Source organism: Macaca fascicularis, chromosome 2 (genome assembly GCF_037993035.2).
Source record: "Macaca fascicularis isolate 582-1 chromosome 2, T2T-MFA8v1.1".
In the NCBI taxonomy this organism is placed as follows: Eukaryota; Metazoa; Chordata; class Mammalia; order Primates; family Cercopithecidae; genus Macaca; species Macaca fascicularis.
The window spans coordinates 103,366,314-103,438,402 of record NC_088376.1 but is presented as its reverse complement, the minus strand read 5'-3'; the positions used below and the strand labels follow the sequence as shown (position 1 = coordinate 103,438,402).

Genomic DNA, 72,089 nt, shown 5'->3' with positions numbered 1-72,089 from the left:
TTAATGTTGGAATCTGGGGATTCAGACCCAATATATTAGTCTGTCTTCACACAGCTATAAAGAAATACCCATGACTGGGTAATTTATAAAGGAAAGAGATTTAATTGACTCACAGTTCCACATGGCTAGGGAGACCTCAGAAAACTTACAGTCATAGCAGAAGATGAAGGAGAAGCAACTACCTTCTTTACAAGGCAGCAGGAGAGAAAAGAATGAGGGAGGAACTTCCAAACTCTTATAAAAGCACCAGATCCCCTAAGAACTCACTCACTCACTATCAAGAGAACAGCATGGGGGATACCACCCACACGATCCAATCACCTCCCTCCCTTGACATGTGGGAATTACAATTTGAGATGAGATGTGGGTGGACACACAGAGCCAAATCATATCATCCAAATTTGGGGAGTCATGCCCATCAGTCCCTCATTAATTTCACTGTGAGTTTGGGAGACCATGTGACTATTTTTCAGGTGATCCTCCCATTCTTTTAAGAAGCACAGATTGTACAGAATAATCCGTACATCAAATCCTTGTGACATAAAATTTACCTATATAGCAAACCTGTGCATGTATCCTCAAATCTAAAATAAAAGTTAAAAAATAATAAGAAATAAAATTCATAGTCATCATCATATCATTAATTAAAATTTACCAAGTATGCTTAAATCCATGAAGTCATAATGATTTTTAGTGAGACATTGAGAAAATGTGCACTTTGGATAGTCAATAATATTAAGGAATCTCCAGTTTATACACAAAGATGAAAAAAGAGGACTAAGGAATCTAAGAGTAATAACGGTAATTGAGATGTTTCTAAAAGAGTCCTTATATTTCAGAGATATATACAGTCAATGCTCATTATTTATGACTCCGTATTTGCAAATGTACCTACTTGCTAAAATTTATTTGTCACCTCACAATCAATATTCCCAGTTTTTCATGTCATTTATGGACATGCACAGAACAGCAAAATATTTGAGTTGCCCAATGTGCGTGTTCCCAGCCCAGAATGAACAAGGGGAGAGCTCTGCCTTCTTTCTTCAGCTCACATCAATGTAAACAAGTGTCCTTTTTGTGGTGTATTTAATGCCATATGTTTCCATCTTTGTGCTTTTTGTTGGTAATTTTGCTGTTTAAAACAGCCACTGGCCAGGACCTGTGATCCCAGCACTTTGGGAGGCCGAGGTGGGTGGATCACCTGAAGTCAGGAGTTCGAGACCAGTCTGGCCAACTTGACGAAACCCTGTCTCTACTAAAAATACAAAAAAAAAAAAATTAGCCAGGTATGGTGGTAGGCATCTGTAATCCCAGCTACTCAGAAGGCCGAGGCAGGAGAATCACTTGAACCCAGGAGGCAGAGTTTGCAGTGAGCTGAGATCGCACCATTGCACTTCAGCCTGGGCAACAGAGCGAGACTTCATCTAAAGGGAAAAAAAAAAAAAAAAATGAAAAACAAACAGCCCCCAAGCATAGTGTTGAAGTGGTGTCTCATGTTCCTAAGAGCAAGGAGGCTGTGATGTGCCTTCTGTGTATTAGAGAGGCTTTTTTCAGGTATGAGTTATAGTCCTGTTGGCTGTGAGTTCATTGTTGACAAATAAACAATATATACTAAATAAGTTGTCTTTAAACAAAAACACACATAAAGCAAGGTCATGTATTGATTGATTAGTGAAAATGTGACCAGAGGCTCACAAGAATCTAATCCTGTATTTCCCCTAATTCAGTGTATGCAGTGACTTTATAAAGCATAACTACCCCCAAATAACAAGAATAGACTTGGCTAAAATAGTTATAAAATACATGGCGAGGAGTGGCGGAGGGGAATACTATGTAAAGTGAATAAAATATTTTTGCTGGCCTGGATCTGGCCCTCAGAACCTGAATTTTTTGTCTCTGGTCTACTTCATTCTCCTTAACTACTACTTTACAGCACTGCATCTCTTCCAATTTTTTTTCAATCATTTCCCTATTGATAGACATTTAGATTCTTTCCAGGTTTTCACTATTATGATCAGTGCTGAGTGCACATCTGCACATGAGCAAAAGTTTCTCTTGAGAAGACATGGAGAAGTGTAATTGCTGAATCACAGGGTACGCACATTTTACATTTTAATAGACACTGCCAACTTGCCTTCAAAGTGGCTGTGCCAATTAAATACTCCCACCAGCAGTGTGTGCGAGTCTGGATTTCCCACTCTCTTGCCAACACTTAATTCCACAAATATTTTTGGAATCTGAATCCTCTGTGTGAGAGACACTAATGAGGTTCTGGGGGTGGAGAGGAGGCTAACCAGGATATAAGCTACATGAGACATGGCATTGCAGACCCAAAGACAAGATACTCAGACGCTCCAGAGATTTCCCAAAGACTCACAGAACAGTATGGTGGAAATAAAAAGCAAGCAATAAACTTTCAAGTTTTATCCAGTGGCCCACTTACCTCAAACAATAAGCCATAAAAATTAACTAATTCACTTTAGACTGCTAAATGTGCTAAGATATGACTGTTAGGTTTAGCTGAAGACTGTGATAAAGGCAAATCCCTTTAATTTTCAAAATAAGTCACATTTTTCCTTATTATACATGGATATGTATTTGCCTGTGTATTTCCAAAACAAGGCTTAAAACATGCATGCCATTTAACTAAGCCATTCTTTTCTGTATATACCCTAGATAAATTATTTGAAAAATTTGTAAAAGCTTAAGTGCAACGATGTTCATTCATAGCATTGTTTACTATCCTCAAAAATATGAACTGCCCACCAATCCAAAAAGAGGGAATTAAATAGTTAAATGTATCAAATAAATATAAATAGTTAATTCAATAAAGTGTTAAATAAGTTGAACTATTACAACCATCATGGAATGATTTATTCATTGTCATGGAAAGACATTTAGAAAGTAGTATTGTTTTAAAAAAGAACTATTAATGTGTATGCAATTTTTTTATTCACTCACCAAATACATACTGAGCACTCATAATGTGTCAGGCACTGGACTGGGCTCAGGGGACAAAATCATAACACCTGCAGGCAAAGTCCTGCCTTCAGGGAGGTAATCTGTATTTTTTTCTTTTTGCTTGCTTTGTGGACTACACAGACAGGCTTCTCCAGCTGGGATAGGAGCAAATTACTTTTTTTAAAATTAAGCTCTTTGTGATTTCACAAGTGTGATGGAGTGCTTCTAATTCTTACACCATGTACGACTGTAAGCTCTATTTGGTTAAAGTGTCTCCTTTCTAACATCGTAGTACTTAGACTAGTGGGAAGAGGGTTTATTTCATTCACAGAACCAGCAGAGCAGACTTCCCTCTCCCAGTACCATTCTCTGAGGGAAGACATCTAGAAGAGTGACAATACCATGGCTGAGGGGTCAAACAGTCCAGGCTCAGAGCCTTCTTCGGCACCTGACTTAACATCATCCAGCTGCGGTGTGGCCACCTATAAAATGAGCACTATAGATTTCATGTCAAATGAAGTCACAACCATACAGTGCTAAGACAATGACTGGCATACAACTAGGAACTCTCTACATACTAGTTTTTCTCTCACCTTCTGCTTTTCTTTTCAAAGGTTGGTCTCTTCTACAGAAATCATTCATATGAATAGAAGTAAGACGCAGGACTTCAGCTGGGATATTTGTTTTCTATTTGTTTCATAACATTGAAAAAAGGAGTGGTCTGGCTTACACACAGATTCTTTGAATATGTTTACCAATATTGTCTGATAGTTAGCAAGTGATCAGATTCTTCACAATTAGACATCAGCACACACATACAGACATGTGTCTGTCTTTATCTACTTCCAAAACACAGGCCCTTCTTCCCTGTTTCTGATTTCTCTCCATTGTATGCCACTAGAGTGTGTGGGAAAAGTGGAATGGGAGGGTACAGAGGAGGACCTGAAAGGGATCCATAGTCACATGAATCAGGATTGACCAATTAGAGTGTAATGGTAAATACTGAGAGTCAACTTGATTGGATTGAAGTATGCAAAGTATCTATCCTGGGTGTGCCTGTGAGGGTGTTGCCAAAGGAGATTAACATTTGAGTAAGCGGGCTGGGAAAGGCAGACCCAATCTTAATCTAGGTGGGCACCATCTAATCAGCTCCCAGCTTGGCTAGAATATAAAGCAGGCAGAAAAACGTGAAAAGACAAGACTGGGCTAGTCCTCCAGCCTACATCTTTTTCCCTGGCTGGATGCTTCCTGCCCTTGAACATCAGACTGCAAGTTCTTCAATTTTGGAACTCGACCTGGCTCTCCTTGCTCTTCAGCTTGCAGACAGCCTATTGTGGGACCTTGTGATCATAAGAGTTAACACTTAATAAACTCAAAGATATATAGATATAGATATAGATATAGATATAGATATCCTATTAGTTCTGTCCCTCTAGAAAACCCTGCCTAGTACTCAGAGTATTCCATCCACCTGGCCTCGGTGATAGGCTCAGAGGTGTGCAAGTCAGTCCAGTGGTTTGCAATTTTAAGATATCCTAGGACAAAAACAAGTTCTCCTCTTTCTGCTAGGGTAGTTTAGTTTGAAGACTATAAGCCTGGAACTGCTGAGATCCACTGTGTTGACAGAGTCCGTCTGAGAAGAAAGCACAACCAAGTGATGGGAAGATCTGATCATCCTAATGATATTGCTTGAGTCCTCTGTGTCCAGTCCTACCTGAAGCCAAAGCTATGCCTGGACTCCAATTATATGTACTTTGTGCTCACTCTCTCTCTCTCTCTCTCTCTCTCTCTCTCTCTCTCACTCTTTCTCCCTCTCTCTCTCTCAGTTGAGCCCCTGCTCCACCACAGAGGAAGATCCTGAAATAAGGATTGATAGGCAAAGAGTTTATTTGAGAAATAATACTGGAAAACACCAGTGAGGTAATGAGAAAGTGAGGGCAAGAGAAGGCAGCCAGTAAAGGGTGCGTCATTGAGCAAGTAACTGCTAAAAAGCAACTTGGGGCCAGGCGCAGTGGCTCACGCCTGTAATCCCAGCACGTTGGGAGGCCGAGGCAGATGATTATTTGAGGCCAGGAGTTCGAGACCAGCCTGGCCAACATGGTGAAACACTGTCTCTTCTAAAATTACAAAGATTAGCTGGTCATGGTGGCAGGGACCTGTAATCCCAGCTACTTGGGAGGCTGAGGCAGGGGAATTGCTTGAACCCAGCAGACGGAGGTTGCAGTGAGCTGAGATAGCACCACTGTGCTCCAGCCTGGGTGACAGACCGAGACTCTGTCTCTAAATAAATAAATATTAATTAATTAATTAATTAATTAGTAAAAGGCAACTTGGGTTCAGTCCCTCTCGGGAACTTTGGGAGACCTTGTGGAGAACACATTTCAGAGCCATGCCATCCAAGAGGCAAAGGAGCTGGGGTATTCATCCCCCTCTCCTACCTATCCGTATGTCAGACTCTTCCCAGGGCTTACTGGTACCCTTCATTTTGGGGCCCACTGTAAGAATGGACAAAGCAGACTCCTCAGGCAGAGTTGCAGGGGCTGGCAGTCAGCAGCCAAACTGGTGTGCACAGCATCAAGGAGAAATGGATGGGATATGCTTGCTTTGTATTGTTTGGGGTTTTTTTGTAGGACATGGAAGGCTAAACTAGGCTTTCTGCCATTTTCAAAGGAAAAGCATCCTGATTAATATTAATATATGTAAAACTTCCACTCAATTAGAGGTCATCTGATTTAACCCTAGAATGTTTCTGGGATAAAATATCCCTGGATTGCTTCCTAAATCTACTCCCATCCCAGACACGACACCATCGTGGTACAGGAAAAACCTCCACCAATATCTTTTGCGCCCTGCACCCACACTGGTCACAGACAGCTTGATCATCAGTGAGACGTCCTAGACTGGTAGAAGCAGCCAACCCTGAAGCTTTCCAGAGTCAGTGGGCACTCCAGGAAACCAGCATCACCTTTATAGCTCCCTGCTCCATTTAATGTCCTGTGACCCAGTCACTGCTCTAAGCTAGGGTAACCACCTACTGTAACCACAGTGGGCTACCAGCACGCTCAGAAGGCTCTTGGTAGCTGCCCAGAGCTCATATCTTCAACATGCCTCAGAAGAGGCAGAAACCTCCTGCCAAGGGACCCAGGGAAACACTGGCCCCCAATCCTCCTATGGCAAAAGTCTGAGGGGCAGGGACCAGGAATCCAAGCTGTAGCCATAACAATTCTCTCTCTCCCACCAGAGAAGGATGCCTGGGACAGAGAGAGGAAGTGCAGTACATGTGTCATCTCCTATAAGTTTGCTGCAAGGTGATAAATATCTTTTGTTTCTATTGTGAATGAGATCTTTCTTTTCCATTATTTTTTCTAAGTGGTTACTGTTGGAAATAGGAAAGCTATTGATTTTTGTACATTTATTGTGTAACTTGCTGCCTTACTGAACTCTCATTATTTCTAATAGTTTTTCAGGTCAATTCTCCCAAAGGGAAAAAAAAAGGTTTAGGTGATGTGACAAAACTCATAAAAACGCATGAAATCAGCCACCAGCATTCAATTTGTTCTAAGATGTGTATAAAATCAAGGTAGATATAAAATTCCACCTATGCTACATGCAAGCCATCTGTTCCCACCCACCCAACTGTCCTCCACCAAAAGGCTACTCTCCTGTGTTGGGAGGAAAGTCTTTAAGATCCAAACACAGCAAAGTCCTTAGATGGAGTCAAATGGCCAAACTTCCCCCATTCCTGGACTGTCAGGACCAGAATGGGTTCCCAAGCTGTGAAAAGCCCAGGACAGAGGCTAGCTCTCTAAAACCTGATCCTAGCATGCTATCCATCACTCCAGCCCCCTGCAGGCGTTCAGTCACCCACTCTACCAGCAGTCTTCAAGCCTAACTGAGCACCTACTGTGTGCCAGGTTTGGGAATGCAAGAATACAAAAGGTCTAGTCCCTTCTTCAGACAACTTTCGAACATAGAACCTTCCCACAGATGAACCAAATTTTGTTTTACCAGAATAGGGCTAGACAGTCTTTGATATACCCTTTGTCATTGACTTCTCTTTGTGGGATGTGGCAACACAGTCAACACTCTGCCCAGTCACCCTCTAATTCCTTTAACAGTTGCTGTGCGTTGCTCTCCTGGCCTCTGTGTGATCTTGTTTCTGCCGCTGCACCTGCAACTCCCGTTAGAGGACTGCCCTCAGGTGGCTAGAGCTAGTCTGCCCACACCTGCAGAGATTGGAAATGCCTGGGAGCCAACATCCCCTCAAGGCAGCCCTGGGGCAGTGATTGACAGATGCAGGCCGGTCAGACTCAGAGATGTAACTCACACTTCAAAGCTCCCCTGAAGAATCAGGAGGAAGCTACCCCTGCAGGACTTCACTCTGTCTCTCCCCCTGCCCTGCCTCGACTCCCTTACCAATCTCCCAGGGAGCACTTCCTCAATGCATCACTTTCTCATAAGTCTTCCTCTCAGGAAGACACAGAGCAAACATCTGACCGCCATTGCCATAGTTTCCCATCTGTCAGGTCAGCATAATTAGAAAGTCTCATGAGAAAAAGATTAGAATTCTATTATGAATTGAATTGTGTTCCCCAAAAATGTATATGTTAAAGCCCTAATCCCTCAATGTGATTATATTTTGAGACAGAGCCCATAAGGAAGTAATTAAGGCCAGGTGAGGTCACAAGGAAGGGACCCCAATCCAATAAGATTAGTGTCCTTATAAGAAAAGACACCAGCAGCTCACATGCTGGCCTGTGTTTTCTCTCTCTCTCTTTCTCTCTCTCTCTCCATGCACAAAGAAGAGGCCATGTGAGGAAGGACACAGCGAGATGGTGTCCACCTACAAGCCAAGAGAAAAGTCCACAGGATGAAACCTACCTTGCCAGTACCTTGATCATGGGCTTTCAGCCTCCATAGTTGTGAGAAATAAATGTCTGTTGTTTAAGCCATCCAGTTAATGAATTTTATATGGCAGCCCCAGGTAATACAGATTCCTTCACCTGCTCTATGGCTTGGATCCTGTCACAGCCTCCTCAGTTTTATTCAAGTCACCAAGATCTTGTTCCATGAAACAAAATTCCTGTGACTCTGAGGACAAGTCTGCCTCACCCTATGGAAGATAAAATAAATTTGAAGCCATAGACCAGATGTTGGTAAACTTTTCCTGTAAAGGCCAGGTGGTAAATATCTTAGGCTTTGCAGGGCACATGGTCTCTGTGGTAACTACTCAAGTCTGCATTGTAGTGCAAAAGCAGTCACAGACCTGATGAATGAGTGTGGCTGGGTTCCAATAAAACTTTATTTAGAAAAGCAGACCTCTGAGGCCTGCAGGTGTGTGTTGAGCTGTGAACATGTGTCTCTGTTCTACAGGATGGGGTTTGCTAAAGTTGTCAAAGAACAAGGCCTGCTTTAAGAGAAACCAAGTGAAATTCAGAAAATGATAGGAGGGTAAAACCGATTATTATACTTGGAAACGATTGGTGATACTGTATCAAAATAAGTACAACACACCCAAATACAGGATGATAGTTTGGTGACAAATAGAGATATCATTTGTCAGATTGCTTATGCCTGTATAGAAGGGGATATGATAGTCTGCACAGCTTAAGCATGTGAACTGCCAAAATATGGTGTGAAGGTTGGCCTGACACATTATGCTACAGCATATTGTACTGGCTTGCTGCTGGCCCGCAGGCTTCTCAGTAAGTCTGGCATGGACAAGACTTATGAAGGCCAAGTTGAGGTGACCAGAGATGAATACAATATGGAAAACATTGCTGGTCAGCTGGGTGTTTTTACCTGCTATTTGAAGGCAGGTCTCGCCAGAACCACCACTGGTAATAAAGTGTTGGGGGCCCTGTAGGGGGCTGTGAATGGAGGCCTCTCCATCTCTCATAGTACACAATAACAGATTCTCCGGTTATGATTCTGAAAGCAAGGCATTTAATGCAGAAGTACACGGGAAGCACATCATGGGTCAGAATGTTGCAGATTACATGCATTACCTAATGGAAGAAGCCGAAGATCTTACAAGAAACAATTTTCTCAATACATAAAGAACAGCATAACTCCATACATGATGGAGGAGATGTATAAGAAAGCCCATGTTGCTATATGAGAGAATCCAGGCTATGAGAAGAATCCCAAGAAAGAAGCTAAAGAGAAAAGGTAGAATCATTCCAAAACATCGCTTGCCCAGATAAGAAACACTGGGTAGCTCAAAAGAAGGCAAGCTTCGTCAGAGCTCGAGAACAGGCTGCTGAGAGCTAAACCGAACAATTTTCTATGAGAATTTTTCAGATAAAGACAATAAATTTATTGACTAAGCTGCTAAAAAAGAAAAAGAAGGAAAGAAAAGCAGACCTCTCTAGGCAATCGTTTCCTGACCCCTACTACAAACTCTTTGACCTGGAAGGGAGTTAAGCAAACCTCAAATCCACCCCAGATTGTGAAGACAAGGACAAGTGCAGATGGTGGATAGGACTCCCCAAGGTCTCCCAGGGAGTTCATGGCAGTCAGACTAGAAATGGATACCCCTACTCCTCGTTTCTCTTCTGTTGTTCAGAACTAAAGCTTAAGCGGGTGGGGCTGAATCCTAAAGGCTTCTATGAATGTTGGTAATAGAGGGTGAAATGGTGCTGCAGGAGGGGAAGGGAAGGACAAAAGTCAGCAAAAAGCCAGGTATTGAGACAGCCATCAGCATTCCCACCTGAGGATCTGCCTCCCAATGGGCAAGTCCGCCCCTCAACGGCTATGAGGTAGTGATGATACGGACCCCTGAACTCCAGGACTCCATGGTGAGGGGCCCAAGGGAAGAGGAGGCCAGTGCCCGAGCATTGTAGAGCAGTGGGTAGGGAGGGACCTATGGTCTACACCAACATTGTGAGTGTAAAGCTCACTTGCACAAGTGTGACTCAACTCATGCTCTCATAAAACTGTGCTTTAGGTATGAAGTTGGGTACCTATTTTAAGATATCAGCTGCACAAACTGTAACCTGTGGCTTTATACTGAAAGAGGTAGTCTAGGACTTGCAGCCTCTGGTCCCAGGAGAAGATAAAGGAGACTCGGCAGTTGTCAGGACCTATGGTGCTGTCTCGCTCTCTCTCTCTCTCTCTTTACCTCTCGCTCTCTCTTGCTCTCTGTCTATCTCCATTTGTTGCCACAGACCACTGGGCTCAGATGAGAGCCTCTCAGCAGATGCAGGGAAGGGAGCAGCTGTTCACGGCAGTGGCCCTCCTAGTGCTTTGAGACTCCTCACAGCCCCACAACGTTCCTTTGGGCCCCCTCAGAAGTCTGGGCCCACCCAGCATGAAAATCTCCCAAGTCAGAGGCTCAAGTTTTAAAGAAAGAAATTTACAGATGTGCAAAGAGAAAAGAAAAGAGCCTGTTTGGTCCCTAGAAGAGGACCGATTCTATTTGGAATTGTTTGACCACCTCACTGCCAAGGAAACATGAACCAAACATACCACCAGCACCCTAGAAACAGATTTTTTTAAATATTTGTATCAACAAGATTTCAGTCTTCAATCATCTCAAATTAAATGGAACCTAAGCAGCAGGAGTTATTGTAGATACGTACGGGAAAGAAAGGAGACAGGAAAAAAAGCTTTGCATCACGTGACTTTTATGCTGCAGAAACTTAATGAGAAACACACCACATTTCCAGAACCCTCTTTCTAGTCAGGGCTCCCGCTGAGATAAAAGGTCACAAGAAGAGAAGGAGGGAGAGGGAGGGAGCGCCTGCGTGGAGCAGGGAGGCACTTTTACTGCAAAGTCGGGCCCAAATTTCATACAAGCTGCTATCGGGTCTGATAGTCTAGACTGATTATTTTCTTTGAATGCCAGATGTGAAGGGCTTGCATAAAAGAACCGCAAACATTACCCATTTAAAAACAAATCGACCCAAGCTGCATTCACTGCGCAAAGGAGAACTTTCCATCCCAGACTCTGCAGAGAGAGCCGAGCAGCCAGGCCAGGAGCGCCCAGGCCTAGGCGGTGCGTCCCGCTGCTGCCCCCTGCAGGCCATAAGCCTCAGGCTGGCCAGAAAGCAAGCTGGCTCAGCCGGGCCTCTGCTCATCAGTGAGACTTTTTCTGTCCATCCAGCTCAGGGGGGCAGGAGAATGCTCCTCCACAAGGTGCCAGGCCATGGCTGGAAGACTGAGCTGGGCCTGGGCCTCAGCGTTACCCATATTGTCTCGTTCAACCATTAACCCTGCAAGGTAGAGACATCAATCCTTTTCACAGTTGAAAAATTGAAAAGTTGAGAGATTTACCCATTGGATGCAACTGGCTTTTCCAGTTTTGGTATTTGACACCGGTGCCCCTTCCATGGCCCTATGTGCGGTTGGCCATCAACACCAAGATCCTCACCTCAGGGAAGATGGAATGATAGAACTGCAGCTCCAGTACCCAAACTGGACCATACCAGCCCAGAAGACACCCGGCCCACCAGGCCCACAGGGCCAGGCTGGGAGTAGGGTGGCTGGAGGGATCTTTCCATCCCTCAAACTGGGTGTGGTCCTGGATTAGGGGTCTTTACCCCTGCTGGGCAGTTAGGGGAGGCTTCTTGATCCCAGGCCCCTGCAGAGTACCAGGCCCTGAGCCGGGGCTCAGGAGAATTTGTAGAACGAGAAACATCCTGACCACACTCTGGCCTCTGGAATCTCTTGATGGCCCTGCCTTTCTCCACTAACCCTGGCCATTTTGGGTTGTGTCTCCTCACACAGGGACTGACTCTGTAAACACCATGCCAACATAACCTCTGACCAGGCACTTCCCATTTGGCTGCAGCTACAAATCAATGTCAGACACTCAGGATCGGTGACCTTCAGAGGGGGCTGGGCATGCAAGGGCCTTCCACGTGATCTGCGTTTAATCTAGTGTGAAGGACCTCCAGCCTTGCTCCTCCAGGCAAGGCCAGCGCTGCTCTGGGCCCTCTGCCCTGCCTAGTCCTGGCTGTCACGGGAACAAGACCAGACACTCCTGAGGGCGTTTGGTTTTCTGCCAGTGTTGTTAGTTTAAGACTCTGTAGTGTACCTTTGGGTTTTCCTTCCTTTTCTGAACCCTCTTAAGTGGCCCACTTAACTCTCTGACCTCATCTCCCAAACAGCTCCTTCCCCAGCAAGGCAAAGCTGCTTTGCTGTCTTCCACCTGTGGGGTTTTTTTTGGTTCGTTTTTTGTTTTTAAGACAGTCTCATTCTGTCGCCCAGGCTGGAGTGCAGTGGTGTAACCTCAGCTCACTGCAACCTCCACCTCCCAGGTTCAAGAGATTCTCCTGCCTCAGTCTCCCAAGTAGCTGGGATTATAGGCATGTGCCACCACGCCCGGCTAATTTTTGTATTTTTAGTAGAGACGGGTTTCAACATATTGGTCAGGCTGGTCTTGAGCTCCTGACCTCAGGTGATCCATCCACCTCAGTCTGCCAAAGTTCTGAGATAATAAGCATGAGCCACCGCCCGGCCCCACCTCTGCGCTTTTGCACAAGTTGCTCCCCTGCCTGGAAAATCTTCTACCCCTTCCTCACGTGGCTGACTCGGACTTGTCAGACAACTCTTGCAACTTCCTCCCTCTCCTGCAGGCCCCTGCCCTGAGCTCCCACCTCACCCCCACCTGTGCATTCCTATGACGTTTACTTCCCCACGCAGTTGTTCACCACTGTCCTGTCTTCCCACATAGAGTCAGGTGTAACACACTCAGCAAAGATTTGGCTGATTCCCTAATTGCTTTTCATCTGCACATGACCACCCCGTCTTCAGGGACCCACACTTGCTGCATTGGAAACTGGGACTTGAGACCTGTCTACAGGACTAAATATTTGCCTTTGGGTTTGTTCTGGAAGGAGAAGTTCCCTCTGGCCCCACTCCCTCCTGAGGGTAGCCAAGGAAAGGAGCCAACTGTATCAGTCCAGTGTGATTTGGCCAGAGGTGCCTATGGGGCCCAGGGATGGGGTGACAGACCCAAGGAGGTGTCACTGAGCTATGGCTCCAGGAACACCCTGGCCTTTCTGACCCACTAGAGCTTCCTCCTCCTGGAAGCGTTGGTGGAGGTTATTCCTGTAGCTACAGGAGGGCTCCTCACAGAGGTGCATCTCCTTTTGTTTCCCCCTGAAATGGCTGCCTGGAGAATCTGGCTCAGACAAGTTTGTCTATCATTCTTGAGTAAACCACAAAGACAGCAGAACAGTGCATCAGTCATTTACATCTCAGTGAAAACAAATGAATAAGATCCAGTCTTTGAATCCCAGATCTTAGGACCAAAGGGGACCTTAACAACCAATGCCCTTTCTGTCTAGCTGGCTTCCTTCTTTTCATTCAGTGCTGGTGCTATAGCCTGATACATTTATAAAACACACCTCCTGCCCCTCCCCCTTTGCACAGCCCCCCTCACTATTCCTATCAATTTAGAATTTGAGCACTAACCATGAACCTTGTAAAAACAGGCATTCCTTCCTGAAATCATAAAAAACGAAAAAGCCCCAGGTCCAATGCCGTCTGTTCCCTGCCTGGCTCCTGGATGAAGCTCTGTGACCTGGGAGGCTCCTGAACACCCTTTGGCCCTTTGACAGGAGAAGGGAGGGAGGGTGCATCATGAGTTGCCTTACTGGCCCAAGGTCGGAGGTGATGGTCCTCAGGCAATGAGAAGGCTGCTACCATGAAGAAAAGTGTCTTGCATTTTCTAATTCACCATGTCCAGTGTGACTTCAACCAACAGCACCCAAATGGATCAATGACAACTATACCCTGGAGGTGTCCCTATGCCTAACAGAAGGCTAATGGTGCTTGGGAGTGGAGGGACCCCCTACTTTTTCCTCCTCCCTGCAAAGGCAACTCCCACCCTCCCTACAGCAGGACACACAGAAAGCAGGGCTCTCCCATTCTGCTCTCCCAGCTCCCCTCAATCTTCCTCCTGTCCTCTGCTCCATCCCAGAAGAGAGAAGTAGATGGGGCGTGGAGAACAGCTGGGCCCAAGCAAGGGCCTTGAGGCTGGAGGCGAATACAAAGGGAGGTGAGAACCACAGGGAGAACTACTTTTAAGCCTCCATCTGGTAACAAATGAAAATGTGGAAAGGAAGGCACATGGATTTCCATTGCAGCAACGTGTCTTTGAGCAGGAGAGGCCATCTGGGGATAGTAGTGAGGCCCCTGATTTCAAAGTTTGAAGCCACGAACCTGCATTTTAAGCCCCCTTTGCCACAAACTAGCCTGCAAGGGATATAGAAGCACCTGCCTTACAGGATATGGGAAGATTTCTGAATGACAAAATACTTAGAACCACGCCTCGCACACGAAAAATGCTGTCTAGGAGGAGGAGGAGTCATACATAGCATAACAGAGGACTTGGCACCATCAGTGGAGCCGCAATAAGCATATAGAGCACTTCACAGTTTGCAAAGCCCTCTTGGTTCTGTTCCTACATGTGTTGCTCACAGCAGCCCTACAAGGCACAAGCTGTCCCCACATCACAACATGAAAACACTGACGTTATGAAATGACAAGAGATTTGCTAGTCATTCACATGGATTTCCCAATGGATATCAAAACAGAGCACCAGGAAAGGAGAAAAAGAGAATAGGTCTGATGAGCCCAAGCAGAATTTTGCCACAAGGAAATTTAGAAAGACGCTTCCTTGCCAGTTGGCATCATGCACGTTTTGGGGTCTTGTAGGGCCAGTGTTGTGTTTTACACGTGTGGGGAAAAGGTGGGGTGCCATAATCATTTCAAAGTCCAAATACAGCTGTTTGTGTACCCCCACAGATACATGCAGGCAGAGCAAAGGTGAGATCCCAGGCACCTAATTCCAGCTTCCCTGATGGTTTCAGGGCACAGAGACCTCATGCAGCCAACGATGACATTCAGCCCAGGATTTGCAAGTGGACCTAGGCAGATCTCAGCAGACCTGCAAGTGGGATTGTCATCCTGCTTGTGTCCAGGGCCTCCTGCCTCCACCCTGGTATCTGTTAGATATATGAGCACAGTCACCTACCCTCTGTGCTAATGCAGCCTCTGCCAAACCCTGTAACTGTTGGCTTATGCCTGCATCTGAGCTCCACCTAGTGGCAGATATTAGGCATGGCGTCCAAGTGCGCATTTTCTTTCAGGACCACCCCCTCCATTTAGAGTCATTTAGTGTAAAACAGACACTTTGGACTCAGCACATCTGTGACCCCGACCCTTTGTGACCATGTTCATATAACCTTCCCTTTGCTAGTCCCTTAGCTTTATGTAATGCCTGAAGGCATTAACCTGGCCAATTGTAAACCTAGCCAGAGATTGTGTGAGCATCCTTCCTACTTCCCTTAAAGCCCTCGGCTCTGTGATGTTCCAAAGGTGTGATTTGGGCTGAACTAGCAGCCCCATGGCATAATGGAAAGAATACAAAAGTAGGGATCCAAAGACCTGAGTTATAATTCCACCATCTCCACTAGAGAACTAGATGGACTTGGATAAGTCATCCAAGTGCCCCAAATCCATCTGTCCCATCATTAAAACTGGGATAGCAATGCCCATCATTGACATCACATGTTGTGGCATACATGCTAAACTGACACACGATACTTCTCAGCAAGAAGCCAGCACATAATCCAAGAGAGTTTCCACACATTTTTAAGAAATGGGTAGCAATCCGTGTGCCCTGTTCTTCCTTGCCTTTGCACGTGCTGGTTTCTCTACCAGACATGCCTTTATCCCCACTCCTCCCGGGTAACTCCTCCCTCATGCACTAAGGTAAGGTAGGGTGAAAGCCTTACCCTGCCTCACCTTACCTCTGGACTCCCTTAATATACTGTTAGGGGGTTCATCACACTTTGTTGTACACATTTGCTGCTTGTGTCTTTCCCCAACTAAACTGCGTCCTCTTTGAGGGCAAGGAGTGTGTCTTGTTCACTCTTGTATCACTGCTGCCCAGCACGAAGCCCAGTATATGGTAGGCTCTCAATCCTACTTTGTGTGGAATGACTTAAAAAGTGAACTAAATAAACAAGCGATACTACAGGATCCTGAAGATTCATCCTATGTATTCTTTCATAGTCCTACTTGTTTTAGATCTGCAATTCACCTGGAATTGATTTTGGTGTATGTGTGAGGCAGAGATAAAGATAGACTTTTTTATATGTAGATATACAACACACCCAATACTGTTACTTTAAAAAAAAAAAAAACCTGGTCAGGCGCAGTGGCTCACACCTGTAATCCCAGCATTTGGGAGGCCGAGGTGGGTGGATCACGAGGTCAGGAGATCGAGACCATCCTGGCTAACACAGTGAAACCCCGTCTCTACTAAAAAAAAGTACAAAAAGTTAGCCAGGTGTGGTAGCGGGCACCTGTAGTCCCAGCTATTCGGGAGGCTGAGGTAGGAGAATGGTGTGAAGCCAGGAGGCAGAGCTTGCAGCTCACTGAGATCACACCACTGCACTTCAGCCTGGGCAACAGAGCAAGATTCTGCCTCAGAAAAAAAAAAAAAAAAAAAACCCTGCTACATATTTACCCTGTGCAAATAAATAACAAAATGTAAGGCAATAACAACTTGATGCAATGCCATGCCCACTTGAGAGCCCTGAGCTGTGGCAGTCGAAAGAGGTAGCCTGTAAGCGGAGGCTACAGGTGAGCTGTAAGCAGAGGCTACAGGTGAGCAGGAAGCATAGGGTCCAAACCAGGAGAGGGCTATCACGGAATAGAAGGTTGCAGCCAGCTCTGAGAATCTGTACACTTCATAGGAATGAACAAGGGGTGGACTGTCAGTGTAACAGGGGCCCAAGCAGAAAGGCAAGTTGAGGAACCAAGTCAGGGGAAGCTCAGGAATTGCCTTAAATTCCTGACAGGAATCAAGGGAATTGTGCACCGCCCCAGGCTGAATTTACTGGCCATTACTGCTCTGGCATCTGGTTCTTATCCCTACAGGCAGCTCTTCGGGAAGACCTCCTGCTGAGCAGCTCAAGGCATCGGGGGCTTCTGACAGCTGGGGCTTGGAAAACTGCAGAGAATCAGAAAGAGAGAGATGCTGAGAAATGCCTCAGTTTCTGTGTACCTTCGTTGGAAAACTCAGCTAAGCGAAGAGGTCCCAGGTGGGGACTATGAGGATCTGTGTGGCACCTGGCCCTCCTAAAGCCCAGCTGTTACTCAGCATCAGGCAAGTATCACCACATAGAAATGAGGCCCAGGGTTGTCAGCTCTTTCAGTTTTCTGAGAGAAGCTGCAAATCCAACTTATATGCACAATTTTTAAGTATTAGCAGCTGATCTTTTAAAGTTGTAAACACTGTGAGCTATATAAAACCCATCTACAGATCATATCTAACCATATCTGATTTAGTATCCAAATTGGTATCTTTGAAACCAACGGAGCGAGAAACAAATTCTGGTATTCTTAAGTCCTGGGTGAGCCTACAGCGTTGTTCAGATATCAGGAGGAGAGTGTAGAAGAGGTATCCACTAGACCCCGAGAAAATTTACTGTGAAAATGACTGAGAAAAAAAAATGTGGTCCCCCGCTGGGTTACTTTTCTGAGTATAATTGCATTTTAATGCTCTGGGGCTGATTCCAGAGGTAATAATTGACTGGTTCTCACATTGGGTTTGTGTTGATTATTTTGGAAAATGTGTCGAAGCTTATTTTATTTTCCAATCTTGTACTACTTTAATGAAAATTCATTACCAACAGAGCTTTCTGAACTGGAAATGAAGAAATTGAAAATACGCATCTGTGTATAAGCAGGCATGCTAAATAAATAAATTCCTTTTACATGAGTTATCTGGTTCATTTTGATGAAAAATGAATAAGGGAATATTTCAACCTTAGAAATAGCACTAAAAAACTATGGAAACAGTAAGTAAATGAAACAATATTATTTTAAGGATCATTTGGGACAACTACGGTGTAGAAGGAAACACATTAGGTTTAGAATCTTAAGATCTGGCTTGAGTCAAGATTCTGCCCTTTAGGGTAAATTACTTTACCTCTAGAGGATGGAATTATATTTCCTTGCCCCACTGGAGTCCTTTGTCCTTTGTCCACAAAAGTGAGCAAAGTGAATATGTCACTACTAGGTGAAGCTTTCAGAGTTTGTGCAATCTTTGCTATGCTTTTTTTTCCTTTTGCCACTGTATCAGCAATGTGGTGCATACTCTGTTAGCCATAGTTCTACAATGAAAACAACAAAGATGCGGAACAGAGTTCCAGACCAACCCATGATGGACATGTATATGGGCAAGAAGTAAGCCTTTGTTGTTTTAAACCACTGAAATATGGAGAGATGTTTGTTACTGCAGCATAGCCTAACCCATTTCAACTGGTAATTGTCTGTAAGCTTCAGATTCCTTATCTTAAAATGAAATTTACAAACACCTACCTTAAGGCATAGTAGTACATGTTATTTCACTTAGCAATGAGTATACTAATTTACTCATTTTTCCATTTCATTTTTCATTTTATATATTAGGTATATAGTAAATATCTCATGTTTTCTATTCCCCATTTTATATTTTACATACAACAATATGTTGATGTGTTCCTTACATTATGTTTCTTTAAGTCAGGAGTCTTGTCTTTTCATCTGCGTATCTCAAATAACAAGGACCAAAAAAAACTTAAGCTAACAAACAAGCTGTATTTCTCTTGGAAGAAAAACAAATTTTGAACAGGTTGCATAACAGGTTAAAACAGGTTTATTCCTCATTAGTCATCAAGTAAATGCAAATTAAAAACCACAATGTGATAATTCCATGCCAATTGGAATGGAAAATCAAAAAGACTGGCAACACAAAATGTTGCTGAGGACGTGGAACAAGTGGAACTCTCATACACTGCTGGTAGGAGTATAAAAATATACACCCACGTGAACAAGAGTTTGGCAGTTCCTTCAAAAGTTAAACGTATACTTACTATATGATCCAGTCATTCCACTCTTAGATAGTTATCCAAGATAGTTAAAAACGCATGCCCACTGTTTTAACCTATTGCTGTGTAACATTACCACAAACTTAACAGCTCTAAAAAGCTGCATTTATTAGCTCACAATTTCCGTGAGCCAGGAGTCTGGGCCTGGCTTAGCTGGGTCCTCCTCATTAGCACCTCTCATAAAACTGCTATCAAGGTGCCAGCCAGGGCTCAGGTCTCATCAGAGGCTCAACTAGGGAAGGAACCACTTCCAAGCTCATACAGTTGTTGGCAGGATTCTGTTTCCTGCAGACTCTCAACTGAGGGCCTCAATTTCTCACCGGCTGTTGATCAGAGGTCACCCCTAGCTCCTTGTCATGTAGGTGTCTCCATAGGGAAGCTTATTTCATAGAAGCCAGCAAAAGAGTCAACAGCATCTGCTAACAGAATGAAAGATACAGTCATATGTAACAGAATCATGGAAATGACATTCCATCACCTTTACAATATTCTGTTAGTTAGAAGGAGTCACAAGTCCCACCCACGCTCAAGGAGAGGTGATTGCACAGGGGCAAGAACAACAGGAGGCAGGGATCACTGGAAGACATTTTAGAGACTTCTGCCACACCCACATAAAGACCTGCACACAGATGTTCATAGCAACTTTATTCAAAATAGTCAAAAACTGAAAACAATTCAAATGCCCATCAACAGGTGAACAGATGAACAAATTACATGACACATAATGGAAAACTACTCAGCAGTAACAGAATGGGCTATAGATACACACAACAGCATGAATGAATCTCACAGACATAGTAATAAGTAAAAAAAAAAAAAAAAAGAGTCAGATATAAGAGCACTCATACTGCATTTATACAATATTCAAGAACAGGCAAAACCTGTGTATGGTGATACATATCAGAACAGTGGCTACCTCTGAGGGGTGAGTATTGACTGGAAGGAACATGAGGGAGCATTCTGAGGTGATGGAAATGATCTATGATCTTGTTTTGGTGATGGTATATGAGTGTATACAATTCTCAAGACTCATCAAATTCTTAAGATGTGCAGTTCATTGCTAACCATATTTCAATAAAAATAAGGCTTACTCTCTTGCCCTTATAGTAGAGTTTTTTTTCTTAAGAATATTTATTCTGGTCTTCAGCTAGAATAATTCTCATTTTTAAATTTTCACTTCTATTGAGAGGACTACGACACAATCCATAACAGCACAGGGAAAAATGTTGGCACAACAAAACATTCATGAAGATATTTTGTAATAGAATCTATAGATCTTTTTGACTATTATTGAAAAATAACAGCCAAGGGGGAGGGCTGTCCTCAACAATGGCTCTAAAAGTGTAAGGCTGTTTCTACTATTATTATTACTATTGCTATTATATTTATTATTAAATACAGAGCATAGACAGCATTTCAAGTTGGTATGGGCTTTTGCACCCAAAGCAAAACACATCATTCAAGACACCATAAGAAAGATATCCTAAGCTCATCTTCCTGCTACAGAAAGAGGCAGCATTTGGCAGGGGCTGGACAGAGTCCAACCATTGAATGGCCCAACTGCAGCGCGGAACCGCAGCCCAGCTTGAAGGGCCAGATGCGAAGGGAAGACCAAAATGAAAGCTATCAACAGAATAAAAGAACACACAGGCAGGAAAACAGCAGGAGGGCAGCAGAAATAGAGGCAAGCACAGGGAAATATACCAAGAACATGAAATGTGCTGTTACTGATTTGCATGCGGGTTGGGTGAATACACACTTTTTTTTGGAATAGAAAACTAAAATGGAAAAAAAATGTTTTTAATGAACAAAAAAGATGATATGCAGGCCTATTCATGGTAACCTGGGAACGAGACCAATCTCTTCTAGTCAAGATCTAATACCAACAAAAAGAAAAATTGGGTATAAGAATAAAGATGCATTTTAAACAAAGAGAAGAAAAGGCATTTGCGGTTGAGAGATATTACGTACCTTAAGGCAGGCTAGTTGAATCTTTAAGCATAATAAATACACATAACTCCTTATAAATGTTTCTTAACATACGTAGTTCAGGGGACTGGAAACCCAGGACTAAAAGACAAAAGCAGTGGAAAACAGGGTATTTTTCCATTTAAGGTGTTTGATGTTGTCATTTACTCTACATACATTTATCAACCTCCAGGTGCTGCGACAGCATCCTCCCTCTTCCCTCATTCTCTGTGCCTTGCCCTTCCCCAGAACCCCACTAAGCGTTCATAAATTCCCTCCTCCCACTCCTCACTCCTCTGCCACAAGCAGGCTCCAACCCCTCTGCCTATTCCTGACTCAGCTTGGGCCACAACTTTAACTGAAAACTGAAAACCAGAATGTGCCACAGCAGTTGTGCTGATTTCTTTCAGGTATAACAATTTAGGGTCTTTGTAGACCCCTCATCTTTTAGAGTTACCTACTGAAATATTTATAAACTGAATGATATGATGCCTGAAATTTGCTTCAAAATCGTATTGGGGAATATTACATAGCAATAAAACATTACAACTATGTGGATGAATCTCACATGTTGAATAAAGAAACTAGACTCCAGGCAGGGCACCGTGGCTCACACCTGTAATCCCAGCCCTTTGGGAGGCCAAGGTGGGTTGATCACCTGACGTCAAGAGTTCGAGACCAGCCTGACCAACATGGAGAAACCCTGTCTCTACTAAAAATACAAAATTAGCTGAGCTTGGTGGCACATGCCTGTAATCCCAGCTACTTGGGAGGCTGACGCAGGAAAATCGCTTGAACCCGGGAGGCGGAGGTTGCAGTAAGCCGAGATCGCACCATTGCACTCCAGCATGGGCAACAAGACCAAAACTCCGTCTCAAAAATAAATAAATAAATAAACTAAACTCCAAAAAGAGTACATACTGTATGATTCCCTTAATATGAAGGTCAAAAACAGGCAAAACCAACCTTTCGAGATACAAGTTAGAATAGTGGTTACCTTACAGGGGAAGGTAGTGACAGAAATCAGAACAATGGCTGCCTGTGGGGGATGTGTAGTGACTGGAAGGAAACAGAAGAGAACATTCTGAAGTGATGAAAATTTTCTATATATCTTGTTTTGGTGGTGGTGCATGGTATATACAATTGTCAGAATTCATCAAATGCTCAAGATATGTGCGTTTCATTGTATGTTAATCATATTTGAATAAAAACTAAGTTTGGTCTCTTGCCATTCTAGTAGATTGTTCTTTGCTTTTTTGTTTTGCTTGAAGAACACTTATTCTGACCATCAGTTTTCTTTATGATAATGCTGTGGAAACTCTCCTTATACATAAATCTCTGTATAAGTCCATAGACATTAATTCTCTTTCCAAGTAAACAAATGAATGAAAATAACTGTACTGTTACTTGGCTGTGAGAATAATTCCCTCCTGGAGCCACAGGTGCTTAGAAAAGCCCAGCAGAACTTTGTCACTGATTGACCATCCGATTTGAGGTCTTCTTTCGGAATCACCACTTTTTCATATGATGTATGTCAGGGGACATGCAGAACCAATGAATATAAAACAAATGATTCATTTAGAAAGAAGTAAATGTCGGGGGAGGGATTGCATTGGGAGTTATACCTGATGTAAATGACGAGTTGATGGGTGCTGACGAGTTGATGGGTGCAGCATACCAACATGGCACAAGTATACATATGTAACAAACCTGCATGTTATGCACATGTACCCTAGAACTTAAAGTATAATAATAATTAAAAAATTAAAAAATTAAAATAAATAAATAAAATTTAAAAAAAAAAAAAGAAAGAAGTAAATGTACCACATGTAAGCAGCCAGAGAAAGCCCAACCCCAGCCATCCCCACAAAGCCAGGGACCTCTCTGCCCTTAATCGCCAGGCACTGGAGGAGCACAAGGTGGGTGTGGCCTGCACACTTCCTTTACTAGTCAAGATTGGTTGCAAACAAGGAAAGTTCCTCCCCAGGAAAGAACTTTGGCCTTGGAAATCGAGCACATTTTGAAAATAACCATTCAGTAACTCCGTAGAGAAATAAAGGGTTTTCCCAGTCCTGAGATTAATGGTGGATTGCCTGAGGGTCACACAGTCAAGGTTTATCTGGCTCTGAGTAGCAGGATAACGTAACCCAAGGACTTACCAGTCCTCAGGTTTCCTTGGGGTTGCTCATAATTCTGTTTAAAAATATCTGCAACTTTCACCTGACTGGTTTGTTTGTCAATCTACTGAAGAACTGGTCGGAAGTTTGCTGGCAATCTGAAACTATTTTACTTGCCAAGGATAATTTAGTAGAATTATAAAACTTGATTCAGTTTCTGTCTCATGCTCCACTGATTATACAGATATATATATACCTATATAGATATATGTATATATCTATGTATTATCTGTATTTAAAAATTAGGGTGATAATTCAGCCAAGAATAGGTGAAAGTTTGTGAGGAACAGGATATTCACATATACCCAAACTATCGCCCACAAAAGTGCCCATTAATTACAAAAGAAAAAAATAGCAATTTAGCAGTGCAGAAACCTGATGGACACCACCTTATCCATTCCTGTCATGGATAATGGTACAGTCTCACAGTGTATGTCTCATGGTATAATACACTGAGAAGGACACGATATTACTTCTAGGATATTCTGTCCAAAACATGTAACTTGAATTCAACGATAAGACATCAGACAAACCTAGGTTAAAGAATGCAGAGTCATGAAGAACAAAGAAAGGCTGAGAAAGTGCTCCAAATTAGAGACTAAAGAGATATGAAAGCTAAATGCAATGTGTGTCCTGGCTTAGAAATAAAAATAGCTATACAGAATATTCATGGGACAACTGGCAAAACTGGAATATAGACAGTCAATTAGAAAATAGTATTGGATCAATGTTAAATTTCCTATATTTGTTAACTATATTGAGGTTACATCAATAAGAAAATGTTCTTGCTCTTTGGATATAGCCATGGATATATTTAGGGGTGAAGAGGTGAAGGGACATGATGTCTGCAACTTATTCTCAAACCGTTCAGAAAGAAAGAGAAGAAAAAAGATGTGTGTGTGTGTGTGTGTGTGTGTGTGTGTGTGTGTGTGTGTGTGTGTGTAGAGAAAGAGAGAGAGAGACACCAAACTATGGAAATTGTTAATAATTGGTGAACTAGGTGTGGTGGCTAATGCCTATAATCCCAGCACTTTGGGAGGCTGAGGGGGGAGGATTGCTTGAGCTCAGGAGTTCAAGACCAACCTGGACAACATAGCAAGAACCATCTCTACCAAAAAAAAAAAAAGAATTGTTAAAAAAATTCAGGCCAGCAACTGTGTGTTAAAAAAAAAAATTAACAATAATAATGATTGGTGGCTGAGCGTGGTGGCTCCTGCCTGTAATCCCAACAGTTTGGGAGGTGGAGGTCAGCAGATCACATGAGGACAGAAGTTCAAAGCCAGCCTGGAAAACATGTCGAAGTCCTGTATCTACTAAAAATACAAAAAATTAGCCAGGCGTGATAGCACACACCTGCAGTCCAAGCTACTCAGGAGGCTGAGGCACAAGAATCGCTTGAACCCAGAGGCAGGGGTTACCGTGAGCCAGGATTGTACCACTGCACTCTAGCCTGGGTGACAAAGCAAGACTCTGTCTCAAAAATGATGATAATAATAATAATAATAATTGGTGAATCTGTGTGAATCTTTTTTCAAACAAGGTGAAAATGAGGATGGAGAGTTAAACAGGGCTTAATCACCTCTCTGGATTACTAGTGTAAACCAAAATAAGCCCCTTAACCGACTGTAGGGACTCCCCTCTTGGCCAATGGGACCCCAAAGAAACCTGAAAAACTGGTTCAGGCCATGATGAGAAGGGTAATGGGAGGTCAGACATGTCTTATTGTACCCTCCTTCCTTTGGAGTTTAGACACAACTGACCAGCGTTAACATTAAAACAGAGATCTTAAAACTGGCAAAACAGATTCCTTGTAGCAATAAGATACCTAATTCCAATCTGACTCTGGTATAGTATCAGATGACAGATAACAGGCTTCAAGGAAATCACAGTATTTTACACCAAAATATATTTCTTTGAGATATTCTGAAATGGCGCTGCAAAGCTGTCTCTTATGAGAGAAATTTGTTTTCAGTAGAGAATCTCTTTCCCATACTATGTATTTTCCAGAGAGTTTGACATCTTTTGAGGTCTGATAAGAGACATTCACCATCTATTCTCTCTGAAGCCTGCCACCTGGAGGCTTCATCTCTATAGCAAGAACCGTGGCTTCCACAACCCTCTTATCTAAACTCAAGCATTTCTTTATGCTGAATTCAACTCTTCAGGCAGGGCTTAACTCTTTCAACCATATGGCCAATCAGGAAGTCTTTAAATCCACCTATGGCCTGGAAACCTCCTACACCCCCTACCCTTGCTTGGAGATGTCCTGCCTTTCTGGCCCAAACTAATGCATAACTTACTTATATTGACTTACGTCTTTACCTATAACTTCTGTCTCCCTAAAATGTATAAAACAAAGCTATAACCCAACCACCCTGGGCACACATTCTCAGGCCCTCCTGAGGTGTGTCATAAGCCGTGGTCATTAACCTTGGCAAAATAAACCTCTAAATTGATTGAGACCTGTCTCAGATACTTATTGGTTTACACTAGCACACCAGCAAAGTCAGACGACCTCTCAGTTGGTTCCTGAGGAATAAATTGAACTCTATTTTGGAATAGAAATAAATTGAACTATGTTTTGGGTCTACGCATGTCCAGCTAAATGAGTTGAAATGACTCAAAATGTCTGTTTCCATGATTGACCTGTGTTCTCTCGCATGACAATTGTCAATATAGGAATGAAAGGTAAAAAGACAATTTTCTCAAAATCTGGGTGGTGTCAAATAAAGTTGTAAACAATGCCTAATTTTGCCCCTTTCCCCACTAATAAGGAAAGACCAAACTAGCTGATTCTCACATTATGTTCTTCCTTTGTGCTAATAACAGACATTTACCTACCGATATAAAAGTCTATATAATATACAAGTTTAATTTTTAAGATTTTTTTTTGCTGTATGTCCTTAAAGTAATTCTATAATTATGGGAGCAATTTCTTCAATTTATAAATAAGTATCTGTAGAAATCATTTATCTGTGTTTTAATTTACAGTGAGAGCTGTTTTACAATTTGTAGTTCATGAGCCTCTGTATATTTACTGTTTAATTTTCTAGTGACATTAAGCTGCAGCTTGAATTATGAAAAAGGCAGTAACTATTTACACAAAGATGTTTTAGTCATTTACTTATTTAAAAAGCACGTGTTGAAACCCTTAAATGTGAAACTGCTCTTGTAAAATTATGACAGTAAGAGAAATCTGACAGTAGACTTCATCTTGCTTCTAACCTCCAAGCTGTCCTTGGTCATTCCTGGGTGTAGACCAAGCTGACTTTGGGAGAAATTTAGTTTGTAACTTAATCTTACAGCAAGGATAATAACAGCCCTTCCCAAAACTAAACCACCTCTGTAAAACTAATGAAAGTCCACAAGGTTAGAATTATGAGAAAGGCCTGAATTCTGCTAACATATAGGCTTAAACCATAACCAACTGCTGTTCCAGAAGTTACAAGATTTGTGATTTTCCTAATTGCTTCTATAGATAACCCTGCTGTAGAACCCATAATTGGTTTTTTGAGATGTTTTCAGACTGACCCCACCTGGGCTTGTGACTCATTACTCAGCTGGTCCTGTGGCCCCACTCAGAGACAAACTCAGCAAATGAAGACCATTTTCCACACCCTGTGATTTCATCCCCAATCAATCAGCATTCCCCATTCCCTAGTCCCCTGCCCACCAAACTATCCTTGAAAACCCCTAACCTCTGAGCCTTTGGAGAGATTGATTTTCATTAATAAATTCATCTCCATGTGGCATGGCCCGTCTTGCGTCAATTAAGCTCTTACTTTACTGCAATGCCCTGGTCTCAGTGAAATGATTTTGTCTGTGCAGTGGGCAGGAAGAACCTGTCCAGCAATTACAAATTTGGGGGCTCATCTAGGATCCACCTTTGTGGGTGGATGCCTGCTCATGGTTTGTTAACCTCCTACTGGTATGATGGACCTGGACGTGAGCTCTGGTGGCCACTTATTTCTCTTGCAGTGAAGGCAATCTCTGGTGCTCTTCCTATCAATAAGGTAATGTCAACCATGGTGCTTGAGCCTAATTGCAATGCAATGAAGAACTAGTTCCTGGAAAGATGTCTTTTTTTGTTTTATTTTTTATTTTTTATTTTTTTGAGACAGAGTCTCAGTCTGTCGCCCAGGCCGGAATGCAGAGGCTCAATCTCGGCTCACTGCAACTTCCAACTCCCGAGTTCAAGCAATTCTCATGCCTCAGCCTCCCAAGTAGCTGGGGTTATAGGTGTGTGCCACCACACCTGGCTAATTTTTGTATTTTTAGTAGAGACAGGGTTTTGCCATGTTGGCCAGGCTAGTCTCAAACTCCTGGTCTCAAGTGATCTGCCTGCCTCAGCCTCCCATAGTGTTAGGATTACAGGCATGAGCCACCACACTACACCCTAGAAAGATGTTTTTAAACTTGTCTGGTGAGTGTTCTAAGCCCAGCTAGCATCTCTTTCCTTCTCCCAATTGCTCCAGCTCCTATGGGAGTCTCAGTTTTTAGGATGGGTCTCAGTTCAACGCCTTCAGGGATCTTGGTTAAGCACCTTTGGAGGGCCTCAGTTTGGCTCCTGTGAGGTCTCAGTTTGGCTTCTTCCAAGGTTTTAGCTGGCTCTCCCTAAATAGTAGGATGAGCCTTGGTTTGGGAAGATTTCTCCCCATTTAGACAGAGAATAGGAGGTTAGATTGGAAGAATCCTCTTCTGGTCTGGAATCTTGGTTTGAAAGGCCTTTTTGCTGTCTTCACCTTGCTGTGCATGTTTGTATGTGTGGAGAGGATTTCCCAAAGAAATTGCTGACAGAAGTCCAGCAGGCTCTCCTACTTTGTCTGATCAGGCACATTCAGTGAGCCCTGAAGGAAGCTCAACAGGCATAACTCATGGTGACCATCCACTCTTCTATCTTACCTAGAGTCCACCCATTGATAACTCCTGGTGAGAGGTCATCCCACCCCACTTAGTGGATCAAAGACAGCAGGAGCCAACAGGGGCAAGTTTGAGCCTTGCTAGGTTGATACTTGGGTGCTGGGTGGGATGACTGGTGTCTGTGTTTCGTCACGTATATTTTGTTTTGACCAGAATGGAAAATGTTAATTCACTTCCCCATGCAGCCAGTTGGGCTGCATCATGCAAAACTAAGAGGCTTTTCCCTATGTTTCCATGAAAAGAAAAAGATGATTTTCTTTTGTAATGCAGCTTGGCCCCTACTGCTACAGTACAGCAAACAAGGTCATCAAAACCACTCAGAGAATAGGAACCCAGAAACCTGGCAAGTTGGCAAAAGCGTAAAGACTTCTTACCAGTCAGGCTTCTGACTTCTCTCTCTCTGTGCAGACTGGCTGAGTGAATGATAAAAATCACCGCTTGTCTCCTCTGCAAAGTTTTGATTAACGAGAAATAGGATTTGTGTGACAAATCTTAGCTTGTAGCAAACCTGGTGTACTTTATGCTGTAAATTTGTCCTTCTGTGTTATTCTGTCAAAGAGGGGTTACTACGGGATAAAACACTGCTGTAGGTCCCCTATAAGACCTCTGTTCAAGCTAGCCCTGAAGACTGGTCAGTTACAAACTTTGCTTCAGGTCCCTGAAACAAAAACCAGATGGGTTTCCCTTTTGTCTTGTTTTATGTCCTTGAAAGTTTCACTTTGCAACTGTGTGGGAGTATTCTCTCTTTCTCTCTACCATCTGGAACTTAGAAATTTTCAGGTTCGTGTCAGGCAGCCAGTCTGAAGTTACCGAGAGTCTGAAATGTGTCAGTACACTCTTCATCCCAAATATGTCAAGCACTTGGCTGAGTTTTGTCTTAAAAGACCCCATCCCTATGGGGCTTTTTTCATCTTTCACTATCTTAAGCCCATTTCTGAGAGTGAATTCTTGGGGACCATAGACATGTCTCCTCTCCCCCATCTGTAGAAATACTTCTTGCTTATATGGTAAAATCTGGGAAAACTACCATCTGGTTTAACTGGCTTTTGGACTGAGACGCTATTGGAATGAAGTATGCCATTTTTTAAAAAGGATTTTAGAGAACTTTTACTTGCAACATTTTTTTAAAGGTTTGAATTAAAAGAAGGACACATGATAATGTCCTGGCTAGTCTTAGAAAATTCTCTTGAGCAGTTAAAATTCTTTGAAGCTTGAAAACGACTGCTCTAGACTCCTTCTGGGAAAAAAGATGGTAGTCGCCTCACGCTGTAGTTCAGTAGCTAAGCCATTTCGCTTTCAAAATGGTGGCCTGGGTTCAATTCCTGGCTTAGGGAATGAGTTCTTTCTGATTTAATACTTGTGGGAATGGCCCAGCGCAGTAGCTCATGCCTGTAATCCCAGTACTTTGGGAGGCCAACGTGGGCAGATTGCCTGAGGTCAGGAATTGGAGACCAGTCTGGCCAACATGGTGAAACACCGTCTCTACTAAAAATACAAAAAAATTAGCCGGGCGTGGTGACATGCACCTGTAATCCCAGCTACTCGGGAGGCTGAGGCAGGGGAATTGCTTGAACCAGGGAGGTGGAGGTTGCAGTGAGCCAAGATCGTGCCACTGCACTCCAGCCTGGGCGACAGAGCGAGAATCTGTCTCAAAAAAAAAAAAAAAAAGTGGGGTTTTTGCTATTTACTGATTCTTTGTCCCCTCCATGGACAGCTTCTGATTTTCTATCTTGAGTTTTCCTTTCTCCAAGGTACCTTAGTGGTGATTCTAGATCTTCTAAAAACCGCTTGTCATCTCTTTGGAAACACTTCATGTGTCCGCAGGTAAATCATAACCTTAGTTAAGGATTTTTGGGTTCACTTGGGAAAATACCTTTGGGGAAGAAATATAAAGCTTAAAAGCCAGAGGTGTTGGCTGTTTGTCCTGGCTACAGTCTGGTAATAAGAATTTAAAATGATTTTTTTAAAAAAGAGCTCTATGGTTAAAAGTCAACTTAATTAAAAGTGGATATCCAAACTATATATATATCCTTTATGCTTTTTTCTCTTCTTGGGTCTTGTTTTCAGAGAGAAAAAAAAAGTTTTTTCCTCTCAGTCAACTGAATTATTTCTCCATTTACTTTTTTGCCTGTCTTTCTGCCACCCTCAATGCCCACATGAGAAGACCTAAGGTAATTCCAGAGAGCCTGGGACTTTTGGGGAGAAATAGAGGAGGTGCTACGGACCCCATTTTGGGAAAAACCTGTTTTCCTCATGGAATCCCCAAAAGTGTAAGCAGAAAGATCCCTCTCAAAATCTAAGGCCCTGCTCTGTTTTTCATTGCGTTACCTGACCTTCTTGACTTTGGGGCATCAGAAGTTACTTTGCGTTATGAAAGGGTTGTTAGCCTTGGTGTGTAATAGCTAAGTAGAAAGCATACTTTTAGGGATGGCTAATGTAATGGCAGTTGCTCACAGTGAGTGGATATTACTATAGGGCGACACCCAGTTCTTTGGATAAGAAAAACACGCTCTTGGGTGCCTGGTAGGTAAGGATTGGGGATGGGCTGATTACAGAATGTGCTGGTTGACTTTGGGTTGCTGACAGGCCTCAAGAGAATGTCCTTGCAGTGAAATGCATGGTAAAAGCATTGCACTGTCTCATCCCATAGCGGTTTCCTCTTTTGGGGGACCCGGGATCCAGTGTAAAAACGAGATCCTTGAGTTTGGAGGATCTGTTTTGCCTTCCAGCTACTCCTGTTTATTAAGCCCTAGAAACTGCATGCTTTGGCCGGGCGCGGTGGCTCATGCCTGTAATCCCAGCACTTTGGGAGGCCGAGGCGGGTGGATCACGAGGTCAGGAGATCGAGACCATCCTGGCTAACACGGTGAAACCCCGTCTCTACTAAAAATACAAAAAATTAGCCGGGCGCGGTGGCGGGCGCCTGTAGTCCCAGCTGCTCGGGAGGCTGAGGCAGGAGAATGGCGTGAACCCGGGAGGCTGAGCTTGCAGTGAGCCGAGATTGCGCCACCGCACTCCAGCCTGGGCGACAGAGCGAGACTCCGTCTCAAAAAAAAAAAAAAAGAAAAAAGAAACTGCATGCTTTCTTGGGCCCATTCCTTAAAAGGTTCCACCCTAAAGCCACTAATCCAATTTGTAAACTTAAATCTTTAGGAAATACTCCATGTATAAAGAAAGGTCTTTGCTTTTCCTGGCATTCTTAGCTGGATTTTTACTCACACCATTTTCCTTGATTTGAGTAAAACATAAATTATCTATCTTGTTTCACCTAAGAATTGTCCCTTTAAGAATGCAAATTTACAGGCCAGGCACAGTAGCTCACACCTGTAATCCCAGCACTTTGGGAGGCCGAGGCAGACAGATCGCCTGAGGTCGGAGTTCAAGACCAGCCTGACTAACATGGAGAAACCCTGTCTCTACTAAAATACAAAATTAGCCAGGCGTAGTGGTGCATGCCTGTAATCCCAGCTACTTGGGAGGCTGAGGCAGGAGAATCACTTGAACCCGGGAGGCGGAGGTTGCGGTGAGCCGAGATCATGCCACTGCACTCCAGCCTGGCAACAGGAGCAAAAGTCCATCTCAAAAAAAAAAAAAAAAATGCAAATTTACAATTGCCTCTCTGAGAATTATTTAGGGCAAGAAACAGGTAATCAAGAGACTGATGGTATCAAAAAGGGAAGAGAAACTTAAAAACTGGCAAATGAAGAATCTTATAACTCTACTGGATCTACTTCTGTCTTTGTATTCATATGTGTCAGGTGTGTGATGTTTCACTACCAAAACATATAAAAGAGCTCTAATTAATTGGCTTAAATAAAAATAAGCACTTAGGCTGGGAGTGGTGGCTCACGCCTATAATCCTGGCACTTTGGGAGGTCAAGGCAGGAAGACTGCTTGAGCCCAAAAGTTCGAGACCAGCCTTGTTGATGGCTGTTGTGAAACCTCAATTCTTGTCTTCTTAGTTTAAAAGAATTTAAACAACAGGTACATGACAAAGGAGATGCAGCATAGAGCAATGTATTGCAAAGGAGAAAGAATATTCTGAAAGTTAGGTGCAGAATAAACAGTACAACCTAAGAGAGGGTTCAGAGCAGACTGCTCGTGAGGATAAGACAGCATTACCTATTACAGAGGAAACTCCCTTTATGGGACTCTTACATGATTATTCACAAGGGGTGGGAAGAGGTGTTACTAACAAGCATGTTCTGGATGGTCCTCTCGACACACACGTGCAGTAGCTGTATATGCTTGTTCATACATCACATGTCTCATTAGCATCTTAAGTCTCCACCCAGGGGTGTGTTTTTTACTACCATAGTGAACAAAAGATCAGCTTGAGGTCGCTAAAATCAACATGCTCTCTACAGGGGCAATTCTCTACTGGAGATAGCTATACTTTGGTCACCACGGTTACTGCATCCCGAGGACATGGTTACTTCCTTGACTACCTATCCTGCCTCGCCTGGGCAACATAGTGTAACCTTGTCTCTACAAAAAATAAATGTAACATGAACAGATACTTTTCAAAAGAAGACATACATGCAGCCAGCAATCATATGGAAAAAAAAAAAACCTAAACATCACTGATAATTAGAGAAATGCAAATCAAAACCACAGTGAGATACCATCTCATGTAAGTCAGAATGGCTATTATTCAAAAGTCAAAAAATAACAGACACTGGCAAAGTTGTGGAGAAAAAGTAATGGTTATACACTGTTGGTGGGAGTGTAAATTAGTTCAACCATTGTGGAAGACAGTGTGGCAATTCATCAAAGTGCTAAAGACAGAAATACCATTCAACCAGCAATCCCATTTCTGAGTTTATACCCAAAGGAATATAAAGCATTCCATTATAAAGACACATGCATGTGTATGTTCATTGCAACACTATTCACAATAACAAAGACATGGAATCAACCTAAATGCCCAGCAATGATAGATCGATAAAGAAAATGTGGTACAAATACACCATAGAATACTATGTGGCCATAAAAAAGAATGAGATCATGTTATTTGCAGGCACATGGATGGAGCTGGAGGCCATTATCCTTAGCAAACTAACACAGGAACAGAAAACCAAATACCACATGTTCTTACTTATAAGTGGGCGCTAAATGATGAGAACACATGGACACATGGAGGGGAACAACATGCACTGGGGCCTATCAGGGGTTGGAGAGTGGGAAAAGGGAGAGGATCAGGAAAAATAAGTAATGGGTACTAGGCTTAATACCTGGATGATAAAATAATCTGTCCAACAAACCCCCATGACACAAGTTCACCTATGTAACAAACCTGCACATGTACCCCTGAACTTAAAATAAAAGGTAAAAAATAAAAATAAAACTACATTTTGGCCAGGCATGGAGGCTCATGTCTGTAATCCATCACTTTGGGAGACTGAGGCAGGCGGATCACTTGAGGCCAGGAATTCGAGACCAGCCTGGGAAACATGGCAAACCTCCATCTCTACTAAAAATACAAAAAAAAAAAAAAGTTAAAAATAAAAAATAAATATTTTAAAAATTAGCCAGGCACAGTGGTGCATGCCTGTAGTCCCAGCTACTCAGGAGGCTGAGGTGAGAGGATCACTTGGGCTCAGGAGGTCAAAGCTGCAGTGAGCCACAATCATGCCACTGCACTCCAGTTTGGGTGACAGAGTGAGACCCTGTCTCAAAAAACAAAACAAAAAAAAAAAAAAAGAAAGAAAGAAAGAAAGAAAGAAAGAAAGAAAGAAAGAAAGAAAGAAAAGGAAAAGAAGCACTTAAATCAAATATTTTGCCAGAAAAATAGAAACTTTAATCACTTTATAATCTTTGGTAAATATGGTTTTAAAAATTATTGGTAAAATAAAATGACAATGTTTTCAGAATTTAGACAATTGGTTTGAATTAGGCAAATCAGATATGGTGTTTGCAATAAGTTTTAAGGTCATAAACTGCTTTTATGACTTTTTAAAAATAATCATTTGACTTACCTGTTTTACAGTCATTACATTTTAGGTAAGGCCTGGAGACATGGAGTTAGCCATGTCCCCCAGCTATGCTGGGAAGAGTCAGATGTGTCTGCAGCTCTGTCCTTATCCTAGGCTCTGCAATCTGATACATGGTTAAACTTGCTTATATTTCAGATCCCTCACCAAAAGTAAAAGTTGCTAAGAGTTAACATTGTAACATATGTAATTGAGACCAGTGAGAAATAGTAAATAGTTTTACATGCAAGGCATATAAGGAAAGTAGAATGTGTTTTCATACAAGATTATAAGAAGACTTGGAAGTATGGTTTTTATTAGAGAGAACTTTTAAGTATTATCTTAAGTTAAAAAAAAAAAAAATTATAGGACAAACCTGAAAGGCTAAGCAAGTTGTAAAAGATTTGTAAAACATCGATCTTGTAAAGGAAGTTCTATGCATTTAAGTAAGTTTGCTAAAATTTGAAAAGGTTATTTAGTTTTTCTATAAATTAAACATTAAAATAAAAAGCACACTGACGCAGGGCTAGAATCTGGGCCCATGTGTCAGAATAACAGGGTTACCTTGGAACATTGATCTGTTCTTTGATAGAAAATTTTAATGAATTATAGAGGGTTTATGGAAATCTTGCCATATGGTCAAACTGATTCAGAATGATTTGTTTATAAGGTTTTATTAAAAATTAGATTTAACATTAATAATACAATGAAAAGGTAGAATTTGGTTTTCTCTTTTGAACAAGATTTTCACATAATATTGAGAGATGATGAAAGATTTTTCTTTACCTTTTAAATAAACTGCAGGAAAAAAAGGGAAAAAGAGGGGGAAGTAAAGAGACAGGCTCAATTCACCTCATATTGTCTTTATTGGGTCTTATTTGGAAAGCTAAGTCTCCCTTCTACCCACAAGTAAAGGTTTCTGCACTTTAAAATTTTTTTAGTTACCACTTCAACTAAATAAATGACCTATAATCCTATTTTGGGATATCAAGTGGTTTAATCCTTTGATATTTGACACACTTTCCAAAATCAAATGCTAAATTAAGTCTTTTTTGAGGGTCCCCTAAAGCCCAAAAGAGACATAGTCACCTTTGGCATACTGAAACCATACAGAAAACATTGACAAACATAAAATGGTGTTTAACTTTATTTAGGTTATATTTATATAAATATATTATCAGTATGTGTTCCAAAATTATTTAAGCTTCCTATAATTCTAATATGTCTCAGTATATGTTATCAGTTATATTTATAATTGTTACATTCAATTGTTGTGTGCCATAGAGGTAACCAGATTTCCTTGTTCATTGTGTCTTTAAGCATTGCTGTCCTGAGACTTTTGGCACACATAATTATTATCTTGATTGATCCTTTTTTAAAGGTGGTTTGTGACTGGGCCTGGGGGCTCACACTGGTAATCCCAGTACTTTGGGAGGCTGAGGCAGAAGGATCACTTGAAGCCAGGAGTTTGAGACCAGCCTGGCCAACAAAGTAAGGCCCCATCTCTACAAAAATTAGCCAGATATGGTGGCATGCATTCATATTCTCAGCTATTTGGGAGGCTGAGGCGGGAGGATCACTTGAGCTCAGGAATTTGAGGTTGCAGTGAGCTAAGATCACACCATCACACTCCAACTGGGGAGACAGAGCAAGAACCTGTCTCTAAAAAATAAAATAAGCAAAAGGTGGTTTACTTTTAAAAGGTACTCTTGGCTGCAGATTTCTGATAACTTTGGAAATTGTGCCATTAAAGTAGAGGGAAAACTTCCAGGACTCTCACAGGAGAGCTGGTATGTTCATGAATATCAAGCAGAACAGGAGTTAATTGCATGAACTGAACTAATAGAAGACTGAAATAACCTTTTTATGACTTTTTGCTTGAAATATGGCTGATTCTTTGTGTTTTGTTTTTCAGAGTCTAAAAAATTCTTTTGAGCTATTTACAGCTTTTAACAATTGAGTAATGTACATTCCTATGAACAAACTTTAAAGCATATTTCTCTCTACCTGATTTCTCTAGAATTTGGAAGCTATTTCTGAGTATTCTTAGCTTATGGCAATATTGTTATTTGTATAATTTCAATAAGGATCTGTTTTCTTTTGTAACAGGACGCAATTGGAGACACTGGCTGTTTTACCATGGCTTTGGCTGGAATGACATGTTTTCAGACTGTTTTGAGGAACTGAGGTTGATCTAATAGAGCCAGTAAAAGCTCTTCGGAAAAACTGGCCTCATACCTTATCCTTTACAGGGTTTCTAAACTGTAGTAGGTAAAGAATGTCACTCTTTTTTTTTTAATCTTTTATTTTGAAATAATTTTAGACACACGAAAAAGTTGAAAAATAGTACAAAAATCCTGCATGTATCCAGATTCCACAAATGTTAACTTTTTTTTTTTTTTTTTTTTTTTGAGACGGAGTCTCGCTCTGCCGCCCAGGCTGGAGTGCAGTGGCATGATCTCGGCTCACTGCAAGCTCTGCCTCCTGGGTTCACACCATTCTCCTGCCTCAGCCTCCCAAGTAGTTGGGACTACAGGTGCCCGCCACCACGCCCGGCTAATTTTTGTATTTTTCGTAGAGATAGGGTTTCACCATGTTAATCAGGATGGTCTCCATCTCCTGACCTCGTGATCTGCCCACCTCAGCCTCCCAAAGTGCTGTGATTACAGGCATTAGCCACTGGCCAAATGTTAACATCTTACATAACCATATTACAATTATAGAAACAAGGAAATTACCATTAATATATACTATCTAACCTACAAACTTTATTCAAATTTTTACCAATTGTTATTTTTGTCATCTAGAATCTAAGTTTAGTATGTTCTTATGTCCTTTTGGTCATCTAGAATCCAAATTTAGGAATTTTGTTGTCATGTCTCCTCAATTTCCTTTAATCTGGAACAATTCCTTTGCTTTTCAAGACGATGAAAGAATGTTGCTTTCTGACAGGCCCAGGAGCCCCAAGTTATTTTGGGATCTCAAGAAGAGAAGAACTCACTCAATTTGTACAGGTATCTGCAGGCACAGATAAATAGTTGGCTGGGCTCAAGAGGCTTTTTAAAAGATTTAATCTGAGCTTCCTTATGAAATGAATTCCAGGAAAGCCTTTTATTAAAAACAAAATAGCCTATATAGCAAATACTTACTCTTGCTACTCAATATACAAATAATTGAACCAAGTATTATAACACTAAAACTTACTTTGCAAATAAATTAGTCCTAACATGATTTGTCTCAGGTAGAAATGGAAAATTGGAGAGAGAAAAATTATGTTTCAGAAAAACTATAGTTTGCCTGTCATTAGATTCCAACTTTGTCCATTGTTTTTTGAGTCACTGCTAATGACCCAATATCTGATTGGTTCTCAGAGTCATTCACCTGGATCTCTCAAGGCTTCAGGTCTGTTCTATAGGGATTCCCGAAGCTATGATCATTCCTTAAGTTGGGCTCATTATTTATCTTACAGTCTGCTATTCACTTAAGTGCTGTGCTAAAGGTGTGGATAAGAGTACTAATGTTTTTGTTATGAAGACCTTGGTATCCCAACCAGGGACCTGTGACTACATGCAAACTGCCAGATGGTTTCAATCCTCCTACCCTATGGGCAACCCTACCCCAACTATGCCCTTGTCAACAGAAAGAAGTTAGAGCAGTCATTGCCGTTTTCCCATTCCCATCTCCATAGCTCACACCTCAGGACTGATATGTGCTAAAACCCAAGGGGGAGATTGAAACAACCTTTGCAAAATTATGACAGTAAGATAAATCTGACATAGTCAATTCCATCTTGTTTCTAACCTCCAAGCTATACTTGGTCACTCCTGCATGTAGACCAGCTTACTTTGGGAGAAATTTAGTTCATAGTTTAACCTTAAAGCAAGGATGAATAGCCCTTCCCAAAACTAAACTGCGTATAATTAGTGAAAATCCACAAGTTTAGGATTATGAGAGGTGCCTGAATTCTGTTAAGATGTAGGCTTAGTTAAATGATAACCAGTCATTGTTCAAGAGGTCACAAGATTTGTGACTTCTCCAACTGCTTATAGATAACATCACTATTATAGAACCTAAGATTGGTTTTAGATATAACATCACTATTGTAGAATCTAACATTGGTTTTTTGAAATGTTGTTCAGACTGACCCCACCTGGACTCATGACCCATGACTCAACTGGTCCTGTGGCCACACCCAGAGACAGACTCAGCCCCTCAGCAAGTCCATTTTCTACACCCCTATGATTTCATCTCCAACCAATCAGCATTCCCCACTCCCTAGTCCCCAGTCCACCAAACTATCCTTGAAAATCCCTAATCTATGAACCTTCAGGGAGATTTATTTGAATAATAACTTTCTCTCCCACATGGCATGGCCCACCTCATGTCAATTAAACTCTTACTTTATTGCAGTGCCATGGTCTCAGTGAATTGGTTTTGTCTGTGCAGCAGGCAGGAAGAACCTCCCTGGTGATTACAAATATGCCAAGTACTCTGCTAGTTATTTGGAAATCAGATAGCTGTATAAATTAGACATGTCAGCCAATCATAAATTATTTACTTGTCTCTTTCTTTTTTTTTTTTTTTTTTTTTGAGATGGAATCTCACTCCCATTGCCCAGGCTGGAGTGCAGTGGTGCAAACTTGGCTCACTGCAACCTCCACCTCCTGGGTTCAAGCGATTCTTCTGCCTCAGCCTCCCCAGTAGCTGGGATTACAGGCTCCCACCACCATGCCTGGCTAATTTATTGTAGTTTTAGTAGAGACGGGGTTTCACTATGTTGGCCAGGCTGGTCAGGAACTCCTGACCTCAGGTGATTCAGCTGCCTCAGCCTCCCAAAGTGCTGGGATTACAGGTGTGAGCCACCGCGCCCAGCCTACTTGTTTCTTATAACAAAAATCTCACAATGACTAAGGTTCAAATGAGAACCAGCAGTTGATATCCCTTGGTCATCATCCTTCAGCACCAAGATCATAGCAATCTTGTTATTCACTTTGGGTTTCCACATGAAACCCAACGGCAAAGTTGCAGATGTAAATCCTACCATATCAGTAATTACGTTAAGTTTAAATGAAGTAGGCCTTATAAGGCATAGACTAGCAGAATGGATTTTTTAAATAAACTATATGCTGCCTTAAAAGACACAATTTAGAATCAAAGGCACAATTAAACTAAAAATAAAATCATGACAAAAAGATATGTTATGCACTCAGTAACCATCAGAGAGCTAAAGTAGCTGTACTATATCGACAAAAGAGACTTCAAGACAAAAAAAAGTTACTTGAGACAGAAAGATGTAACAGTTAAAAAAAAAAGAAAAAGCTCAATTTGACATGGAGAAATAACAATTATAAGCATAGATGTACCTAATAATAGAGCCCCAAAATACATGAAACTAAAATTAAGATAATTGAATTGAAAAAGAGACAACTCAATAATAATAGTTGGAGACATCAATACTCCATTCTCAATAATTGATAGAGGCCAGGTGCAGTGGCTCAAACCTGTAATTCCAGTGCTTTGGACGCCAAGGTAGGAGGATCAGTTGAGGCTAGAAGTTCAAGACCAGTTTGGGCAACAGAGTGAGACCCCATCTCTACAAAAAGAATTTTTTAAAAAACAATCTCTATTTAACAAGTAAGCAAGTTGCACTAGTAAAATGATGCTATCTTGTACTTTTTATTTTCTCCATCCTTCACTCATTACTCCAGCCACAGCAGATTTCCTTCAGCATTTCAAATGAGCCCTGTACCTGACTACAGGACATACGCGTTTTTCCCTCAGCACCTCCTCTTTACTCACAATACCCCATACATTTTCTTCAAGTGCTTACCAAATTTATCATAACTTGCTCAATTATCTGTTGTACTGTCTCCCTCAAAAGATTATAAGGTACAAGAGGGGATGACTTGTTTATCACGATATCTTAGTCCTAGTGCAATGCCTAGCACATAGTGGGCACCCAATAAGTATTTTTAAGAGAATTAATTAATTTGTTCCCTGGGTTCACCAATGTGTCATCAACTATCACATATCTCACTATTGTTAGAAAAGCACACTTATTTTAGAATAAATTTGTCTCTAAAGAACAGTTATCATTTTTTCTGTTGTTTGTTTGTTTGTTTGTTTGTGACAGAGTCTCGCTCTGTCGCTCAGGCTGGAGTGCAGAGGCATGATCTCGGCTCAGTGCAACCTCTGCCTCCCAGGTTCAAGCAGTTCTCCTGCCTCAGCCTCCCAAGTAGCTGAGATTACAGGCGTGCACCACCATGCATCTAATTTTTGTATTTTTTAGTAGAGACGGGGTTTCACCATATTGGCCAAGCTGGTCAGAACTCCTGACCTCAAGTGATCCATCCGCCTCGGCCTCCCCAAGTGCTGGGATTACAGGCATGAGCCACCATGCCGGCCAATCATTATCATTTTTTTGTTGTTTTGGTTTTTTGTTTGTTTGTTTTTTGAGACGGAGTCTCGCCGCGACACCCAGGCTAGAGTGCAATGGCGAGATCTTGGCTCACTGCAACCTCCGCTTCCCTTGTTCAAGTGATTCTCCTGCCTCAGCCTCCCGGGTAGATGGAATTACAGGTGTCCACCACTACGTCCGGCTAATTTTTGTAGTTTTAGTAGAGACGGGGTTTCACCACGTTGGTAAGGCTATTCTCAAACTCTTGACCTCAAGTGATCCGCCCACCTCAGCCTCCCAAAGTGCTGGGATTACAGGCGTGAGCCATTGCGCCCCGCCCACAATCATTTTAGATTCAAGTCTGCTGATGTTCCCTGAAGGTTTCTGCCAGCCTGTTTCTCAGTATCTTCGTAATTAAGGTTTGCGGAGAGGTAGAAAATCAGACAGAATGAGCATGCACTCATTTGTGGGGGAAATACATTGTAAGGAGCAGAAAGAGTAAATCAGGCAGAAAGCATCTTGAAAAGCCTCATCTGATGGGTCTTACTGCAGCATCTGGCATATCGTGGATGTGGCAGGGCAATTAAGAAAGTGACTTATGGTTCGTTTGCTTGATTTTGCTGCTGCCAACCATCAAGGACTGAGTTATTTTTTTTTCCTCTCCCAGGAGATACAGTAGCCAGTATCTCGGGTACTAAAAATCTGGATTTTTCTCTTTTCATGGGAGCAGTTAAAAAGTGTTTATGTTGGGCCGGGCGCCGTGGCTCACGCCTGTAATCCCAGCACTTTGGGAGGCCGAGGAGGGCAGATCACAAGGTCAGAAGATCGAGACCATCCTGGCTAACATGGTAAAACCCCGTCTCTACTAAAAATACAAAAAAAAAAAAAAAAAAAAAAAATCAGCCAGACGTGGTGGCGGGCACCTGTAGTCCCAGCTACTCGGGAGGCTGAGGCAGGAGAATGGTGTGAACCCAGGAGGCGGAGCTTGCAGTAAGCAGAGATCAGCCACTGCACTCCAACCTGGGTGACAGAACAAGACTCTGTCTCAAAAAAAAAAAAAGGTGTTTATGTTTCAAAAAAGGATGAGTTCATGTCCTTTGGGAAGCTGGAAACCATCATTTTGAGCAAACTATGGCAAGGACAGAAAATCAAACACGGCATTTTCTCACCTGTAAGTGGGAATTGAACAATGAGAACACTTGGACATGGGATGGGGAACACCACACACTGGGGCCTGTCGGGGGGTGGCGGGAGGGGGGAGGGATAGCATTAGGAGATACACCTAATGTAAATGACGAGTTAATGGGTGCAGCACACCAACATGGCACGTGTATACATATGTAACAACAAACCTGCACGTTGTGCACATGTACCCTAGAACTTGAAGTATAATAATAAAAAAAAGTGTTTATGTTTCTTTAAAGAAAGAATAAAAGAGAAAGAAAGAAAGAAAGAAAGAAAGAAAGAAAGAAAGAAAGAAAGAAAGAAAGAAAGAAAAGAAAGAAAGAAAGAAAAAGAAAGAGAGAGAGGGAGGGAGGGAGGAAGGAAGGAAGGAAAGAAGGAAGGAAGGAAGGAAGGAAGGAAGGAAGGAAGGAAGGAAGGAAGGAAGGAAGGAAGGAAGGAAGGAAGGAAGGAAGGAAGAGGGGAGGGGGGGAGGGAGGGAAAGAAACTGCACATTGGACCCTACTGACATGAAAATAATCCCTAAAAACAGGCATTTTCTGTTAAAAGCCTAAGTTTATTGAGGGAATTAACTCGCCTGGGGAGAGCATGCAGTGCAGGCCTTGTGTTTTTCTGTTTGAGAAGGGGAATCTAGAATGGGATTATTCCCTCAAGACTCCAGAGAGCAGTGGGAGGAGTGGAGACATGAGTCATGAATGTTCAGGTCTGAGACGGCCAGGCCTCCAGATGAGTCTGCTCACTAATCCTTGGAAGGACTGAGCATGCCCTGCAGTGTGGCATTTCTGTGAACAGGATCTAGTAATCTGTGTTTAAGAAACCCTCCAGAGAATTCTTAAGCATTTTCAAGTTTGAGAATCACTGGCCTATAGTATGATCCCCATTGGGCTTTTTAAAACTTGTATGTATTCATGCATGTAAGAACATATATACATATATTAAAAAATCACATATGCATATGGAAAATGACCTAAATAATGTACACCCTGTTCACAATAACATCTGGATGAAGGATTTCGATGGCAAAAAGTACGTTTGTTTGTTTTTTTTAACTTTATATTATGTTGATTTTATCTTTTTAAAGATGTTTCCAAAAGAAAACAGAAGGAGTAGTGTGATCAGGGCTCCACTTCTCCGAGATTATCTGGGCTCCGTCTGCCCTCCGTCATTTTGACTGGCTCACCTCAGGCTCACAAGATGAGTGCCACAGCTCTGAATACCACATCCAGACATGACAATACCGAAAGGCCACTTCCTCAGTGTCTCTTTTGTAAGAGTAAAAAATTTACTCCTTGAAGCTCCTAAGAAGCCCTCCCTTGTGTGTTATTGGCTAGAATTGCAGCACACTGCTATGCCCTAGCTGGTCAGGAAGGGGTACAGAAACAGCATAATTGACTTGGAGCAAGCAATGTTTACCCTCTGGAGATGCACCTTGCTGTGCACGGCTAATGGAGGGAGGGAATGATGAACAAAACCCAGACAGAAGGAAGAAAGAGACTGGATGTTTTGTAGACAACCAACTGTAGCTGCCACATGTGTTTACACTGCTCTTCATGGAGGTAGTTATCCTTTTTAGCTAGAATCACTTAAGTTCCTGTTGCAATTATTGAGGATTTAGCTCTTTTACATCTCACTATACTCTATCATTCTCCCAACATTATTATATCATAAATTTTGGTTATAACAAAAGGCAGCATTTACATTATCATGACTGTATAAATATCATTATTTTCCAAACTAAGTAGTGCTTTCTAATTACATTTTTTCACTCAACTTTTTGTTTTTCCTGTAGTTCACAGTTGCCTGAATTCTTTTTGTAACGTGCTTTGTTTTTTATGACCCTTTTCTCCTACAGACCTGTCAAACAGTATTTTCCCCAACACTCAAGGACCTCAAGCAATCTATCAATTTCCCCCACCTTTTTTTTCCTCCAGAAGATCTCCCTCTCACAACCTCTTATTGTTCTATTACAATCATGATTGGTTGCTGCCTAACCCTAGTATATAATTGTACAAGAGAAGGAGAATCATTCTCTCCTTCTTCTGTGCTGGATTCCCAATTTCCTGGATCCCCTACTTTTTTTTTATTATTTCCTCATTTTTCTGAAACACACATATTCTTATAACATGATGGCTACATTATTTAGTCTCTGAATGCTTAAAATCTCTTTATAATTTTTTTTTTTGTTTTGGAAAAATTTCAAATTTATAGAAGAGCTGTAAGAATAAGAATATACATGAAATACTTGTTACCCTTTACCCAGACTCACTTATTAATATTTTACTCAATTTTCTTTAGCATTTTCTTTTTCTTCCTTTCTTTCTCTCTTGTGGATGGGTGAATGGATAGATGATAGAATAGATAGACAAATAATCATTTTTTTCTAAAATAATTAAGGAGAAGGTACATAGGCCGGGCATGGTGGCTTATGCCTGTAGTCCCAGCACTTAGGTAGGCTGAGGCGGGCAGACAACCTGAGGTCAGGAGTTCAAGAGCAGCCTGACCAACATGGTGAAACCCCATCTCTACTAAAAATACAAAATTAGCCAGGCGTGGTGGCACATGCCTGTAATCCCAGTTACTTGGGAGGCTGAGGCAGGAGAATCACTTGAACCCAGGAGGCGGAGGTTGCAGTGAGCCGAGATCACACCATTGCACTCCAGCCTAGGCAAAAAGAGGGAATCTACATCTCAAAAAAAAAAAAAAAAAAAAGTTACATACATCATGGCCCTTTATCTATAAATACTTCAGTGTGTATGTAGTATTTCCAAGGAATAAATATTCTCCAAATAACCATAACACAGTTATCAACTTTAATAAATTTAACATTGATCCAATGTTTTTATATATTGTCTAGATTCTAATGTTGTAAATTGGCCCAACAATGTCTGTTATAGCAGTTTATTTCTTCTCTACTAGAACATTCAGTCAGATCAAGCATTGCATTTAGTTGACATGTCTCTTTAGTCACTCATAATCTGGAATCTTTTCTCAATCTTTGTCTTTTACACCAATTAACACTTTTTTAAGAATACAGAAACTCCTTTTGTAATATTACATACTCTATTTTGGGCTTATCTGGTGCATCCTTGTGGTTAGATCCAGATATTCGTCTCTGGTTAGAAAATTCATTCAAGTGTTGTGCCTTTCTCAGATCATCACATATGGAGGTCACAATTTCTACACACTCCTCATTGGTGGTGTTAAGTTTTTGTGTCCAGTCAAGATGTTGTACAATCTCTAGATGCTTACTGTGCTTTCTCTTGCAACTAATAAGCTTTCCATTGGTAGATATTTAAGACTATACAGATATTCTCCTCCTCATTAAATTTCCCCCCCTAGATTCAGCAACCATTAATGATTCTTACCTGAACCAATCTTTACTATAATGCTTGCAATACGATTATTTTTCTAACTCCAGCATTCTCAGTACATTTATCAGTCAGTCTGCTCACATTCATTTACTTCTGATGGATATTTGACTATGGGTATAATTCTAGGTTGAAAATAATTTTCTTCAGGATTTTGAAGGCAATCCTTCACTATCTTTCAGCATCCCATGTTGCTATTGAGAAGCCTGGTGCTATTCTGAATCCAGTTTCCTGATGTGTACTCTTTTCTTTATCCTTGGTTTTCTGACATCATACTATAATGTATTGGGATTTTTAAAATTTTTGCCCTTTTTTCCTAGAGTCCTTCTTCCCAGTTTTTCATCCTCCTCCTCTTCCTCCAATTTGAACTGGTTGTTGCCTAAGACAGGCGCACAATTGTCTTCCTGTTCCTTCACTTTTCTATGAATATTTGATCCTCCGTTTCCTGAACACAGTTTTTCTCTTTTTTGGTTTATTCCCTAATTTTGCTAAACCACACCTTCTATAGTACTATATCTCAAGCAATTTGTTAATGGAAAAAAATTGCTAAATGATACACTGAAACTAATATAGAATCACTGTACATAGTTGTACATGGCATAACTATCTCCAGTGCCCCTGGAATAACAGCATCTATGTTACTTTTTAAAATGTACAAATTAGCAGAATATTGTGCACATGTCCCGATTAACAAGTAAGCTATAATATGTTTAATGGATGCAGGAGATGTGAGTCTCCTGGCTCACATCTGCAATCCCAGCGCTTTGGTAAGCCGAGGCTGGAGGATCACTTGAGGCCCGGAGTTCGAGACCAGGCTGGGCAACACAGTAAGAACTCATCTCACTGGCTGCGGTGGCTCACACCTGTAATCCTAGCATTTTGGGAGGCTGAGGCAGGCGCATCATTTGAGGTCAGGAGTTTGAAACCAGTCTGGCCAACAGGTTGAAACTCTGTCTCTACTAAAAATACAAAAAAATTAGCTGGGCGTGATGGCAGGCGCTTTATTCCCAGCTATTTGGGAGTCTGAAGCAGGAGAATCGCTTGAACCCAGGAGGCGGAGGTTGCAGTAAGCCAAGATCGCACCACTGCACTCCAGCCTGGGTGACAGAGGGAGACTCTGTCTCAAAAAAAAAAGAAAAAGAAAAAAGAATCCATCTCTACAAAAATTAAAGATTAAAAAATTAGCCAGGTGTGGTGACAGACACCTGTAGTCCCAGCTACTAGGGAGGCTGAGGTAGGAGGATTGCTTGAGACCAAGAGGCCTAGGAAGCAGTAAGCCATGACTGGGCCACTGCACTCCAGCCTGGGTGACGAAGCAAGACCCTGTCCCAAAAATAAAGTAATATTATGTATTACTTACAAACTCCAGAAAAATAACAAAGGGAAACAGGGAGAACAACAAAAGGGATCTCCACTTTAATTCAAGTATTTTCTTTCCTTCCTTCCCTTTAATTTAAATATTTCTCTTCCTTCCTTCCTCCCTCCCTCCGTCCTTCTTTCTTCTTTTTTTTGAGACAGGGTCTCACTCTGTCACCCAGGCTGGAGTGCAGTGGTGCAATCACAGGTCACTGCAATCACTGCCTTCCGGGCTCAGGTGATAGTCCTGCCTCAGCCTCCCAAGTAGCTGGGATTACGGGCATGTGCCACCACAACTGGCTAATTTTTTCATTTTTTGTAGATACAGGTTGTCACCATGTTTCCCAGGCTGGTCTCCAACTCCTGGGCTCAAGTGATCTACCTGCCTCAGCCTCTCAAAGTGCTGTGTTTACAGGCATGAGCTGCCAGACCTGGCCCTATTTCTTTCATTAAAAAAAAAAATCCTTGGAAATAAACTTTTAAAAATCATGACTGTATCATCATGTGTATACAAGTTGTTTCTCAAAGTATTTAAAAGAGATTCAAAGGCTGGGGCACGGTGTCTCATGCTTGGAATCCCAGCACTTTGGGAGGCCAAGGAAGGAGGAGCACTTGAGCCCAAGAGTTTGAGACCAGCCTCGGCAACATAGCAAGATCTCTACTAAAAATAGTAAATTTAGCCAAGCATGGTGGCAGGCACCTGTAGTTCCAGCTACTCAGGAAGCTGAGGCAGAAGTGCTTGAGTCTGGGAGGTCAAGGCTACAGTGTGCTATGATCACACCATGGCGCTCCAGCCTGGGCGACAGAGGGAGATCCTGTCTCTAAATAAATAAATGAGATTCAAAATGGAAATATCCGAAATGTTCAATAATGAGACTGCTTACGTAAAGAGTTTAAGTCCAGGGAATGTAATATTATACATCCATGAAACCTATTATAGCTTACTTGTTAATTGGGACATGTGCATGATATTCGGCTAACTGAAAAACAGAAATTTACAATAGGATATGCATAATATAATTTGTGTATGTGTACATATGTGTGTTCACTAAGTATTAAAAGTGGTGGAATTCAGGCCTAGGTACTTTTCTAGGTAAGTTTTTTGCTCTAAGCACGTATTTCTTTTATAGTTAGAAAATATTTATTTATTCATTTCGGTTAATTTAGAAAGTTTATTTTGCGACGATTGAGGATGTGCCCATGACATAGCCTCAGGAAATCCAGATATGTGCCCAAGGTAGTCAGGGCACAGCTTGGTTTTATACATTTAGGAAGAGACATGAGACATCAATGAATATATGTAAGTACATTGGTTTGGTCTGGAGAGGCGGGACAACTTGAAGAAAAGGCAGGAAGACTCCAAGCAGGGAGGGAGCTTCCAGGTCAGCTAGGTGATACCCAAAGGCTTACATTCTTTAGAGTTTCCAATTAGACTTTCCAAAGGAGGAAGATCAGATATTCATCTATCTCAGTGAGCAGAGGAGTGACTTTGAATAGAAGGCAGGTTTGCCCTAAGCAGTTCCCTGCTTCAGTAGAACACAATTCTTTAAATTTAAAAGGTGCTTACATAGCTGGGTGCGGTGGCTCACGCCTATAATCCCAGCACATCCCAGCACTTTGGGAGACCCAGGCTGGTGGCTCACCCGAGGTTGGGAATTCCAGACCAGCCTGGCCAATATGGAGAAACCCCGTCTCTACTAAAAATACAAAATTAGCCGGGCATGGTGGCACATGCCTGTAATCCCAGCTACTCAGGAGGCTAAGGCAGGAGACTCGCTTGAACCCAGGAGGCACAGGTTGAGGCAAGCCGAGATTGTGCCATTGCACTCCAGCCTGGGCAACAAGGGCAAAAACTCCGTCTCAAAAAAAAAAAAAAGCTGCTTATATAACCAAAAGATTAAAAATGGACAATCTGTACAAGTGATATAGACATCCCTTCTAGGTTGTTTATAAAACAATTAAGCACTTTGTTTATGGAAAATGAGCGATCTGAAAAGTACAAGAAAATCGCTCTGTCCCTGGCTCATAGCGGCTGTAAAGAGAACCTCCCTTCTCAGTAACAAGCGTAATTTGTCTTCAGATTTCTGCTGCCTATACATTTGACACTCATTATTTACACCTCTACCATCTAATGGACATCACTCCTTCCATAATTAACCAATTTGATAGTCACTGAAGAACAAATTACAATTGAACTGCTAAGAGTACCTGCAAAAACAGAAATAAAAACAAACAAAAAAAGCCTTATTTCATGTAAGTACTTGATACACTGAAAACTGCTGCTATAACTTGAGACTGTTATTGTTAGAAAATTAGCATCAGGGCTGAGTGTGTGCATCAATATACTTCAGCTTTGTCCCCAACCACTGCAACCGTTAGCAAGATCATTTACTCTCTCTGGAGCCTCATTTCTTTTTATACAAACCTGAAATGTAAAAATCTAACCTTTCAATGCCCTGTGCTTAAATGTCAAATGGGGAGTAGTACCAGGTAAGAATATCTTTTTATCATTATTAAAATCCAAGGTGTCCTTATGGAAGCAGCAAAATGGAGTAGATTGAAACATTTGGGCCAACTGCAATTTCCTATAACACCATTGAAACAAGAAAGTAGATCAGTGGAAATGAAATCGTAACAATGGTTGCTGACTCATTTAAGAGAAAGATATGAGCTAGCCTTACAATTGGGTTTCATGTAATACAATTGTCAAATGCCCTGTAGTCCCAGCTACTTGGGAGGCTGAGGGAGAAGGATCGCTTGACCCTAGGAGTTCAAATCGTTTGGGCAACATAGAAAACTTTGTCTCTTAAAAACAAATTGTCAAAAGTTTTCTTTATGAAATATATTAAATCATCAGGCTTTTTAAATGATTTTTAGATTAAGACAAGTTATGTAACTTACTTCTGGACAGCCACGAAATAAGATATTATTACTGATATACTTCATAGCAATGTTGAAAGGCCACATTTTGAAAAATACAGGCATACCTTGGAGATATTGCAGGTTTGCTTCCAGACAACTGTAATAAAATGTTTAACACAATAAAGGGAGTCACACAATTACTTTTATTTCCCAGTACCTATAAAAGTTATGTTTGATCTATAGTATAGTCTATTAAGTTTGCAATAGCATTATATCTGACAATGTACATACTTTAAAATATTTTATTGCTAAAAGATGCTAACGATAATCTAAGTCTTCAGTGAGTCTTTGTTGTTGGAAGAGAGTCTTGCCTCACTGTTGATGGCTGCTGAATGATCGGTGTGGTGGTTGCTGAAGGTTAGTGTGGCTCTAGCGATTTCTTTAAATGAGACAACAATGAAGGTTGCAGCATTAACTGACTCTTCCTTTCCCAAAGATTTATCTGTAGCATGTGATACTGTTGGATAGCCTTTTACCTACAGTAGAACTTTCTTCAAAATTGGAGTCAATCCTCTCAAACTCTGCTGCTGTTTTATCAACTAAGTTTATGTAATATTCTAAGTCCTTTGTTGTCATTTCAACAATGGTCACAGGATCTTCATAAGGAGTAGGTCCTATCTCAAGAAACCACTTTCGTGGCTCTTCCATTAGAAGCAACTCATCTGTTCACGTTTTATCATGAGATTGCAGCAATTCAGTCACATATTCAGGTTCCACTTCTAATTCTAGTTATCTTGCTATTTCCACCTGCAGTTACTTTGTCCACTGAAGTCTTGAACCCCTCAAAGTCATCCATCAGGGTTGAGGTCAGTCTTCCAAACTCCTGTTGATATTCTGACCTTCTCCCATGAATTGCAAATGTCCTTCATGGCATCTAGAATGATGAATCCTTTCCAGGTTTTCAAGTTACTTTGTACAGAAGAATCACTATGGCAGCCACAGCCTTACAAAATGTATTCCTTAAATAATACTTGAAAGTCAAAATTACTCCTTGTTCCATGGAGTAATGGATCCTGCAGAATGGATGTTTAGCAGACATGAAAACATTAATCTCTTTGTACATCTCCATCAGAACTCTTGGGTGACCAGATGCATTATCAATGTGCAGTAAAATTTTGAACGAAATTTTTTTTTTTTTTAGACAGTCTCACTCTGTCACCCAGGCTGAAGCACAGTGGTGCAACCTCAGGTCACCACAACCTCTGCCTCGCGGGTTCAAGCAATTCTCCTGTCTCAGCCTCCCAAGTAGCTGGGATTACAGGCACGCACCACCACATCCAGCTAATTTTTGTATTTTTAGTAGAGACAGGGTTTCACCATGTTGGTCAGGCTGCTCTTGAACTCCTGACCTCAAGTGACCTGCCTGCCTTGTTCTCCCACAGTGCTGGGATTATAGGCGTTTGAGCCACTGCACCTGACAGAAATTGTTTTTCCTAATATTTAATAGGTCTCAACAGTTGGCTTAAAATGTTCAGTAAACCATGCTGTAAACAGATGTGCTGTCATCCAGGCTTTGTTCTTCCATTTCTAGTGCACACGCAGAGTGGATTTAGTGTAATTCTCATGGGCCCTAGGATTTTCTGAATGGTAAATGAGCGTTGGCTTCAACTGAAAGTTACCAGCTGCACGAACCCCTAACAAGAGAGTTGAGCAGTTCTTTGACACTTTTAAGCCAGGGATTAACTTCTCCTCTCCATGAAAGTCCTAGACGGTTTCTTCTTCCAAAACAAGGCTGTCTGATCTATATTGAAAATCTCGTTTGGTGAAGCAACTTCATCAATTAACTTAGCTAGATCTGGATAAATTGCTACAGCTTCTACACCAGCACTTGCTGCTTCGCCTTGCACTTTTATGATGACTTCTTAAACCTCATGAACCAACCTCTGCTAGCTTCAAACTTTTCTTCTGCAGCTTCCTCACTTCTCTCAGCCTTCATACAATGGAAGTTACAGCCTTGCTCTGGATTAGGCTTTGGCTTAAGGGAATTTGTGGTTGGTTTGATCTACTATGCAGACCACTAAAACTTTCTCCACATCAGTAATAATGCTGTTTCACTTTTTTTGGTTTCATTGTCACACATGCTAGAGTGCGGTGACACAATCATAGCTCACTGTAGCCTCGAACTCCTTGGCTAAAGGGATCCTCTCACTTCAGCCTCCCAAGTACATCAGACTACAGGCACGCACGATGACACCCAGCTAAATTTTTAATTTTTTGTAGAGACAGGGGTCTCACTATGTGGCCCAAGCTGGTCTCAGACTCCTGGCTTCAGGGGATCCTCCCACTTTGGTTCCCCAAAGTGCTGGGATTCTAGGCGTAGCCACTGCCTGCACCCGGCCACTTTATTATCGTTCATGTGTTCCCTGGAGTAGTACTTTTCATTTCCTTCAAGAACTTTTCCTTTGCATTCACAACTTGACTGTTTGGCAGAAGCAGTCTAGCTTTTGGCCTATCTCAGCTTTTGACATTAGCCTTCCTCACTAAGCTGACTTTTTCACTTAAACACTTGGAGGCATTTGTAGGGTTATCAATTGGTCTAATTTCAATACTGTTGTGTCTGAGAGAATAGCGAGGTCTGAGGAGAAGGAGAGACATGGGGAACCATCAGTTAGTGGAGTAATCAGAACACACACACACATCAACTAAGCTGACTGTCTTACATGGATGCAGTTTGTGGCACCCCAAAACAATTACAATAGAAACATAAAAGATCACTGATCATCAAGACGCATATAATGAAAAGTTTGAAATATTGTAAGTTACCAAAACATGACACAGAAAAATGAAGTGAGCACACGCTGTCGAAAAAAAAATTGCCCTGATAGTCTTGCTCAACACAGGCTTGCCACAAAACTTCAGTTTGTAAAAAATGCAATATCCGCAAAACACAATAAAACAAAGTGCAATAAAATGAGGTATGCCTGTACTTCGATAATCACTAATTCATTATATTTTAGAAACAAACATCTGTTTTACACAAGAAATAGGTGGCAAAGGTGGAGGGTGTTGGACAATTGGCAGGTAGCACTTGGGACTGGATTCCTGAGACAGAATGAGAGCAGTAGCAGAATAAAGGAGACAGGATAGACGGTTTATACTTTCTCAGCTGTGCCACTAATGCTTACCTCTCTGTGCTTTCTTTATAATTTTGTATAAAATATGTATATTTCTAAATAGTACCTTATTTTAGATTTTTAAAAATTTCAGCAAATCATGTTACAGGCCAGGTGCAGTGGCTCATGCCTGTAATCCCAACACTTTGGGAGGCCAAGGCGGGTGGATCACTTGAGGCCAGGAGCTCAAGACCAGCCTGGCCAACATGGTGAAACCCCGTCTCTACTAAAAATTTAAAAATAAGCTGGGCGTGGTGGCACACACCTGTAATCTGAGCTACTTGGGAGGCTGAGGCAAGAGAATCACTTGAACCCGAGAGGTGGAGGTTGCAGTGAGCCAAGATTGCACCACTGCACTCCAGGCTGGGCAACAGAGCAAGATTCCATCTTAAAAAATAGTAATAATACTATTATAGTGTAGGGTGTTTTTGTTTTTGTTTTTTCAACTTGGGTTTGGGGAGTTTGTTTTTTGCTTTGTTCTGTTTGATGATCATTGTATATAATATCTGGTAGTATAAAACCCCCTTGTTCTTCAAAATTGGGTTAGCTACTCTGTGTCCTTTGCCTCTCTATACGCAGGCCCCTCTGGAATTTTGATATTGTTTTTACGAATTCATTTGATAAAAATTGAAATCTTGACGAAACTAATATTTCCTACCCATGAATATAGTGCATCCTTCTGTCATTTAGGTCACTTTCAATGCCTATAATGGGTATCTGATATTTTATAGCTGCCCAACGTACTTTGAAAACCCCTTCCCCATTTTCAGACTTCTCCATATTATGACTGTCTTCCCAGGCAGAATCCAAAAACTGTATTTCCCAGAAGCCCCTGCAACTTGGACATACATATATAACCAACTCCCACTGAGCAGGTACACCCTAGCTGAAGACAGAGGACCCTACCGAAATGATTGTGGGGATATTTTTACTACAGAATGTGAAACGACCTTCCTGGTAGTCCAGTCTCTGTCTTCAATGGGGGTGGCAGTCCAGTAGCAGGCACCAGCAGCTGCTGAGTTTCCACTGGAACCAGTTGGTTCTGTGGTTGGTCATTTTTCCTGGCTTCTGCCTATGTGGCATCCCAGCTTAGTTCCTCTTAGACATTTTGTAAGCTAATTAATAGTATGCAGCAAATCTAAGGTGGATTCTTCAGTCTACTACTGATCACTGACACAGAATGAGGAACCAGAAGTGGGTTACTGAGTGTGACAGAACCTTAAAACAGTAGCACTATTTAGTGGAAGTGACTGAGAATACGGTGGTGAAGAATCAGATACTGCAAGCTGAAAAGTAGATGGGCGAAACGAAGTGGCCACAGCTCTTCTGGACTCAAGTTGGCTCCATATGTTCTCATTCTGGCACGGGGCTGAAGGCACAGCCACTTTCTGGAGCTTGCTGTTCTCTCGCAGAAGGCAGAAACAACCATCAGCTGAGCATGAGAACTGAGAGGGATGTTTTGGAAGTTAAAGAAGAGAGGAAGTATAAAGTAGTGGCCTAGGAAAGCAGGGGAGTTAAGTGGACTCCAAAAAGTGTAGTATGACCGTCAGGAAACATTAAGGGCCTCCATGAAGTTACTGGTCATGAATTTAAAGTGACAATTCAGCACGGTAGTAGGCTTTCTCTTGATCACTTCTGGTGCAGGAACAGAGAAGGCAAAGAACTGTATTTAGTCAGAGATGAGGTTTTGCCAAGCGAGCATGACAAAGCAAGAGAAGGGCAAGGGAGTTAAGGGAGACTGTAAAGGAATTATTTTAAGAATTGACCATAGAGTTTAAGCTGGGTAAAGGAGGAGGGGTGGGCATTTTCTGTCTGAAGCATCTCTCTTAAAGTATGGTCCATGCTAAAGATCTGGCCATCACCACAGATATCCAAAATCAGAATTTCTGCAAGACAGAAAACTCTTCTTTTTACAAGCACATCACATAATTCAGGCACATGGTAAAGTTTAAAAACCAATAATGTAAAGGTTTTGCTATTAACTGTTACAGAGAAACATCTAGATAGCAACAGCAGCACAAAAGAAAAAAATGTATGGACCCTTCCATCAATGCTTAGGACTTAATTTTTACATTAATGCCAATAAATGCATAATTCAAGTTCTTTTCCCAGTAACTACTTCACACAGTCCTCTGAATGGTTGTAAAGGATCCTCATCAAAGCCACTTCCAAGAGCAATCCCAAATTCCACTTCACTAACCTACCACATAAGCCTAGCCACTGACCCACTAAACAGCTCCCTTTATTTCTAAAGAACAATTTTGGAGGCTTATTCAGATTCCCCTCGAGTTGGCTTTACACCATTACTTTTATTTCTTTAGTAATTCATCAAATTCATATTTACAGTTCATAAATATGAAATAAAATATAGAAGCCAGTGCTCACAAAGAAAAAAAAACAATGCTCATCAAGAAAAATCTACAAAACACATGCAACGAAGATGAATGAATGCCTTTGTGTATATTTACTTAGGAAATAAAAGTTAAAAGAAACATCTAGCTATCAAGAGCAAAACTAAAGAAAAAAACTTCATGTTTACAGACATGATTGCTCTCACTGCCATCAACATATACTTCTCTTTTTTACTGTTTATTTCACACTATCTTTTGCATAGATGTACAAGATTCTCAAAGATGTGTGCCAAGGGCAACATAACTTCAACTGTATTAATACCTCACCTAGCCATGGGCCCACTAAACAATCTCCATTAATCTCTACGGTCCATTGTTGGAAGCTTATTCCAATTCTCTACCAGTAGCCACAGGTCTTGTACATTTCTCCCAGGCTGCTTACCTCTAATCATAATGGCCTAACACAGGGATATCCTCTTTTCCAAACTTTCCTAACACCAAAGTGTTCTACCACCAGCAACCCCACGATGCAGATCCAGCCACTGTTGTTCAAGCCTGAAAGGGACTAAAGCAAAGGTTCAGTATTTCCATTTTCTACCCAGAAGAGATTATATAAACATGGTCTTTAAATGTATATAGATGATAATGGAATTTATGTTGAAACGGCTGTAACACATGTAAGGTGAGGAAAAAAATTCGAATGAGACTCAAATTAGGTTGGAGGCCGGGCACAGTGGCTCACTTCTGTAATCCCAGCACTTTGGGGGACCAAGACAGGCAGATCACTTGAGGTCAGGTGTTTGAGACCAGCCTGGCCAACATGGCAAAACCCTGTCTCTTCTAAAAATACAAAAATTAGCTGGGGGTGGTGATGTGTGCCTGTAAACCCAGCTATTCGGGAATCTGAAGGAAGAGAATCGCTTGAACCCAGGAGGTGGAGGTTGCAGTGAGCCAAGATCACACCGCTGCACTCCAGCCTGGGTGACAGAGCAAGACCCTGTCTCAAAAAAAAAAAATCAGGTTGGAGATTTACTGGGCATAAGAACCATAAGACTGCCAAGATAAAGCTCATGAGGAGTGAGAAGAAGGGGTGAGAATAACTGGGGAAGGTTTCACAGTGGGAGTAAGATCCTGGAAGACACGCACTATTTGGGCAGATGAAGAAGGTATTCCAGATGTAGGCAGCAGCATGAACAAATTCCCAGAGGTAGGAATGAGCACAGCATGTGGAAAGGTCAGTGAAGGCACAGCCACAGCTGGAGCAGAACAGGATCCCTGGAGAAGAACAGGAGGTAAGGCTGGAGAGGGGCACTGGGGACTGACTAGGGATGGCCCAAGAACCTTGACCGGCTTCTTTTCCACAGGGTGCAATTTCTGATGCTGAACAAAACTTCCATACCATTTGAAGGCTTTCCCACACACCTTACATTCATAAGGCTTTTCCCCAGTGTGAACTCTCTGATGCTGAATGGAGGCTATTTTCTGAGTGAAGGCTTTGCCGCACTCCTTACACTGGTAAGGTTTCTCCCCAGTATGAATTCTCTGATGGACAATAAAAAGTGACCTACAACCGAAAGCTTTCCAACATTCCTTACATTTATAGAGTTTCTCTCCCGTGTGTAATCTCTGATGCTGCAGGTAGGCCGCACTCCTACGGAAAGCCTTCCCACACTCTTTACATTCATAGGGTTTCTCTCCAGTGTGGATCCTCTGATGCTGAGTCAAGGCTGTGTTGGAACTCAAACCTTTGCCACACTCCTTACATTCATAGGGCCCTTCTCCAATGTGGTTTTTCTCATGTACAATACAGTCATAGCTGGACTTGAAAGCTTTGCCACACTCCTTACACTTAAAGGGCTTTTCCCCAGTGTGACTCATCTGATGCCGAATGAGCTTTGAGTTATATCGGAAGATTTTCCCACATTCTTTACATTCATAGAACTTCATTCCACCTCGAAGTATCAGGTTTGGATTTAGATTGAAAGTCTGCTGCATTGCCTTGCTTTTAAAATCAAAGTGCTGAGAAACGTTCCTGAGAAGTCCTCCTACCGGCATTCTGTGCAACTCTGTTTCTTCAGAGGCTTCCTGCTTTATAACTGGCCCTTCATTTTTGATCCAGGACTCACCACCTGACCAAAGAAACCACAAGGGTTCCTAGTTACAAAACTGGGAGAAAAGTAGGATCCAGTGTTCCTAATTTTCTCTTGCAGAATGTAATTTTTAAAAACATACCTGTGAAATGGTTATATACAAGCATCTATAAAGGAGGATGAGAGAGACAAAGAAAAATAATGACAGGCCAGGTGTGGTGGCTCATGCCTGTAATATCGGCACTTTGGGAGGCTGAGGCAAGTGGATGGCTTGAGCTCAGGAATTCGAGACCAGCCTGGGCAACTTGGCGAAACCCAGTCTCCACAAAAAAATACAAAAATTAGCCGGGTGTGGTGCTGCACATCTGTGGTCCTAGCTACTAGGGAGGCTGAGGTGGGAGGATCACTTGAGCCCAGGAGGCAGAGGTTGCAGTGAGTGGAGATTGTGCTACTGTACTTCAGCCTGGGTAGCAGAGCTAGACCCTGTCTCAAAAAAAAAAATAGAAAAATAATGACATAGAATTGGAGAAGTAAAGACACAGAAACGGAACAGGAAAGATAGCCAAGAAGTGCTCCCCATGAGGAAGGCTGGAAAACTGAACTAAGGTAGGTGAAATGGGAAGAAGGAGAATCAAGAATGAGAAGGAAAGAAGGCAGGAAGGACAAGAAAGAAAAAAGAAGGAGAGAATAAGAAAGAACAGCAAGAAATGGGAAATTTTTTTTTTTTTTTTTTTTTTTTTTTTTGAGACGGAGTCTTGCTCTGTCACCCAAGCTGGAGTGCAGTGGCCGGATCTCAGCTCACTGCAAGCTCCGCCTCCCGGGTTCACGCCATTCTCCTGCCTCAGCCTCCCAAGTAGCTGGGACTACAGGCGCCCGCCACCTCGCCCGGCTAGTTTTTTGTATTTTTTAGTAGAGACGAGGTTTCACCATGTTAGCCAGGACGGTCTCGATCTCCTGACCTCGTGATCCGCCCGTCTCAGCCTCCCAAAGTGCTGGGATTACAGGCTTGAGCCACCGCGCCCGGCCGGGAAAATTTTTTAAAGAGAGACAGAAACCCAGAAGAGGAGAAAGGAATGAGAGACTGGGAAGAATAGAGAAGCAGCTCCAACACTAGAAGAGGTCTTGCAGACTGAGAAACACAAACCAGGAAAAAAATGGATCCCAATGTCCTACCTGTAACCCAGGCAATCACCCCAAATTCTAAACAATGTCCTAGTTATCCTATATTTAAATATTCCACACAATATTCTGGGATAGAAGATGATTAGTTTCAGAAAGTCAGCTGGAACAGAAGTTGGATCAGAGAGCTGTAAGCCACTGTGGTACCACTGCTAAAGGAACCACTATATACAAAAGCATGTATGCGTGAGAAGGCTTGAAATTTTCTTCCAAAAAAACGGAAACGCAAGTAACCAAAACCTTCCAGGACTGGTAAGTCATCTCAGGGAAATTTTAGGTGGCGGGTGTGTGCATATGTGCATGTGTGCATATGTGTGTGTGGGTAGGGGGCTATGATGGGAGAATATTCCTAGCCCTTTCGTCTATAGTCCCATCTATGGTAAATATAATGTAGATCTAAAGATTATGGCAAATGAAACTCTTAAGTGATTTAGATACTAAAAAGGCCAATTAAAGCCATTCTTTTCAGGGCTGAAGGCCTAAAGTAAAATGTATAGCTATAGCACAAATAAGTCAGTTTGGCCCAAAAAAATCATATTTTCCTTAAATTTGGCTGAAACCCCACTTCTTTGCAATGAAAAATGGCATACAATTAAAACTTCTCCACCGGTAAGTAAGAAAAAAGTGTTTTAGGAGCTACTGGGTTACAGCTTTTCTGCCTCGGAGGACAGCCACATGAATGTGCAGACAGCGCGAGGCCATGTACTCCTAGAGGCGGTCTTTCGAAGCTCAGGGTCAGAACTCAGTGTGAGTTCTGAGAGTGCAGTGAGTATCGACTTATAAATAACTGGGAGCTTTGTTCCCTGAAGCATAAGAAACACTTCTTACCTAGTAAACCAGGAAGGCAAAACAAGAAACTTAACCACTGGATTCTCATACTCACCTTGACTGATGCCTCTCGGAATCTCGGTGTCCCAGGGATCTGGGCCCCATGGTGCTTCCCCTCTCTCCAGGTGGGAGATCAGAGCAGGTTTGGGGAATGGAAACGCTACTTTATGAAGAAAAGAGAAAGACAAATCGAGGGGAGATGTCCAGAGCTATTCCTGGGATCCTTCTCAGCCCACCCTCCATCAGGCTACCTGGGAGAGAAACGGAACATCAGCAGACCAAGTGAGAGTTCCGACAAGGAGGTCCAAACTGTGCTCCACGATAAAGCCAAGGAGGTATGATTCTCCTCAGAAAGAAGCTGCAATCTGGCCCTGACTCAGAAGAAGGGAAACTCCCTCAGGAAAAATGTACCTACTGCTCCCCTGGGAGACCCTTCCACAAAGGGAGGGCCAACATCCCCAGAAAACTGGATAGACAAAGGAACAAAGGGCTCACCTAGGGTGCCAGAAAGAATGCTTTCCCTCAGGGCCCGGGACCACACTGTTCCTGGAGTATAAGGAAGTCTAATTTCAAAACCAAAGGGAAGCCAGGCACAGTGGCACACGTCTATAGTCCCAGCTACTTGGGAGGCTGAAGCAGGAGAATTGCTTGAGCCCAGGAGTTTGAGGCTGCAGTGAGCCATGGCCATGCCACTGCCCTCCAGCCTAGATGACAGAGCAAGACCCTGTCTCAAAACAAACAAAAAAGCAAAAAACAAACAAAAACAAAGAAACCCAGGGATTTCCCTACCCAGTATTTCTGGAGGCTGGTGATTGCAAAACTCTCCTCTGAAGTCATCAAACCCAAGGGCTACTAGAATCCCCAAAACATGTGAGGAAGATAGCAAACTGTTACAAAGGGCCACAGAGGGAGGGAGGCCTTACCCAGGGAAGCCACATTTGCATAATTCTCCAGCATCACCTCCCCGTATAGGGCCCTCTGCGCAGGGTCGAGGCTGGCCCATTGATTCTGGGTGAAGTAAACAGCCACATCCTCAAAGGTCACTGACTCCTGAAACAACAGGTTCCTGCTCAATCTCTGAGTGAGGAGTAGAAGGAAGAAGGGAGCAGCTTGAGCTTCAGGGAAGGGATAAACCTGCCTGCACCCACAACTCTGAGCCCCACGGAAGATCTGCTCAAACAAGAGCATCCACCACCACAGCCGGGGCGAGCCCTCAGCCAGTAGTTCCACTTTCAAATGGGGAACACTCTCCCATCTACTCTCCCAACACTCTCCCATCTACTAAGCTCTGGAGCCCCTAGCTGCTACTGATTCTTATAGCCTGGCATCCAGTTGCTTTCTCCCTGGTAACAGCATCAACTCCTAGGTTCCTAGCTTCACAGATCTGTCCCCCTGGCACCTCCTACCCTCAGGTACTCCATAATCCTCTCTCCTTATTTGCTATACACCAACCACTACAGACAGCGGCTACTCACCCTGTGATATGGTATGGCTGTGTCCCCACCCAAATCTCACCTTGAATTACCACATGTTGTGGGAGGGACCTGGTGAGAGATAATTGAATCATGGGGGCAAGTCTTTCCCATGCTGTTCTCGTGACAGTGAGTAAGTCTCACGAGATCTGATGGTTTTAAAAAGAGGAGTTCCCCTGCCCAAACTCTCATTTTTCTCTTGCCGCCACAATGTAAGAAGGGTCTACCACCTCCCACCATGACTCTGAGGCCTCCCCTGCCATGTGGAACTGTAAGTCCAATTAAACCTGTTTTTCTTCCCAGTCTTAGGTATGTCTTTATCAGCAGCGTGAAAATGAACTAATACACCCTGTATCCACCCATCCAAGGGGCACATGCACAGCCCCCATCTGCTCCTTGTACCTAGCTTCTCTTTGGTTCTCCCCAACACTGTCTACAATGTAGAGAGAAGCATGTTAGAAATATCACCAGTATTTTGCAAATTTCTCTTTTCCACCTTTTTGCCTTATCAGAAAGCTGGCTCTCTTGAAAGAAACCTGTAGCCTGCCCATTCTGACCCTCTTCTCTAAACCACCGGTCTTGAAAAACAAGCTGGCAGTGCCAGGTCCTTGGGCACAGATCTGTCCCCCAGTTTTCTGAGCTCCATCACATCCACCAAGGCTGTCGCTTCACTAGGTGTTCCCCTCTCTGACTCCCTCCCCTGGGGCTATCTCCATCTTCCCAAGAATGAAGACAACTATACTTGTTGATTAGCCCTGTGCACCAGGCCCCTAGGTTGGTTATTTTATTTATTTATTTATTTATTTATTTTAATTATTTTTTTGAGACGGAGTCTTGCTCTGTCACCTAGGCAGGCTGGAGTGCAGTGGTGCAATCTCGGCTCACTGCAATCTCTGCCTCCCAAATTCAAGTGATTCTCTAGCCTTAGTCTCCCAAGTAGCTGGGATTATAGGCACACACCACCATGCCAGGCTAATTTTTGTATTTTTAGTAGAGACGGGATTTCAACATGTTGGCCAGGCTAGTCTCAAACTCCTGACCTCTGGTGATTCGTCCGCCTCAGCTCCCCAAAGTGCTGGGATTACAGGCATGAGCTACCAAGCCCAGCCTTTTTTTGTTTGTTTGTTTTGTTTTGTTTTTTAGAGACAGGGTTTCACCATATTGCGCAGGCTGATCTCAAACTCCTAGGTTCAAGCAATCCACTTGTCTCCGTCTCTCAAAGTGCTAGGATTACAGGTGTGAGCCACCACGCCCAGCCAAGGTTGGTAATGTTACATCTTGTTTTTCATTTAATCATTACAAAACATATGTGAAATAAGAATTACTATTCCCATTTTTCAAATGATGAAACTTAGATTCAAAAGTTCAATTACTTTGCTGAAGATCACATAGCCAGGAAGCGGTAGAAAGGGAACTTCAATACAGATCTGCCAGACAACAAACGTGGGCTCTACTAACACACCAAGCTGTCTCCCACACTGGGCTCACAAACTTCCCCAAAAACATGGCTAACCCCTGAACCTGGTGCTGCCCTATCTTTGGAGAATAGCTTCTCAAACTCCTCAACTCCAAAAATCACCATTCAAACCATCTTTAGTGTACTCCCTCCAGGCCATATGGGCCCCCTCCTCCAATTTAAATTGGGGGTCATCTATTTCAAAACTACACACACCACCCTGGAAGCCCGAGCCTCTGAACCTTCCATGAGGCCCCAGAGCAGTTCCAGATGGTGCCCACTGGCTACTTTCTCTGGTTGTTTTTTTTTTGTTTGTTTGTTTTTTAGCAGAATCTCGCTCTGTTGCCCAGGCTGGAGTGAGGTGTTGTGATCTCGGCTCACTGCAACCTCTGCCCTCTGGGTTCAAGCGATTCTCCTGCCTCAGCTTCCTAGGTAGCTGGGATAATAGGCACCAACCACCACACCTAGCTAATTTTTGTATTTTTAGTAGAGACAGGGTTTCACCATTTTGGCCAGGCTGGTCTTGAACTCCTGACCTTAGGTGATCCACCTGAAAGTGGACCCCAAAGTGCTAGGATTACAGGCGTGAGCCACTGCACCCAGCCTTTCTCTTCTTCTAGAGTTCAGCATACTGCAAACCACAGAGACTAGACTCTCAGCTTGGAGGAGGTTTCATGACCTGTACGCTTTCTCACCTTGATGCTCCCACAGATGATTCCACCTCCCAGAAGAGTCTCATTACGCTATGCAGTCAGCCTTGTTCTTTTCAGATGCTGAAAATAAAATACCTACCAACAGAGGCACAGTCAAGCTCCTAATTCTTGCATGCACATTCTACATTCTGTCTCCTGGGAGCCCTTAAAGCAGCATATGGACTGGAGTGGGCACAGGGGAATAGAGAAAAAGGAATATGACTGTAACTGGTCTCGAAGGAAGGAGGGAAGAACTGTACATCAAGGATAAATTCTGGCAACTCAAACTGCTTAGAGCAGCTCTGCTGGCTCTGCACGCAGGTCCTTATGAGACGGTGTCTTTTCAAACAAGAGCAAGTAGAGAACTCAGCTCTAAAAGATGCTGAAAGGAAAAAATAAAATAAACGCAGACACTCCTCAAAGGGAGAGCCAGTCTTTAAACTGAGCAATGACGAGGTCCAAAGGGCCCCCAAAATAATGTGAGCCAAAAGCCCAAACAGCAGACTGGATCATGTTGTCCTGTATACAATTACTGTACTGCTTCAACAAGCCATTAAGGGCTTCTGAGGACAGTAACCACAGGCTCACAGATAAAACCAAATTTCACCTCCACTTACAGCAAGTCAAACCTCACACCCTGACATCTCCAGAGCTTCTCTCACAACTTTCTCCTCCCAGCCTACATCCATCATCTCTTCTTCCACAAACTGTCTGCGTCTCCTGCCATCTACTATCCTCAAGTTTCATGAGCCCTAGAAAATGCCTAATATTAAGGAAAAAACATTGTTTTAAGGCAGTTGGGTTTGGGGTATCTTTTTGTTCTTCCTGTGGATGGTCCCTATGTACCTCACCTTATTTCATTTTTCTCCACAGTATTATTCATCTTGTCATATGATATGGTTTATCATCTATCTCCGCCCACCAGAATGTAACTCCATGAGGCAAGAATTGTTTGTTCATGATTGGTTTACTAGCACACAGTAGAGTGCCTAACATGTACCAGATGCTTAATATATATTTCCTAAGAGTTTATTTCAAAAACGGTTACCCATTAAAAAAATTGTTTTAACTTATGAAGAGAGTAAGAAACCAACAGCAAACACCATCTAAACAGTAAAATGCTACAATAAATCCATTAAAGTTGATAGTTGACAATTTACCATAAGCTGAGGTTTTACTTTCTGCAAAAGATGGGAAAGGAGCATATATATAGGACAGGAATGAACATAAATATCTCTGCTTGCAGATGAAATAACTATCTGCCTAAAGACATCTAAGTACCAAGAAAACAAACTAAAAACATTTAGAGCTGATAAAACAATTCACTAAATTATCTAGATATAGAATAAGTAAACCAAAATTATTAGCTTTCCTAAGTACCATCATAAACAACTGGAAGATACACTGAAAGAAACTAAGATGCCATTCACACAAAAAATTGCTAAGAATGGACCTAAGAGAAATCAGTGAGAACAGGATGGAAGAACACTAAATGTTTACTAAGATACATTTAAAAAGAACAGAATAAATTGGAACTTATGGTGTTTCTGAACAGGAAGAATCAAACTTGTAAAGATGTCAATTATCTCCAAATTTACTCATGAATTCAATAAAATCCACTCTCCTACCAAAAAAAATCCATGAAATTTGTGCAGGGATGGGAGATCATTTAAAGTCATCTAGAAAAGCATGCGTGAAAAACTAGCAAACAATGTTTTGGAGAAGACAATTGAAAGAAAAAAATGAGGGGGAGTTAAACTTTATTTTAAAAGGATAACACATTAAGAATATGAGAAGACATACTAAAGTGTGGGAGAAAATATTTGCAGAAGACATATCTGATAAAGCACTATTATCCAAAATATACAAAGAACTCTTTATGAACAAGCCAATTAAGAAACAGGCAAAAAACCTCAACAGACACCTCAACAAAGCAAATATACAGATAGCAAATAGGCATATGAAACTATGTTCAAGATTATATGTCATTAGGGAACCGCAATGAAAACAATGAGATACCACTATATACCTATTAGAAAGGCCAAAATCCAAAACACTGACACCACCAAATGCTGGCCGGGATGTGAAACGACAGAATGTTCATTCATTGCTGGTGGGAATGAATGCAAAATGGGACAGCCACTTTGGAAGAGAGTTTGTCAATTTCTTACAAACTAAACACACTCTTACCATACAACCCAGCAGTCATGCTCCTTGTTACTTAACTAAAGGAGTCGAAAACTTCTGTCCACACAAAAACCTGTAGGTGGACATTTATAGGGGCTTTTTTTCATTATCGCCAAAACTTGGAACCAACCAAGGTGTCGTTCAGTAGGTGAATGGATAAGCTGTAGTATATATAGACAATGGAATATTATTCAGCACTAAAACAAAATGATCTATCAAGTCATGAAAACACATAGAGGAAATGAAATGCATTATCACTAAGTGAAAGAAGCCAATCTGAAAATGCTACATACTGTATGATTCTGGCTATATGACATTTTGGAACTGGCAAAACTATGAAGAGAATACAAAAATCAATTGATGGTTGTCAACTGGGACGGGACTAAGGGGAAAGTAAGGATGGATAAGAGAAGCATAAGGTATTTTTAGGGCAGTGAAACTATTCTGCATAATACTATAATAGTGGATACATGTCATCATCAAGAGTGAACCCTAATGTAAACTATCGACTTTGAATGACACTGATGTGTCAGTATAGGTTCACTCCCTATAACAAAAGTGTTACTCTGATGTGGAATATTAATATTGAAGAAGGTTGTGCGTTTTGTGGTGGCAGGAGATAAATGGGAACTCTTGCTTTCTGCCCAATTTTGTTATCAACTAAAACTGCTCTAAAAACTATTTTAAGTACCAGTGTTAAATGGTTTCACGGTAAGTTATTTCTCAATCAAACCTCATATGCTGTTTAGGACATATCGGAGAATAAGGAAAGAAAAAAAGGATTTCCATTCTTCTAAAGACACTGACATTGTACTGTGCTGATACCAGACTTGTATTTGAACTTCTATCAGAACTTGTATATACATGTGTAGGGGCAGGGAATACATGGGAAATCTCTGTACCTTCCATTTAATTTTGCTGTGAACCGAAAACTGCTCCAGAAAATAAAAACTATAAATAAATTAATTAAATTAAAAAGTAAAATGCAGCCTGGCCAACATGGTGAAACCCCTTCTCTACTAAAAATACAAAATTAGCAAGCGTGGTGGCACATGCCTGTAATCCCAGCTACTTGGGAGGCTGAGGCAGGAGAGTCGCCTGAACCCGGGAGGCGGAGGTTGTGGTGAGCCAAGATGACACCATTGCACTAGAGCCTAGGTGACAAGAGCGAAACTTCGTCTCAAAAAAAAAAAAGGAAAACACTTAATATCTTACCTGACCGCAGTATCTTCTTAATTGACCAACACCTTTCTACAGAATTTGCCACTAAGGGCTGGGAAGATCCTTTTAATATATAAATCCAACTCTGTCACTCTGTCATCTCCCTGCCTAAAATTCTTCAGTGCCTTCCCAATGAACCAGTACAGAAACCACTGTCCTCACCATGACCTATAATACAGGTATCTATTTCTTCCATCTCATATTGAACCACTTTCTCTGACCCCTTCCGGTTTTTAGAGTACATCCAGCCTTCCCTTCAACTTCACAGTCCTTGCATCTAGCATTTAGAAAATGTACATTTAAGTAACAACACTAGTCTCTCTGGGATACATGCAATACAATTCGTGGGCAATCTCTCCAATAAAGAATTTCTGATTTCAGGCTGGAGTGGTGGTTTATACCTATAATCCCAGCACTTTGGGAAGCCGAAGTGGGCGGATCACCTGAACTCAGGAGTTCGAGACCAGCCTGGCCAACGTGGTGTAAACCCCGTCTCTACTAAAAAGACAAAAATTAGCTGCACATGGCAGCGCACACCTGTAATCCCAGCTACTCCGGAGGCTGAGGTATGAGAATCACTTGAACCCGGGAGGCAGAGGCTGCAGTGAGCCAAGATCATAGCAGCACTCCAGCCTGGCGGCAGGGCGAGACTCCGTCTCAAAAAAAAAAAAAAAAAAAAAAAAAAAAGTCTGATTTCAGCAGGTAACTTTCATTTCTAGAACATGATCTGAATTTCCAAATTCAGAAAGAATTCATTGGCATAGGTCCCCTGTCTTTCATTTAAATCTATACATCCACTCTCTATACACAAAACTTTTATTTTCCCAGTACATATTTACACCTGCCATAGCCCTAGAGATAGATACAAAGGGGAAAACACAGCTTGGCCAAGTTAGGCCTTCCTGATCCTTTCCTGATTATGTGATAGCTAAAGTGAGTTTAAAAAAAAAAGACTTAAGCTCAGCTCACCTGAGGCCAAGTTGCTTGGAGCATGGCGGATGTCCCCCGGCTTCATGCACTGTCTTCTGGGTTTGGACAAGCAAGATCCTCAGGAGCTAAGAGAAAAACAGCCATGAGTGCTAAGGACCCTGTCCTCCACCACCTACAGCAACCTATGGCCATCCTAGTTTCCACATTTCCAGCACTGGATGCAGGGAGATTCTACTAGGACTCCCTCTAATTGTTCTCACGCTGATAGCCCCAACCTTATGAGCTGTTCTGCCTGGTCTTCAGGACAATCTTTCACCTGCCTGCTCAGTCCGAAGAGCTTTTTTTGAGCCCATTCCCACAGGCAGACCGAGGGACCCAAGAGCCCTGTCCCTATTGTATTGGGTCTCTACAAACGTAGAGTCTTTACAGAATGATTATAGGCAAGATGACGCTGACCCGAAAGAAAGAACCTCAGGAGAAGAGGGACTGGAGTGGCTAAATGTGAATTAAGGGTAAAATACTCAGCGTCCCAGTGGGTGATGCTGACCGGAGACCCCACCCAACCGGGATCTTAACACTCCACCCAAGAAAGCAGGCGACCCCAAACATCAGAAACGTCAGTACCGGGAGCGAGAGGCTGTCAGGACAAGTTCTTTAGGGTAGAAAAGAGTATCAGGCCTCGGTGGCAAAGGGCTGGACCCGGGCTGTAGAAGCCAGAGTAACCACCTTGGCGGCTTCGGCGAGGCCCAGATGCCCACGGTCCGGGTGAAGGAGGGGCGGGCCGCCATTGGGACCAAGTTCAGGGGAAGTGGGAGGTGACGAGCCGCCAGGGGCAGCGAGGAAGCCGGCACCGGGCGGACCTGGCACGTAGAACTCGCTGAAACCCACGCTCTGCCGAACACCGAGGGGCTGTTCACTAACTAAACGCCGAGCCGGAAGGGCGAGTGCGCGCCCAGGGCCCCTCTAGGCCCCCGGAGGCCGCCATCTCGGTCGCCCCGCGGCCAGACCCGCCCCGCCTCTCATGGCTGGCCCCGCCCTGCGGAAGAGGAGAGGTCGCGGCGACCGGCTGGGCTGAGAGGCCCGTGGCGGACCGGCAGTATGGGGCTCTCAGCCCGAGCTTCTCCGGCAGCCGTCGGCATTGCCTTGGGAGTGTCACCGACTGATGCAGCCTGGCTCTCCCCATACCTCACCCTGTAGGCACAAGTGGGGCCCCAGTTCACTGGCAGCTGTTGGCCGCCTTCACCCCGTGGCTCACCTGAAGCCTGGGCCGTGCAGGTGAGGTGAGAATGGCGCCTGCTTTGTCATCTCTAAGAGGCCCAAGCCTAGGATCTTGCTTGGGTCCTCAGCTGGGCAGTCCTCAGGGAAACCATGGTTTCCACTTGCCCTTTTAGCCCTCTGCCTTCCAAGGACCTAGATGTGCATGGAACCTTTTAGGACAGATTCATTTAACAACCAAAACACCCTGGCGACGGTTGCCAGGCATCCTGTATATACAGGACATGTCCTATATTAAATGATCTTGTCCAGTGTTGACTTTGGCAGGACACCCTAAATGTCTTACATTTAGCTTTTTCCAATAAATTACAAAAACTCGTAGTGAGAGCTATTTTTCTGCTAACTGGCACTTAAATAACTTAAATGTTAACACCGGCTGAAATATATATATCTCATACTTCCACAAATAATGATCTGGACAGTCCTTTATGGTCTGTTCTGTAAGTTGGACTGCAGGAAGAAAAAACAGTGAAGAGGGGAGTCTGCTAATTAAAAGAACTTATTTTTCATATTCAGGGAAGGAAAAGACTGTTTTTTGACCAAAGTCCCAAGTCACTAACAAGTACTTGCCATTAATTTACATAATTTTAGATCAGTACACGTAACTCTGAAAATCAACCAATACACAACAGCGTCACTCCAAGCTTCTGAACATGAGCCAGTCAGTGATAAACACTTCCTGAAGCCAGCCAGTCAGTGGCAGCCCTCCCCAACTCATTGGCAAGTACCTCTCTACTGTGCCCTTCCTTCTGGACAGGAGCCTTTCTCCAGTATCAAAGTGGTGCCAAGATGGACAGACTTTGTTTTACCTCGATCACACTGATACTTCTCCTGAACACAGTTCCAGATACCAGGCTCCTCCTCACCAGGCATTTCCATGCTATAAAGGGGAATTGGTCTCCCACCACTAAAAGATAAAAAATTATCCTGGGTATCTAGATATATTGCTTTATTACAGGGGTCCCACTTCTTGGATTTGTTATTCCTTTCTTAAGAATTAGACTGACTTATGAAGTCCTATTATGGAGAGTATACTAGGTATCTACTGCTGCATAACAAATCACCCTAAAGCCTTATGGCTGAAAACAAAACACACTATCTCTTAAAGTTTCTATGAATCAATGAACATAGGTCAGTCAGTCCTAAAAAGAGAAAAAAAAAAAAATGGGTTCTGTGGATGAGGAATTCGGGAGTGGCTTGGCTGGATGGTACTGGCTTGGGATCTCTCATGAGGGTCTAGTCAGGTGTTACCTGGGACTGCAGTCACTTGAAAGTTGGACTGAGGCTGGGGATTTGCCTCAAAAGTAACTCACTCACATGGTTGGCACATAGGTGCCGGCTATTAGTGTGAAACTTCCCTTCTTGTGCTGGGTACAGTGGCTCAGACCTGTAATCCCAGCACTTTGGGAGGCCAAGGCAGGCAGATCACCTGAGGTCAGGAGTTTGAGGCCACCCTGGCCAACATGGCGAAACCCCGTCTCTTCTAAAAATACAAAAATTAGCTGGGCGTGGTGGCACACACCTGTAATCCCTCCTACTTGGGAGCCTGAGGCAGGAGAATCGCTTGAACCTCAGAGGCAGAGGTTGTAATGAGCCAAGATCCCGCCACTGCACTCCAGCTCAGGGGATAGAGCGAGACTTTATCTCAAAAAAAAAAAAAAAACCTCCCTTCCCACACCAGGTATCTGTATATGGCTGAGTATCCTCACAACACAGCATCAGACTTCCACTTCCACCTCAGGTGAGCAGCCCAAGAGGTCAAGGCAGAAGTGGCAATATCATTTATGTCCTAGCTTTGGAAGTCACCTGCTGTCATTTCCTCAGTATACTATCATCACAGGCCAATCATGATTCAGTGTTGGATGAGATACACAAGGGTGTGAATGCCAGAATGAGAATCACTGGGGACCATTTCGGGAGCTGGCTAAACACATTTTTTACCTACCACAGAAACGGTCCTTTTCATAATACTTTTATTGTAACATTTATGAAGAGCAATTGTTTTAAATAGATGAATTAGATTTCCAAGAATAATAGCATTAGAACATATATTTGCATACTGCCCCTTCTCTAAATCAAAAAGAGTATCTACCGTGAATCTAGAGAAATGGACACACATATATGGGTGTACATACATGTACACATTTATACACCACAAACTCTAAAGAGTATCAGACAGTTATTCCAATTAGTTCTAACTTGAACTAACTAGAAGGAACAAGATTGGACATGTAACTCCTCCATTTGGTATTATGGTGCAGGGAGAAGAGATGAGAGTTTTGGTAGGCAAGACAAAGTGCCTAAAATCCCCAGGTTGGAACCATGACAGGAATCATGAGCAGTCTGAGGAGAAAATTGGGACCATGCTACAAGAGGCCCATTCTTTTCCAGAACAGCTTCGACAGAAACAATCTATAGGCAGTGCTGCTTAGAGGAAGCTAAAGAGCAAAGTGAACCAAAAGATACGGGAAACTTTAGACTCTGCAACTGTGAGTCAGTTCACATAACAGCAAAATTAAAGTCTCTGAAGCTGAATGTCTCTCTCCTGATCAATGCCAGAGAGATGAGCTCTCCCTAAAAACACACCATCCCCACCCACTGCCACTACAATAAGGCAAAAAACAAAAAAGCATCCAGAATTAGAAAGGAAGAAGTAAAACTGTTATTTGCAAACATGATTCTCAATGTTAGAAAATCCTATGGAATCTATAAAATGTTACTAGAACTAATAAGGGAGTTGTGCCAGGTTGCAGGATATGCGGTTAATATATAAAAACCAATTATATTCCTATATGTCAGCAAAAACTAGAAATTCACTGTTTATTATTACAAGTATCATAAGTTATTCAGTACTTATGCATGAAAAAGATAAAATTTTTAGATGCATCCGGGGAAAAGTGTGAAAGATCTGCACAGTAAAAATTACAAAACATTGCTGAAGGAAATTAGTATCTAAATAAATGGGGAGATCTACCATGTCCATGGGTCAAAAGACTCTATAGAGTTGTCAGTTCTCCATAAATTGATCATTATATTCAATGCAATCCCAATCAAACTCCCAGGAGGTGTTTTATAGAAACTGAAAAACTGATTCTAAAATTCATATGCAAATGCAAAAGACCTCTAATGGCCAAAACACCCTGACAAAGAACAAAGGTAGAGAACTAACACTATATGACTTCAACGCTTACTAGATTTCAACACTTATTAGATAACTACAATAATAAAGGCAGTGCCTTAATGGCATCAAGACAGACAGACAGATCAATGGAACAGCATCTAGAAATAGACCCACACATATATGGACTTCTGATTCACAATGGTACAGAGGCAATTCAGTGGGGGAACCTTTTTTCAAAAAATGGTGTTACAGACCAGGCAACAGTGGCACAGACTTGTAGTCCCAGCTTCTCAGGAGACTGAGGCAGGAGGATCACTTGAGACCAGGAATTCAAGGGTACAGTACACTATAATCATGCCCGTGAATAGCACTGCACTTCAGCTTGTGCAACATAGTGAGACCCATCTCTTAAAAAAAAAAAAAAAAAATGGTGCTACAATAGGATACTTATATGAAGTAAAAAAAAAAAAAAAAAACTTAGTTCCATGCCTCAGACAAAAATTAACTCAATAGATGATATAATTAAATGTAAAACCTAAAACTATAAAACTTCTGGCCAGGCACGATGGCTCACACCTGTAATCCCAGCACTTTGGGAGACCGAGGCAGGCAGATCACTTAAGGTCAGGATTTCGAGACCAGCCTGGCCAACATGGCAAAACTCCACCTCTACTAAAAATACAAAAATTAGTCGGGCATGGTGGCACAGGCCTGTAATCCCAGCTACTCAGGAGGCTGAGGCAGGATAATTGCTTGAACCTAGGAGGTGGAAGTTGCAGATTGAGATCCTGTCACTCTGCCACTACACTCAAGCCTGGGCAACAGAGTGAGACTCTGTAAAAAAACAAACAAACAAACAAAAAACAAAAAAAAAAACTATAGAACCTCTAAAAGGAAAACAGGAAAAAAATCTTTGCAAATGTGGGTAAAGCAAAGATGTCTTAGATTTGACTGAAACCATGATCCATTCAAAAAATAACAGGCTAGGCACAGTGGCTCACACCTGTAATTCCAGCACTTTGGGAGGTCAAGGCAAGAGGCTTACTTGGGCACAGAAG

The 72,089-nt window shown here is 42.3% G+C and overlaps 1 protein-coding gene across 7 annotated transcripts; it reads right to left on the bottom strand.

The window, feature by feature from the left end:
* Positions 1 to 49,240: 49,240 nt before the first annotated feature.
* Positions 49,241 to 67,656, bottom strand: ZNF621 (zinc finger protein 621). 7 transcript variants are annotated; one of them, XM_074031777.1, is made up of 6 exons: positions 67,260 to 67,336; positions 66,675 to 66,760; positions 59,601 to 59,754; positions 58,733 to 58,840; positions 56,176 to 56,709; positions 49,241 to 51,691 (listed from the first exon to the last, which is right to left on the bottom strand). In XM_074031777.1, exons 2-6 carry the CDS (start codon positions 66,696 to 66,698, stop codon positions 51,615 to 51,617), a joined length of 897 nt encoding a protein of 298 aa, XP_073887878.1. In that variant the 5' UTR covers positions 66,699 to 66,760; positions 67,260 to 67,336; the 3' UTR covers positions 49,241 to 51,614. The 7 variants fall into 7 exon arrangements, with proteins under 7 accessions (XP_073887878.1, XP_073887880.1, XP_065396472.1 ...); XM_074031779.1 differs by having other exon boundaries at positions 59,601 to 59,727; XM_065540400.2 differs by lacking the exons at positions 49,241 to 51,691; positions 67,260 to 67,336 and adding an exon at positions 67,496 to 67,656 and having other exon boundaries at positions 52,655 to 56,709.
* Between the last annotated feature and the right edge of the window lie 4,433 nt (positions 67,657 to 72,089).

Bases quoted from the DNA above. Each gene is read 5' to 3' on its own strand.
- ZNF621 (XM_065540400.2), bottom strand. From the start codon at position 66,698: ATGCTCCAAGCAACTTGGCCTCAG. The intron at 59,755-66,674 runs GTGAGCTGAGCT...CTCCTCACTCAG, and splicing joins TCCAAGCAACTTGGCCTCAG to AGATTGAGCAGGAACCTGTT. The intron at 58,841-59,600 runs GTAAGGCCTCCC...TTCTTCATAAAG, and splicing joins TGCAAATGTGGCTTCCCTGG to TAGCGTTTCCATTCCCCAAA.